Source organism: Oncorhynchus kisutch, unplaced genomic scaffold, assembly GCF_002021735.2.
Source record: "Oncorhynchus kisutch isolate 150728-3 unplaced genomic scaffold, Okis_V2 scaffold954, whole genome shotgun sequence".
Classification (NCBI taxonomy): Eukaryota; Metazoa; Chordata; class Actinopteri; order Salmoniformes; family Salmonidae; genus Oncorhynchus; species Oncorhynchus kisutch.
Window position 1 is genome coordinate 6,139 of NW_022262899.1, and position 70,021 is coordinate 76,159.

Genomic DNA, 70,021 nt, shown 5'->3' on the forward strand with positions numbered 1-70,021 from the left:
ATAAACACGTGAGTACACACACTCCTCATTCAGGGGCTTTAAATCACACAGCACTGGAGGAGGTACACACACACAACATAAACACGTGAGTGCACACACGAGCACGTACGCATGCACACATCCCCACTGCAGAATAGGTGAGAGGGTGATTTTTATGGTCCTGTTGTCCTCCTGTCCCCGTTAATGGTCAGCCCCTCCCTGCACCTGAACATCCTGTACACAGAAACACTTAGAGTGAGGGTCAGTAATTGAAGAGAGGGAATCAGTCACTGCTGGACTGAACTGGACATGGGTGTCCATGAATTCCTCTATGGGGGCAGAGTTCAATACATGGTTGTATGTGTGTGTTTTGTGTCTGGTCAGGCTCTGTGGAGTAGACACAGTGTTAAATGTCTGGCAGGACACGTGAGCATCTTTACACACATTAACAACAATAGCTGTGGCTGAACGGTTTGTGGGGAGACAAAGGTGGGAGACATTTTGTGCATGTGCTCACACAGAATTACGTAGGCATGCTTGCACACACAGGCTGCTGTACATACACAGGAAGTTCTCTCTCTCTCCTCTTCTCCTTCCTGTCATCTGCCCAGCCTCTCCCCTTTCCTATCTCCTTTAAAATCTTCCCCTCACCCAATCTATTCTCCTATTCCATCTACCCCCTCTCATTTTCTCATCTACCCTCTCTCCTCCCCCTCTCCCACCATCTCTCTCTCTCTCTGACCTGGCTATTTGCCCTGTGACACTCCCCTCTCTGGCAGCAGGGCCAAGTCCCTCTTCTGTCACTACATATCATCACCCTCTCTCTTCTCCCTTGTCTCTCACTTTTCACCCCTCCCACCCTCATCTGACTCCCTCATCCTTAGGGCTCAGTCAGGTGAGAGATAGAGTTATGCTGGTTTCTAGGCAGGGTTAGACAGACAGATGGTTTTACTAGAGAAAGGCACAGGCTCCAGAGCCTCATCCCACCCTCTGTCTGAGACCACTAGACAGACAGGAAGAGAGAGACAGAGATAAATGGAAAACACAGAGAGAACAGCTGGTCTGGTAATGTAATACTGCAGCCGAGTCTAACTCCATGTACTGGGAGATAGTGTAGGATAGACTGTGCTAGTCTGGGAGATAGGGTAGGATAGACTGGGCTAGTCTGGGTGATAGGGGAGGATAGACTGTGCTAGTCTGGGAGATAGGGGAGGATAGACTGTGCTAGTCTGGGAGATAGGGGAGGATAGACTGTGCTAGTCTGGGAGATAGGGGAGGATAGACTGTGCTAGTCTGGGAGATAGGGGAGGATAGACTGTGCTAGTCTGGGAGATAGGGGAGGATAGACTGGGCTAGTCTGGGAGATAGGGGAGGATAGACTGGGCTAGTCTGGAAGATAGGGGAGGAAATACTGTGCTAGTCTGGGAGATAGGGTAGGATAGACTGGTCTAGTCTGGGAGATAGGGGAGGACAGACTGGGCTAGTCTGGGAGATAGGGGAGGATAGACTGGGCTAGTCTGGGAAATAGGGGAGGATAGACTGGGCTAGTCTGGGAGATAGGGCAGGATAGACTGGGCTAGTCTGGGAGATATGGTAGGATAGACTGGGCTAGTCTACCCCTTGAGTGCTGTAACGACAGCCTACCACAGAGCACCATATTACCTAGTACACAGGATCTCTTTCTCTATCTCTGTATCTCTGCATGTCCCACCGGAACAGTCTCTTTTTCTCTCTCGCCTCCCCCCATTTCCCTCTGTGTAACGTGTGTGGGAGACGATCCGTGAGATCCACCTGATAACCAAGTATACCGTTACCCCGCTGCTGCTGTGGAGTCATCACCTGGAGAGCAGTTGGACCTACAGGCAGGAGAAGAAGGAGAGGAAGGAGAGGGAGGGAAAGGGGTGAGGGGGTGGAACACAAAAACACAGATGTATCTACATAAACACTAGCTATAGCTGGCATGCCAGAGGTGTTCTGACTGTGTACTATAACTGTCTCTCTCTTCATCAACAGCATTAAAACGATGCAGACCAGGCTATTGAACATCACAGGTGTTTTTCTAACAGAGTACCATCATCCCTCTGAGGCTGAACGAATGGCAACAATAGCAGTAGCTCGCTTGGCTACATAACAGACTCAGAATCCCCTCTCTGGTTATGCGTGACATCAGACACCCAAGCACGTCAGCATGCGTGTACATATGTCCGTAGGATAGACTGGGCACAGCCCCTGCATGGCTTATGAGAGGAGTTGGGTGGAGCAGGAGGTGGGGTAAAATTACATCACAATACAATTTCATGGGAAGTCGTTTTTTAAGGTGCTGTAGCACTTGACTGTGTGCAGAATAATGTTGCCCCCTACTGGCAGAGAATGGGACATGCATGGCTCTAAGCTCTAAAAATTTTAATGCTACATTGAATGCTGCTAATGGATTTGTGCCACTCATCTATCCACTTTTACTAAACTTTTTACAACACATTTGTCTCATTGAGATAAAAGTGAGAATGTATTGTTTTTACATGTAACTTCTGTATTTGAAATAGGTTATCACTAGGTTTACGGTCACATTATAATTCATAATATATTAAGGGAAATGGGGATACCTAGTCAATTGTACAACTGAATGTCTTGAACTGAAATGTGTCTTCTGCATTTAACCCCTCTGAATCAGATATGTAGTATTTCTGTGTGATGTTATGCTTCCTGGCTGTCACCTGTGGAAGGCATTGACGCACAACTGCTATGTTAACTTGACTTATATATGTCAATCAAACAATCAATCAATGAATCAATCAGCTGAATCAATAAATCAACCGTCATGAATTCCCCATGAAATTGAGTTTAATAGATTGTTAAAAATAAGGCTATGATGCTGTTTTAGCAAACATTTACCAGGAGAAACCACAGTTATGGCCATACGGCTTTATGGGCCCAGAGAAAGGCCTGGTACATACTACAGACCATCCTCTGGAGATACACATATGCACACACACAGGCACGCACGCACGCACGCACACACACACACACACAGGCACGCGCGCACACACACACCCACACACTCAAATGCAAGCCACACACACATGCAGACATCTACCCACCCAAAACGGTGGCAGTTAACAAGGATTTGAACCAAACAATACATAGCAGTGTTCTTTAAAAAAAACATGCATAGCTTGGTACCATGAATGTGTAGTTGTCCTGATCAGTCCACAGACGTTACAGGACTGTTTAGCGTTGATCCTTATATTTGTATTTTCCATTTTCTATTGACCATGGTTTCATTTTATGGCACCATTATTACTGATCACTTTGAATATTCTCCTATTATGTTTATTCATGTAGAAAGTTACATTCTGAACCACCGAGGCTCAATAAGAAAAATAAATACTGGAATGGCTACAACACGATGTGAACGTTATTTCTTCTGAATTGGAAAATAAATAGGCCGAGGCCTAACCAATCCCAACCCAGTTTTTTTCCTTCAAATATATAAAAATGAAACACTTGTCTATTGGTTTTTCTGCTTTCGGGTAACAGACACCATCAAAATACAGATGTGTCTCACAGACAACAAGTACAAAGAGCACAACATCAAAAGTCAAAAAAGTTATTTGAATGCATTTGTAAAAACACAAAAACAAATGAAACACAAAGCAAATTTAGTTCTGTGTGGACAATGATTTTTAAGGTGCAACGTAAACACTTACGTTCATGAATAAATTCCCTGTGAAATATACCATTTTTCAGAGATGAAACCTTAAAAAATATATATTCATCATCAAATCATTGCTATTATGACTTTACTTAAAACCCCCAGAGAAGATGCAAATGGATAATGTTAGATACGAATGACATTTAGTATTCTTTTCATACTTCATTTTTTTGTCCTTTGGTAACTGGTTACACCTTGACAGAAATAAATAGTCCGTCACACCCTTTTCCCCTAAAATAGTTAGCACATTTTTAGTATAAGTGAACATTACCACGGACGGGTGTTCTACTTCAAGCGGCCTACATTATGTTTAAAAGTGCCAGGGAGATCTAGCATGAGGGAAGACCCTAAATTGCAGCAGGAGCACATTTCCCCAAAATGGCGGAACAGAGAGTTTGACCCAAAATGGCAGACCTTTGGACGGAGATACAGTACAAGACTTCCCCATGCAGGCTGATACTAACTTCGACACCGTTACAATACTTCAAAATAGATCTTTTCTCCCCGATTACTTCAAGAAAGTGAGGAAATAAGAAAGGCTTTTTAAAGTATTGGAACAGGGCCCTACATTACATCTCACAGTCCGTTCTACACACAGAGGTGCCCAAACATTGCTCACATTACCAACACCACAAAGGTAGCAAAAATAAATGTGTTTTGTTCAAAGGTTACGATCTAAAATGCTCGACACGGTAAAGGCGACAGTGAACCCGCACACATACAGTCCCATATCATAACTTTACAACATCAGATATCAATTCAGTGCAAAACCCCTTAACCATTCCCTTTTGTCTTGTTTCTAAACATACAATACTGATGTTCCCTTATTCAATGTCATCTTAAATCAATATAATGCAGTTCCTCATCTTTGTTGACTGTACTGTTATTTGAATGATTTGTTCATCCTGTGCCATTGTTGTATGTGCAGTAAATATCATATAAGAAGTTTGCCTCACAGGAAAATGAAGTGATTTGATTCTTATTGAACTATAGGAAGTACGTAGCACCGACACATGATGGTACAGTACATATGTAATAACCTGGCATAATAAGTCTGTCCCTTTAGAGTAACTGTCCAGTGTTTCCACATTTCAATGAAATATGACCTATAATTAATGACAATATGAGTGAAATAGTTTTCCTAGTTTTAAAAATTAAAGTATGTAAAAAAAAACAGAATGGTGTGGACTTACCCCAACAACAGAATGGTGTGGACTTACCCCAACAACAGAATGGTGTGGACTTACCCCAACAACAGAATGGTGTGGACTTACCCCAACAACAGAATGGTGTGGACTTACCCCAACAACAGAATGGTGTGGACTTACCCCAACAACAGAATGGTGTGGACTTACCCCAACAACAGAATGGTGTGGACTTACCCCAACAACAGAATGGTGTGGACTTACCCCAACAACAGAATGGTGTGGACTTACCCCAACAACAGAATGGTGTGGACTTACCCCAACAACAGAATGGTGTGGACTTACCCCAACAACAGAATGGTGTGGACTTACCCCAACAACAGAATGGTGTGGACTTACCCCAACAACAGAATGGTGTGGACTTACCCCAACAACAGAATGGTGTGGACTTACCCCAACAACAGAATGGTGTGGACTTACCCCAACAACAGAATGGTGTGGACTTACCCCAACAACAGAATGGTGTGGACTTACCCCAACAACAGAATGGTGTGGACTTACCCCAACAACAGAATGGTGTGGACTTACCCCAACAACAGAATGGTGTGGACTTACCCCAACAACAGAATGGTGTGGGCATATACCGGTCATTAAAAATATTTATGTGAGTAGACCGCTGATTGGCCAGCTCATCCTCCTCAGGAGGATGACATCATCCTCAATGAGGAAATAGGAAGCATTTTTGAAACATTCTGTTTGAGATACAAGTTTGAGGTGGGGGATTTGAAGTGTCAACAATATTATTTGAGTATGAGTTAATTAACAGAATACAAACTTCTAACAGTCAGATTTTCACTGGACAGTTACTTTAAAACACTGAGCTGCCTTTATACCACAGTCGACTTCTAGAATGTGCTACAGATATCTGGAGCAAGTGAAAACAACGGTTTGAAAAGGGCCCGGTGAAGTGCCCTGCACTTAAAATGAGTGCACTTATCTATCCCATGTGCACTTATCAGGAGTTGACTTCACTGCTTCACTTTAACCTTGCCTGGCAAACATTAGGCCCCAAATTCATGGATACATTTAAAACAGACACTAAAAGAATCCTTAGCAACAATGTAGTCATCCACAGTAGTAATAATAATATCAATAATAACAACTTAAAACCTAAGGGAGGGGCATGCGGGGGGGTTGTGCGACCGAGTAGTGATGTGGCAGTCTGTGATTGGCTCACTCCTGGCAAGAAGTGACTTGCCAGACGATGATGTGGCTGCGTTCTGGTTTGGCGGGGGTGGCCTGCTTCATGGTGGGTTCCGATAGGCTGCCATCCACCTCTCCTACATCATCACCTGTTGAGGAGAGATACGTCATATAATGTCCTACACACACACACACACACACACACACACACACACACACACACACACACACACACACACACACACACACACACTCTCACCCATTCTGAAATCGATGTAGCCTTCTCCTCCACTCATGACCAGGAAGGTTTTGGCAGGTTCAGAGGTCGCCATGTCAGACGACTCAGAGGCGGGGTCATCCGACCCAGAATCCCCTCCGGGTCCGGGGGACGGGATCACCTGACCTGGAACAGGAAGTTAAGTATTGAGTACTTCCTCGGTCAAGTTCAGGAAGAAACTGAATGAAACAGGTAGGAAGGGACTGCCTGCGCAGAATAATTGTAATTTTCTGTTGCAAAATGTTTCTCGTTGCACACCCTAATGATCAATACCCCTTGCTGCTTACCTGGGACGGCTGCAAAGAACTTGACTGCATCTCTGTGTCCGTGGAAACACAGCTGTGCCTGTGCCATGGAACAGTAGGGCACGTAGCTGCCTGGCAAAGTGCTCTCTGTGCCCTCCTCACTGAACACCCGCACGGCACCGCCAGGGCGATTTGGCACTGCACCCGCTGTCTTGTTGGCTACAACGTCACAACAACAACAAGACAACTATGGAGTTAAAAACAAAACCTATAGAGTAATGATGTCAGGAAAAACTCCTGGCCTTAAATTAGGAATGTCTTAACTGTAATGTTTTGCGAAGTGAATCCATTTAGCTTGTTATCCATCCATAGCAAGCGGCACACTGCAAAGCCTCCATTATAAACTGGATGTTCGATCCCTGAATGCTGATTGACTGACAGCCATGGTATATCAGATCGTATACCACGATTTTTGTACTGCTCTAATTACGTTGGTAACCAGTTTATAATAGCAATAAGGCACCTTGGGTGTTTGTGGTATAAGTCCAATATACCACGGCTAAGGGCTGTGCCTAAGAACAGCAAGGCCATCCTGAAAACACATACAGTAGACCCAAAGCCAAGGTCACGCTGTAAACATGCTACACATGGAAAGGAAGGAGTCATTATGAAATGAATGAATGGAGTGAAACATTTAGAAACAATACAGACAAGTTCAAACTAAAAGACATGTTATTGGTCGTCAACAGAGCGACAATGACTGTGACTGCCCTGCACAGACAATGAAGCAGTCAGTTGGGTCTGTTTGTTTGTCTAGCCGCATAGAGAGAAGCAGAAAACTAACTTAAGGAGAGACCAGAGACCCACTACTAGGATCAGAAACAACAGGCAGGGAGAGACCAGAGACCCACTTCTAGGATCAGAAACAACAGGCAGGGAGAGACCAGAGACCCACTTCTAGGATCAGAAACAACAGGCAGGGAGAGACCAGAGACCCACTACTAGGATCAGAAACAACAGGCAGGGAGAGACCAGAACTGACCAAAGAGCACAAACCAGGACTAGGACTAGGAATAGAAGCACTAGAGATAGAAAGGGCAAGACAGCAGGAAAGAGGGATAGAGGGACAGAGGGAGAGAAACAGAGTAGTAGGGAAAGTCTGGTTAAGCTTGCTGTGTGATGGAGACTCACCCCTGAGGCCCCTCAGTAAGACTCCATGCTGAGGAGGACCTATAGCTTCAGTGAAAGAGGGAGGAGAGGAGGAGGGATATATGGGGCAGCGGAGGAGTAGAGAGTCTATGAATACCCACTCTCTCCTTTACAGACAGCTAATTGGAGCTGTTTCATTCACTGTATGAGTGTTAATTAAGCAGGTTGGTATTTATTGGGATGACTCATGTACTGAGGCAGCTCAGCAGGATAGCCACTAGCTGGCACAGCCACAGACATTAAACCCTAACTGTAACCACACTGCTAACCTTATGCCTAACCTTAAATTAAGACCAAAAAGCTCATTTCTGATAATGACTTTGTACAATATAGCCAATTTTGACTTTGCAGCTGGCCCATCAAGTGGAAATCGCTCAATAAACGCCAACCTGCGTGAATGAATGGGCCAAGTTAAAGTAGATAAACCTTTTCACCATCCAACAACTTTATACAGTGGCGTGAAAAATATGTGTCGATCATTACGTTGTTATAAAACATGGTCTTATGAGGGACGTGAACATTTTCAAGGGGCAATGAACAATGATTGAGGGAAGGTGAGGAGAGGAGGCCATCTTAGATGACTGAGATGTAGCTGGTATGGACTTACCTTCTGACAGCGGGATGGAGATGATGACACCATTTCCTGTTCCGACCCACAGACGGCTACAGGATATCATGAGGGCTGTGATCCTGACGAAGGAGAAGCCCAGTTTACCCGTACCTAGAGAAGGGGAGAGAAGAGAGGACAGGGTAATAACACTGCTTAAACTCATGCTAAATTGGCAGTGTTACAGGGTAACAATGTACACTGAGTGTACAAAACACTTCCCATGACAGACTGACCGGGTGAATCCAGGTGAAATCTAGGATCCATTATTCATGTTAAATCCACTTCAATCAGCGTAGACGAAGTGGAAGAGACAGTTTAAGGAAGGATTTTTAAGCCTTGAGACAATTGAGAGATGGATTGTGTTTGTGTGCCATTCAGAGGGTGAATGGGCAAGACAAAATATATAAGCATGGTACTGTTCTGATGATGTGTTTGATGTGTTTTTCGATTTCATTTGCATTGATGTCAGAGTGGTTAGAGGGACAATAGAGCCCTGAGCACCAGACCATTAGTGACCTGACGGTCATTAGCGAGTTGGGTGCTACTGTACCAACGCATGTCCAGAGTGCATGAGAGAAGATTACTGTGAATCAACGGTCATGTGGAATTTTACTGAGGTCATGACTCATGACGCCGGTATGGTGGTAATACTGTAACCGCAACAGTCCTAAGCACAATTATTCACGTATTCCCCATGCATTCTATTGAAACAGTTATTTTTCATCTATCATCCTAAAACACCTCTGCTTTGTCAATGTCAATACTTCATGCCAATAACGTTGTATTGATTTAAACAGTGAGTCAATGTACAGTACCCAGCATCTTGGAGACGTAGGGCTCTATGTCGACGTCCTGGAGGTGCTGGTAGGTGTGGGCGTGGAACAGTCTGAGGGTGGAGTCCAGGCGGATGGATACCCAGATCCCATCTCCCACCCAGGCCAGCTGACGCACCTGACTCTCCTTCCGGGGGTGGGCGTCAAACAACTTCTACACAGGAGGAAATAGAGAAGGTAGCATTATAACCACTAGGCTACCCTGGGGTGGCAGGGTAGCCTAGTGGTTAGATCATAAGACAATGAGATCTCAAAGGACAAAGTGGGCTGGAGTTATTCTAACCTATTGTCTTGCCCATAAGTCACCAAAGGGCCTTTATCAATTTCATGGATGAAAGTCTTAAAAGTAGACAACTAGAATGGGGCGGCAGGGTAGGTTAGAGCGTTGGACTAGTAACCGAAAGGTTGCAAGTTCAAATCCCAGAACAGTTAACCCACTGTTCCTAGGCCGTCATTGAAAATAAGAATTTGTTCTTAACTGACTTGCCTAGTAAAAAAAGAACCACGAAACATCTTTAAACCAAAAGGGAGATTATACAATAACTTTAGTGTCATTTTGTGAAACTTCCTTTTGGGAATTTGCTGTGGGAAAAGTCATAAGGATTCCCATTTATCTAGCACTTTTCTGAAACACAAATCGCTTTACACTGTCCCCCCTTCTACCATCAGAAGGTTTCCCGTATAAACCACATCAGATGATGTACCTCTATCCTCATGGCCTTGGGTTGGATGACGTAGATCTTGTTCCTGTAGCCACACCACACCTTGTCATGCACCACTGTCATACAGCGGATGGAGTGGTGTGGCCGGCCCAGGTCTAGTAGGTGGTAGTTGGTCAGATCCCACTGTCCCTCTGCATAGGGAGAAACACACACAAGTGATATGCTTGTGACACAAAATGGCTGCCAAGCTGTTTTACTCCAGGGAGCATCACAATACAGGTTAACGTTTATTAGAGTCTGGTCCTGGAGGCAGAACTGTGTGATTTCCGCTAGATAGGCCAGCTGTAAAGTCACAATTGTCTATATTGTAAAAATTCATATAAACACACATTTGCTTTTGGGTCTTAATTTAAGGTTGGGGTTAGGCATTAGGGTTAGCAGTGTGGTTACAGTTATGGTTAGGTTTAAATTAATTTTGTATTACTTTGTGGCTGGGCCAGCTAGAAGATTCATTACAAAAACGCTAACCTGCATCACAATATGGCTTGAATCAATGCATCCTTACCCAGGCCTCTGTGGAATATAGCCAACGTGCCATCAGCCAAGGCAACCAGGACTCTTCCTCTCACATGCCTGCAGACAGAGAGCACACATAGACATGTCTGGTGAGATATACATGGCCTGAATACTCACTACAAGACATGTCTGGTGAGATATACATTGCCTGAATACTCACTACAAGACATGTCTGGTGAGATATACATGGCCTGAATACTCACTACAAGACATGTCTGGTGAGATATACATGGCCTGAATACTCACTACAAGACATGTCTGGTGAGATATACATGGCCTGAATACTCACTACAAGACATGTCTGGTGAGATATACATGGCCTGAATACTCACTACAAGTACTGTCTGTCTCTCCTTGGGAACCTTTGTGTGTGAAATAATCCAAAAATCATATCAATCATGTACAATATCAGTCAAAAGTTTGGACACACCTACTCATAACCCCAGACCTGACTGCCCTCGACCAGCACAGGAAAGCTAAGGCCAGCTTCTTCAGGCAGAAGTTTGCATCCTGTAGCTCCAACTCCAAAAAGTTCTGGGACACTGTGAAGTCCATGGAGAACAAGAGCACCTCCTCCCAGCTGCCCACTGCACTGAGGCTAGGTAACACGGTCACCACTGATAAATCCATGATTATCGAAAACTTCAATAAGCATTTCTCAACGGCTGGCCATGCCTTCCGCCTGGCTACTTCAACCTCGGCCAACAGCTCCGCCCCCCCCGCAGCTCCTCGCCCAAGCCTCTCCAGGTTCTCCTTTACCCAAATCCAGATAGCAGATGTTCTGAAAGAGCTGCAAAACCTGGACCCGTACAAATCAGCTGGGCTTGACAATCTGGACCCTCTATTTCTGAAACTATCTGCCACCATTGTCGCAACCCCTATTACCAGCCTGTTCAACCTCTCTTTCATCTCGTCTGAGATCCCCAAGGATTGGAAAGCTGCCGCAGTCATCCCCCTCTTCAAAGGGGGAGACACCCTGGACCCAAACTGTTACAGACCTATATCCATCCTGCCCTGCCTATCTAAGGTCTTCGAAAGCCAAGTCAACAAACAGGTCACTGACCATCTCGAATCCCACCGTACCTTCTCCGCTGTGCAATCTGGTTTCCGAGCCGGTCATGGGTGCACCTCAGCCACACTCAAGGTACTAAACGACATCATAACCGCCATCGATAAAAGACAGTACTGTGCAGCCGTCTTCATCGACCTTGCCAAGGCTTTCGACTCTGTCAATCACCATATTCTTATCGGCAGACTCAGTAGCCTCGGTTTTTCGGATGACTGCCTTGCCTGGTTCACCAATTACTTTGCAGACAGAGTTCAGTGTGTCAAATCGGAGGGCATGCTGTCCGGTCCTCTGGCAGTCTCTATGGGGGTGCCACAGGGTTCAATTCTCGGGCCGACTCTTTTCTCTGTGTATATCAATGATGTTGCTCTTGCTGCGGGCGATTCCCTGATCCACCTCTACGCAGACGACACCATTCTATATACTTTCGGCCCGTCTTTGGACACTGTGCTATCTAACCTCCAAACAAGCTTCAATGCCATACAACACTCCTTCCGTGGCCTCCAACTGCTCTTAAACGCTAGTAAAACCAAATGCATGCTTTTCAACCGGTCGCTGCCTGCACCTGCATGCCCGACTAGCATCACCACCCTGGATGGTTCCGACCTAGAATATGTGGACGTCTATAAGTACCTAGGTGTCTGGCTAGACTGCAAACTCTCCTTCCAGACTCATATCAAACATCTCCAATCGAAAATCAAATCAAGAGTCGGCTTTCTATTCCGCAACAAAGCCTCCTTCACTCAAGCCGCCAAGCTTACCCTAGTAAAACTGACTATCCTACCGATCCTCGACTTCGGCGATGTCATCTACAAAATGGCTTCCAACACTCTACTCAGCAAACTGGATGCAGTCTATCACAGTGCCATCCGTTTTGTCACTAAAGCACCTTATACTACCCACCACTGCGACTTGTATGCTCTAGTCGGCTGGCCCTCGCTACATATTCGTCGCCAGACCCACTGGCTCCAGGTCATCTACAAGTCTATGCTAGGTAAAGCTCCGCCTTATCTCAGCTCACTGGTCACGATGGCAACACCCATCCGTAGCACGCGCTCCAGCAGGTGTATCTCACTGATCATCCCTAAAGCCAACACCTCATTTGGCCGCCTTTCGTTCCAGTACTCTGCTGCCTGTGACTGGAACGAATTGCAAAAATCGCTGAAGTTGGAGACTTTTATCTCCCTCACCAACTTCAAACATCAGCTATCTGAGCAGCTAACCGATCGCTGCAGCTGTACATAGTCTATTGGTAAATAGCCCACCCTTTTCACCTACCTCATCCCCGTACTGTTTTTATTTATTTACTTTTCTGCTCTTCTGCACACCAATATCTCTACCTGTACATGACCATCTGATCTTTTATCACTCCAGTGTTAATCTGCAAAATTGTAATTATTTGCCTACCTCCTCATGCCTTTTGCACACATTGTATATAGACCCCCCCTTCGTTTTCTACTGTGTTATTGACTTGTTAATTGTTTACTCCATGTGTAACTCTTTGTTGTATGCTCACACTGCTATGCTTTATCTTGGCCAGGTCGCAGTTGCAAATGAGAACTTGTTCTCAACTAGCCTACCTGGTTAAATAAAGGTGAAATAAATAAAAAATTCAAGGGTTTTTCTTTAATTTTACTATTTTCTACATAGAATAATAGTTAAGACACCAAAACTACGAAATAACAAACATGGAATCATGTAGTAACCAAAAAAGTGTTAAACAAATCAAAATATATTTAATATTTGAAATTCTTCAAAGTAACCACTCTTTGCCTTGATAACAGCTTTGCACACTCTTGGCATTCTCTCAACCAGCTTCATGTGCTAGTCACCTGGAATGCATTTCAATCAACAGGTGTGCCTTGTTAAAAGTTCATTTGTGGAATTTCTTTCCTTCTTAATGCATTTGAGCCAATCAGTTGTGTTGTGACAAGGCAGGGGTGGTATACAGAATATAGCCCTATTTCATAGTATGGCAAGAACAGCTCAAATAAACAAAGATAAATGACAGTCCATCATTACTTGAAGACATGAAGGTCGGTCAATCCGCAAAGTTTCTTCAAGCGCAGTTGCAAAAAAACACCAAGCACTATGATGAAATGGCTCTTATGAGGACCTCCACAGGAAAGGAAGACCCAGAGTTACCTCTGCTGCAGAGGATAAGTTCATTAGAGTAAACTGCACCTCAGATTGCAGCCCAAATAAATGCTTCACAGAGTTCAAGTAACAGACACATCTAATCATCAACTGTTCAGAGGAGACTGTGTGAATTGGCCGAATTGCTGCAAAGAAACCACTACTCAAGGACACCAATAAAAAGAAGATACTTGCTTGGGCCAAGAAACAAGTGCAAAGGACATTAGACTGGTGGAAATCTGTCCTTTGGTCTGATGAGTCCAAATTTCCGATTTTTGGTTCCATCCGCTGTGTCTTTGTGAGATGCAAAGTAGGTGAACGCACGATCTCCGCATGTGTGGTTCCCACCATGAAGGATGGAGGAGGTAGTGTGATGGTGTGGGGGTGCTTTGCTGGTGACACTGGTTGATGATTTATTTAGAATTCAAGGCACACTTAACGAGCATGGCTACCACAGCATTCTGCAGAGATTCGCCATCCCATCTGGTTTGCACTTAGTGGGACTATCATTTGTTTTTCAACAGGACAATGACCCAACACACCTTCAGGCTGTGTAAGGGCATTTTGACCAAGAAGGAGAGTGATGGAGTGCTGCATCAGATGACCTGGCCTCCTCAATTGCCCGACCCCAACCCAATTGAGATGGTTTGGGATGAGTTGGACCGCAGAGTGAAGGAAAAGCTGCCAACAAGTGCTCAGCATATGTGGGAACTCCTTCAAGACTGTTGGAAAAGCATTACTCATGAAGCTGGTTGAGAGAATGCCAAGAGTGTGCAAAGCTGTCATCAAGGCAAAGGTGGCTCTTTTGAAGAATCTAAAATATTCTATATGTTTTGATTTGCTTAACACTTATTTTGGTTACTTCATGATTCCATGTGTAATTTCATAGTTTTGATGTCTTCCCTATTATTCAACAATGTAGAAAATATTCAAATTAAATAAAAACCTTGATTGAGTAGATGTGTCCAAACTTTTGATTGGTATTGTATATAAATGACTGAGTACTAGTGGAGTCCTCAGAGTACTCACACTATGTTGAGGATGGAGTCCTTTAGCTTGATGGCGTGGAGACACTTCCTCCACCGAGCCACAGAAGAGTGCACATACAAACTAGAGAGGGAGGAGACAAGAGAGGAGACAAAGATTAAGAAACACAATCCTCAAATAAATGGGGCTGATTTTCTAAAGATAATTATACAGATCAGGGTGCATAAACAAAAATAAAGATTAACAGCGAAATTACAAAAAATGTATAATGCGTTTTTCTTTTCTTGACCAAAGAGATTCTACTATATATTCCATACTCATTTATTTCTGTGTGGCCCTAGTGGCCCCTGGTGACCACTCCCTTGTCCTCACCATCCGTTCTGGGCCCCCAGCCACATGGTGGGCAGGGCGCTGCTCATCCTCTGGACGTCCTCTCCAGCAGGGAGCATGTCGTCGGGAAGAGACGCCTCACCCACCCCCTCCTGGTCCCTGGGAGACAGAGAGAAAGAACAGGGCTGGTGAGCTTTAGTGTATCAAACACACATTAATCACTCATGTATAAAAACCCAGTGCCTTAAACAAGGGACCAGAGTTCTCCCTGGTCAGGTCACTACTAACTAGTACTAGGTCAGACAGTCTCACCTCTGTGTGTCTGCAGTGGAGGACTCATGGTGGCCAGCTCCCAGAGGGTCTGTGAACACGTGTTCTGTGTAGATGCCTGGCTGACTGACGACCAGCCCCTGGCTCTCCTCCCCCTCCTCTGTAGCCTCTGTGGCCTCTTCCGCCGTGGGGACCCCATCCTCTGCAGGACTGGGCTCTCTGGACAGATCCACTGTTGGGTGGAGGTCGGGGGGATATGTAGAGAGAAAATATTACAGTAAGTATGCATTAGACACAAAAGGATCATTCAGGGTGGAACCCAGGGCATACCCCAGTTTTAATGTGTGTGAAAGTGTGAAAATGCCAACACTAAAACCCCTCATTCAACTACTCCTGGTTGAATGAAATGGTATAGTTCTGGGCAGGAACAAATGCCTTCAAACCCTGTATCTCTCCAGGACTAGTGATGGAGGTGACCACTGCTATAATGTCCTGAACCGCAGCCAGTTCCTGTGTCTGTGTTACCTGAGCTGTGCTGGGCCGGGAGGTCATTGAGCCCTGCCCCGGCCATCTGGAGGACGGCGGTGGTCCCTTCCGTTGCCAAGGCGCCGTCGCTGCCCGCGGAGCCCAGACTGGCCACGCTGCCTGTCAATGACACGCCATCAACTAGCCCAGACTCCAGGTCCTGGGGTACAGGTAGCTCCTCCCCTGCAGGGTAGTCTGTCTCCAACACACCTGAGAAACAGACATGTGAAAACACACAGAAGTGAGCACACACAGTACCGTTTTATTCATTCCATTCAGACGTTACAATGACCCCTTCATCTGATTGAACGTAACACCAGCCAACACTGACATATACAGACCCATCTTGAGACATTATGAGGAATATTAATACTATAAATTCCTCATAAACTGTACACAAACATACACACACAAACTACACACAAACATCACACACATACCTGGTATGCTGGCGATGCAGAGGACGTGTGAGTTGCAGGCGTAGAAGCTGTCCAGCAGGTCAGAGGGCTGGTTGGCCTCCAGCACCATGACTTTAGTAGAGGAGTGGGTACTGGTACAGATCCACACCCTGCAGGACATCTCATCCTGCAGGCGCAGCTCCTTCTCCTTCTCCTGGTCACCTTTCTCCTGCTCCTGAAGCAAGGACAGGACAGGCTGATCATGAGTAAGGACAGGACAGACTGATCATGAGCAAGGACAGGATAGACTGATCATGAGCAAGGACAGGACAGACTGATCATGAGCAAGGACAGGATAGACTGATCATGAGCAAGGACAGGACAGACTGATCATGAGTAAGGACAGGACAGACTGATCATGAGCAAGGACAGGATAGACTGATCATGAGCAAGGACAGGACAGACTGATCATGAGCAAGGACAGGATAGACTGATCATGAGCAAGGACAGGACAGACTGATCATGAGCTCCATTATACCAGGACTAGTATGTATAAGGGCTAACAATGTTGACTTGACTGAGGCCTGTCATGATGGCTTGAGGCCAGTAAATATGAGAGCTTTAACTTGTGTCTGTATGTATTACCATCCAGTCTGCTTTCTCCAGTCATTTACAGTACAAGCTCTCAAAAACAGCATTAAACTGTTTTAAACACTTATATTGTATAAAGTTCCAGCATACAGTACTTTTGTTGACTGATATACAAGCTCTCTAAAACAGTCAGAAGTTTCCATATACTGTCCTGTGATCCTGATGAGACACCCTCCTTATGTCAAGGTGCTTAAGGTACGGGTACACCCCCCTTGGCCAACATGCTCAAAACACCTCCCCCTTACCTTGTTCTCTGTCTCTAAATGGTCCAGGCTGCTCACAGAGCCCTTCCTGCTCTGTCCTTCCAACATGGACCCTCCCTCGCTGATCTTCCCTCCTGACATGTTCACACCCGCAGCACACCACAGCTGCAGACATATCAATCAATCAAACAACGTCAAATTTATAGAAATTGCATTTAAAAAAGCTCAATACACCACAGGAGGTTAGTGGCATCTTAATTAGGAAGGACAGCACGTGGTAATGGCTGGAGCGGAATGAGTGGAAAGGTATCAACAACATCAAACACAAAGTTTCCATGTGTTTGATGCCATTCCATTTGCTCCATTCTAGCCATTATTATGAGCTGTCCTCCCCTCAGCAGCCTCCATTGCAAAACATGTATTATACTTGTGTATCACAACTTGGTATTCAAATGTTGCATTGTGCACAATAGTAATGTATGTTTTCACAGATCAAAATGAACTTAATCACAGTGTGTGCTGTGCTCACCTTCATAGAAGCATCTTTCTGGTCCAGGGGCCTCAGGTAGACTGGCACAGGTAGATTCTTCTCTTTGTTCTCTGTTGGGCCCCCGTTCACTACCTGAAAGGACACACAAGATGTCATATAAAAAATAAAAACTTGGATATGGTTATTATTGCGAACTCTCTCCCTCCCATCCCCTCCTCTCCTACCTTAGATTTGCTGGGTAGACTCCATCCGTGGGCCTGTACCTGTCCATCCTCCTTCTGCATGTGGGCTTTGACCTGTCTGTACTGGGCCCTCTTTTGCTCCCTACGGGACGGAGAGGCGCACGGGTCCATTCTGACAGGGAGACAGGACAAAAAGGGCCGGTTTGCTGAATCCTGGACTAGAAAGCACTGTCAAATGAGATTCTGCAATGAAAAAGCTTTGAGGTCCAGAAATATGCCCAATATGGGTCATGAGAAACAAGCCCTAGGAGTATATGAACGTTTGTGTAGAATGGTTATGAAGAGTTCTAAAATAGAACAGGTTATGAAGAGTTCTAAAATAGAACAGGTTATGAAGAGTTCTAAAATAGAACAGGTTATGAAGAGTTCTAAAATAGAACAGGTTATGAAGAGTTCTAAAATAGAACAGGTTATGAAGAGTTCTAAAATAGAACAGGTTATGAAGAGTTCTAAAATAGAACAGGTTATGAAGAGTTCTAAAATAGAACAGGTTATGAAGAGTTCTAAAATAGAACAGGTCATGAAGAGTTCTAAAATAGAACAGGTCATGAACAGTTCTAAAATAGAACAGGTCATGAACAGTTCTATAATAGAACAGGTCATGAACAGTTCTAACCATCATAAGTAGTTGACCCACATATCCATGATTCTATTATAAGTGCTGTGTAATACATGGAGTGAATGACCATAGCTCATCATGGCAGAGGTCAAGAGAGGAATAAGGAGAGCTACAACAGTACTAACACATGATAGAATGAGTGCTGTGTCACTACTCACTCCTCGTTGAGGAAGTCGAAGGCCTTGGACTTCTCGGTGGGGAACTGGGAGAAGGTGCTGCTCCTCTTCTTCATTCCCCCTCCTGCAGGGGGCGTGTACCTCACCTCCCTCCCCTGGGACTCCGCCTTCTTCATCACTGCCGTGCTGGAGGAGGAGGGGCTAAAGAGGCGGCTGAAACTGCGGGGGGGGAGAGAAAGAAACAATAGGGATGCGAAGGGGGAGGGGGGGGTTGGTATAGGGAGGAGCAAGGCCGGGGGTCAACCACCAACCAACAGTAAACAGTCACCCACCACCACCACCACCACCACCATCACCTCAAGTATAGTGAAGTGAAGCATGCTGGGGATTTGGGAACCTTGATTAACAAAGCCAAGGCCCACCCATTACAATACCACTCGTGGCCCCTTAACTGAACGGGAGTCATACATATTAATATATAGTATTATAAGCCTACATACAGTACACTAGTACTGTATATTAGGACACCTACACCTGTGTATTTCTGTGTTTGTATATACGTTTTGGCATATGTTATCTGAATGTCGATAGCAGATAGTAATCTGATAGTGTGGGACAGATGGTAATCAAGCAGATAGATTTCAATAGACTGCATAACATGTGATTACAATGAGCTCCACAGCACAGTAAGAGGAAAGAGCCCCATGTTAAGACAGTTAATCACAGTAAAACTCACAGGGATGAAGGAGGACACCTCTGTCAGTTGATCAAAAGAAGCATGCAATTATATTGTTCATTATTTTCTTCATATGTCTACACATCATACTGTAATGGACAGTAGATCTTACAAGAATGCGCATTAATAAAGAGTTGGACATATTTAAATCTCCGCACTACAACAGGTTATAGGCCTATTGCAGAACGAAGCACTTGTCCATATATTTTCCTGTAAACAAATACAACTTCTGAGAGGACATGAAGGAGGTACAATCAGCTGACATAGACCTCTCCCTCTCAGCAGTCTTTAAGCAGACTAGCAGGACAACATAAGGCAACAGGGGCAGGCGGGGGGGAGGGCAAGAGAATCACATTGGACTGATTTGTTTGTGGATTGGATGGAAAACATAAAGAGTAGTACACATCCAGGATATGTCTATTGTTCAGGGGACTGTAGCAGACCTGGGTTCAAATACTATTTAAAATCCTTCAAATACTTTGAACGTTTGCTTTAGCCTGCCTGGACTGCCAGGTGGGTGAGATATACGCAGTTGGGAATTTTCTATTGGTTCCGTTGCAATAGGCAAGCTCAATCAAGCAAAGCTAAAGGATTTGAAAGGATTTGAAATAGTATTTAAACCCATGGCTAGACTGTAGTTACTGTACCAAGGGACAAGAGAGGGATGGCTATGATGTTTAAAACATTTACCTAAGACTGAACATTTAATAGCACATCCAAAAAGAAAGAAAACAGGGATGGAATTTCCAGAATGTTAGCATATGATATCATGTTGATAGTGTTGAATACATCATATCAGAAATGTATAGAATTCCTATGAGTTATTTCGTACAGGTAGTCATTGAAGGAGAACTGCTTACAATTGCCAGATGCTGGATTTCTTCTTCTCAGTAAGGGAAGGGTTTTCTCTGGAGGCTCTGGTAAGACAACACAACAGTAAGGGAAGGGTTTTCTCTGGAGGCTCTGGTAAGACAACACAACATGGCATCATGTTAAAGGGACTGTTCAGCAGAATTACTTACGACATTGGTTAGTTTAACCAAACCAAAGTGTTGATCGCAGTCACTCTTTGTCCATAAAAAGCCTTCTAAGTATAGAGATATTTAGATAACTATGTCATTTCTCTGAACTATCCCTTCAACTCATTCATTTAAATTGGTAGAGCAAGGATAGAGCAGACGGATGATTTCAGAGTGGAGTCTCAGAGTGGAGCTTAAAGAGTGTATATGAAAGGGGTTGTGGAGAAGGAAACCCTTCACTAGGCAACAGAGTATTATGTTTCATTCTATTTATTAACATTTGATCTCCAAAAATGTTTATTTACTTTTGAACATTCTGGAAGTTTGGTGTTCTGAAACAATTAACTTTGACGTCACTCTGGGAACCAGTTATAAAGCAACTGCAGCATATTACTATAGCAGAGGCCATGGAAACAACTGCTGCATATTACTATAGCAGAGGCCATGGAAACAACTGCTGCATATTACTATAGCAGAGGCCATGGAAACAACTGCTGCATATTACTATAGCAGAGGCCATGGAAACAACTGCTGCATATTACTATAGCAGAGGCCATGGAAACAACTGCTGCATATTACTATAGCAGAGGCCATGGAAACAACTGCTGCATATTACTATAGCAGAGGCCATGGAAACAACTGCAGCATATTACTATAGCAGAGGCCATGGAAACAACTGCTGCATATTACTATAGCAGAGGCCATGGAAACAACTGCTGCATATTACTATAGCAGAGGCCATGGAAACAACTGCTGCATATTACTATAGCAGAGGCCATGGAAACAACTGCTGCATATTACTATAGCAGAGGCCATGGAAACAACTGCTGCATATTACTATAGCAGAGGCCATGGAAACAACTGCTGCATATTACTATAGCAGAGGCCATGGAAACAACTGCTGCATATTACTATAGCAGAGGCCATGGAAACAACTGCTGCATATTACTATAGCAGAGGCCATGGAAACAACTGGGGAAAGGATTCATATGTTGTATCCATAGTCCTTTGCCTATTCCTTCATGTAGGTATCTGATTCTAGAAAAAAAAATATATATATATATATATATATTGAGCCTCTCTCTCTCGTTAGCTAGCTGGCTATGGCTATCCAACATTGGAACTCTTCCATGTCAAGGTAAGCTTTTGGTTTAATAAATGTATTGCCACGGGGCTCACCAGTGTAACTGCTAAACTACTTACTGACTGTACACCGTAATGCATGATTGTAGCACATTAGTTCTGGTAGATATGTTGACTATGACATTAGCTAACATGGTGACAACAATGTAGGCTTGGTGTAGTGGTTAGCGATCATTTGCGCCTAGGCACAGACAGCTGTTGTGTTGTGCAATTAAGTCCACAAGCGAAGGGAAAAGGTGAGAAGAGGAGAGAACGTGGATGTGAGAAGGAATCATACAACAAGCAAAGTGATTATGCTGTTTGGACGTGGCTTCTATGAAAGCGAACTGTGTTTGCAGGTGATCAGGGGTGTATTCATTCTGCAGATTCTGTTGAAAAACAAATCTTAAACGGAAGCAAGCGGGAAAAAATGGGGAATGTGAATAACATTTATCCAATATGCTGTAATAGAAATAAGGCCATGCTCATTAAAAATTGTCCTCCCTGATCTTAAATGGCACCGACCGCCACTGACTCAAGTGTATGGCAGTGGCCTAGTTTCAAGTCTAGCATTCAGATTAAGAGGAAAGTCCTCTTAAAATGTGGAGATATAATTTCCCAAATTGTTTAATGGGCCATATTGTTTAAAAATACATGGTTAGCTGAGGGATTGCATTGTATACTGGCTCTATTCGATTCCCTTCAATCCTACTCTCTCCTCTCCTCCTCCTCACCTGATCATCTCTGTCCACCTAACAGCCTCCTGTAATTCCATCAGTCTCTCCTTGTACTGGTTCCTCTCCATGAGGACTCTAGCCATCTCTACCCTGGTGAACCTCTTCCTCTGGGCTGTAGGAACGTCACTCTGGAACACCAGAGAGAGAGGGTGTTTTTAATTGGTCGGACATACAACGCACCAATCATAGTAACAAGCTGAATTTTAAGGAAGGTACATTTTGCAGCAATATCATAAAAATATACATTTAACAGTGATTACAATATAGAAAAGGGCACCACTATAGGACATGAAGAGGTACAGTCACATTATACAGGACAATGTTATACATATGGTAAGAGGCACTCACATCCTCTTCCTCGTTTGGCTTCCCTTTCACCTCCTCCATCTCTACACGCACTCTGGAAAAACAGAAGAATTGGTTCATGGCATATGCTATGCCATGTGTTCATGTTGACAGTTTACTCTTGGTGACTTGCCTAAAAACAGTCTTATAATTGGGGTGGCCATATTAATATGGTGTGTTGCTGTTGTCAAATCAAATCAAATCTGATTTGTCACATGCCCTGAATACAACAGGTGTAGAACTTACATGATCAGTTGTGTGTAGTGTGTTATCGTGTGTTGTTGTTGTTATTCACCCACTTCTTGAGCTCCTCCTCCAGCTCTCTGTTCTTCTCCTCCAGGTTTTTCCTGGTCTGTGTCACAGCGTCTAGTTCCCCCTGCAACACTTCCTTCTCACACGACAGCTCATCCACCCGCGCTATCAGGTCATTCTTCACCACATTCAGAGCGTTCCTACAGGAAACAAGGGGGGAAAGGAATGAATGTGACACCTTACAACACTGCATGCAAGCTGTTTGTGTTATGTTGTGCTTCCAGTATATAGTCCAGTATAGTGGGATCTACAAAGCTAATTACATCTAAATATGGAATAGACTTTAGACCAGTTTAAAAGACTAATAACATTTTAATAACTTTATAAATGCAACGTGTAAAGTGTTAGTCCCATGTTTCATGAGCTGAAATAAAAGATCCCAGAAACAAAAAGCTTCTTTCTCTAAAATGTTGTGCTGAAATTTGTTTACGTCCCTGTTAGTGAGCATTTCTCCTTTGCCAAGATTATCCATCCACCTGACAGGTGTGGCATTTCAATAAGCTGATTACACAGCATGATTATTACACAGGTCCACCTTGTGTTGGGGACAATAAAAGGCCACTCTAAAATGTCATTTTTTGTCACACAACACAATGCCACAGATGTCTCAAATTGAGGGAGCGTGCAATTGCCACGCTGACTACAGGAATGTCCACCAGAGCTGTTGCCAGAGAATTGCATGTTCATTTCTCTACCATAAGCCACCTCCAACTTCGTTTTAGAGAATTTTGCAGTACAGCCAACTGGCCTCACAGCCGCAGACCATGTGTATGGCATCGCGTGGGCGAGCGGTTTGCTGATGTCGACGTTGTGAACAGAGTGCTCCACGGTGGTGGTGGCGGTGGGGTTATGGTATGGGCAGATAACATGATGAGATATTGAGGCCCATTGTCGTGCCATTCATCTGCCGCCATCACCTCACGTTCCAGCATGATAATGCACGGCCCCATGTCACAAGGATCTGTACACAATTCATGGAAGCTGAAAACGTCCCAGTTCTTCTATGGCCTGCATACTTACCAGACATGTCACCCCTTGAGCATGTTTGGGATGCTCTAGATCGATGTGTAGGAAAGCGTGTTAAAGTTCCGGCCAATATCCAGAAACTTCGCACAACCATTGAAGAGTGGGACAACATTCCACAGGCCACAATCAACAGCCTGATCAGCTTTATGCGAAGGAGATGTGTCCCGCTGCATGATGCAAATGGTGTTCACACCAGATACTGACTGGTTTTCTGATCTACGCCCCTACCTTTTTTTAAGGTATCTGTGACCAACTGATGCATTTCTGTATTCCCAGTCATGTGAAATCCCTAGATTAGGACCTAATGAATTTATGGGACTCTGTAAATCAAATCCTTGAAATTGTTGCATGATGCGTTTATATTTTTGTTCTGTATAAATGTAAAATAAATGTAAAAGTACACCGATCTCAGTGTGTTTTTCTTACTTTGTCTCCATTAGTTGTGTGTTCTCCGTGATCAGGTTCTCAACCTCACGACCCATACCTGTAAACAAGGAGCAACACCAGCCAGGGGAGAAATGACCTCGTTTTCTGCTTTGTGTTCATACAACTGGAGTTTACAGAACAGCATGTGTAGAAGGCCTGGATAGATTCTATTATGTATCAAATAGTTCTTAATCAACTATGTTTTTAAAATCTTCATCCAAAATAAATCTATATTTATGGAGGTGCATTTACTTCAATGGATGAACACATCGTCACATTGACTGACTTTAATATTCATATAGATATAATAAAGAATCAGTCCATTCAGGGTGTTAAATACCTCATAGTGAGATATTTCTAAGAAGTACAAAACAGGGACAACCCCAACAGCCACCACACAGAACATGTTACATGTCGCAACAGAGTAGGATGGAGCGAGCGGGTGAGGTCTTACCGAGCAAGCTAAGGTCTGATAAAACCATGCAATCCAAGTCAGGCAAGAGAACGAGAGAGAGGTGGAGAGAGTGAGACATGAGGTATGTATGAGAAACACAACGGAGGAATGAGAGCTAGGGTACTCCTAACATGCTAGTGGGGAAAGGAATGAGAGCTAGGGTACTCCTAACAGGCTAGTGGGGAAAGGAATGAGAACTAGGGTACTCCTAACAGGCTAGTGGGGAAAGGAATGAGAACTAGGGTACTCCTAACAGGCTAGTGGAGAAAGGAATGAGTTACAGTTCTAGGGTAGCGAGACAGTTGGGAAAGCTAGAGAAGCTATAAAAACAAACACACAGACTAAAACTACGTCAGCTGTATAGTAAAAAATGTGTTATTTAAGCTGTACGATGAGTTATTCTTCATGCTTATGGTGCATGTTAGACAGAAATCAGTATAACCAAAGCAGTTATATGAAGAACAAACATTTTCCAAATGCATTTAGCCTTCTAACAGTTTTCATATGTCTGGTTTCATCTTGTGATCAACTTTTGTTTCCACTGTAATGCTAGCGAGGAGCGGAGGTCAAATGCAGGTCAAGGCAGTAGTAGTAGAGCAATGAGCTGTAGATATGAGGTGGTGAGAGGCCAAATGTAGAGCAGGCCAAATGTAGAGCAGGGATGGGCAACTGGTCCTGAAGGGCCACAGTGTATACAGGCAGGCTTTTGTTCCAGCCCAGCATTGAAACACACCAGATTCACAAAGCCTGATAAACTATCCATGGTTTTCCAATATAGACCGTGTTTGCTTTAATTAAGTCAGGTGTGTTAGGGTGGAGCAAAATCCTGCACCCACAACTGCAGATACCCATCCCTGGAATAGAGTTTTTCTCTGAGGGCATAGAGAGAGGTATCAGAGGAGAAATAACAAAGGAGAGGTTTTGAGGTCATAATACACACCAGAGTACTCCACTGGGGTTAGGGACAAGAGCCAGAGGAGAGGACACAACGAGGAGAGAGAGAGGCGGGTTAGACACTGATGGAGCTAACAGCAGAGAATGACTTTCAACTTATACAAGCAGAATTTCTAAATCCAGTTTAGCTTTATTTTTACCTAACAGCAACGGTTATTTCACTTCAGTGCAACAGCCAGTGTGTATTAGTGAGCTGAATGTAGTAAAATAGTGTCAGTTTATTGTCTAACTCAGTGGCCTGCTACTATAGTAATTCATGAGTTAGCATGCATTGAACACAGAAGCAGGAACCACGTAGGGAGGTCACCTGGGTAAACAACACACTCAGACACTCACAAGGGGTTAACACAAGTCATCCCAAAACTAGTTCAACTCCATCTGTCAAAAGACATATTCTAAAGATACACTTTTAAATGAATCCAATTGTTTGGACACAGTTTGTTCGTCCATTTTTTTAAATAGATAAATCTTCCCAAAAGTTGCTGTAATGCTGGGGGAAAATGAATACTGTTTCTTGAAGGTGTCAGGCTTAATTTAGTTCTTACAGAATAGCTTATTTAGAAACGGATCCTTGTGTTGTAATTCATTATCACAACGTTACTACAATGTTACTACAACATTACTAAAATAGCCACAGATCGTTAAAGGTGTTATATTTCATTAGAGTCACTAGTGTTATAACAATGTTACTACAATCCTAAACACTACACATCCTTGGAGGTGTTTTGCTGCCATAGGAAAGAGGTCCTTCCCTCACTTACCCAGCAGGTCGGCCCCCTCGTCCACGTCTCCGATGACGTCCCCTATGCCTGCAGACGACAGCTCCGCAAACAGAGAGTCTGTGTTGCGGTCAAACGCCATGTTCTCAATGCCAATGCCTCCTTTGGTCGGGGTGCTGCATAGTGGAGGGATTAGCAGTTAGCATTTAGCACATTGTACAGGAGTAATACCCAATGTATTTCAAGGTCTAAATTGTAGTCTCAATTTGTCAATGAAAGAGAGGATTTATCCCAAGTTGACTATATGGTGATGGTTCTGTAGGGGTTACCTGGATGCTTTGTATCCACTGAGGTCCATGTCCAGTTCAGGGGTGGACTCAATGATGTCATGCACCTCTGAGCTATCCTCGTTCTCTGGCAAACCTACAGGACACATATGATACGGAATAGAATCAAATCTAAGAGACCTTCATTATGTGCTATTAGATCATCAAGAATGGATATAAAGACAAATCTCTCTGTCATCTACCATTATAATACTTGTCATGAGGACTTAGTTGCAGTATCGTGAGTAACATTTCATACCCACTGATATTGACCTGTTCCCCAGTGCCGCCAGCAACTCCATGCTCTTACTGTTTGGCCCCTCCCCCTCCATGGCGACGTCCGAGGCCGTGGTGGACATGAGAGTGACCGACTTTGGGCCAAGGTCCGACAGCTCATCCTGCAACCACAACCGATAGGGTCATCATAGAGGTCATAGAGAGGTCAAGAGTCAAAGGTTAACCCTAACCTTGACCTTGACCCATTTTCCTGAAGTAGGGCCCAGAGTTTTTCATGGTACGGTCATGTGCGGAGGAAAAACTCCTGCCTCTAGTGCTAGGTACAGTGGAGACAGAACAGGAACTAAGGAACACAGGGACATCACCATGGTAACAGGTCCGACAGGGGAGACACCACAACACCACAGCTCAGCCTGGCTTAAAGCAATCACACTGGAGCTGGGGACAAAACTAAACAAGCACTAGTTACAGACATTGAGGATACAAGTAGTACAGACAGAAACACAGAATCTCCTGTGATCCATCAACTTCCATTAAAAATGTATTCTATTATGAGTCAGTTAAGAACAAATTCTTATTTACAATGACGGCCTACACCGGCCAATGCTGGGCCAATTGTGTGCCGCCCATTGGGACTCCCAATCACAGCTGGATGTAATTCAGCCTGGATTCAAACCAGGAGCTGTAGTGACGCCTCTTGCACTGAGATGCAGTGCCTTAGACCACTGCGCCACTCGGGAGTAAAGATGTTTCATTTTAATATATAACATTTCTTAAAGGTATTTATTTGAAGTGATGGCTTTTTCATTGGGAGAAGCTCTAAAAAACTGAAATTGGTATCCATTATTCTGTACAATAATCAAATATGAATTTGATGGTAGATTATCTATTTTGTGTAGTTTGAGCTCAGGACCAGGAACATGTTGACTGGGACAAGAAAGGGTAGAACACAGTCAACAGCTAATACACACTAATTCACACTTCACATCAGATCACAGGGTTCACATGGACTTCACAAGAGGTCAGAGGTCAACACAGAACATAAACCAATCATGGGCCCAGTGGGGAGTGCCATTCCTTCACTGAGAGACGACAACACAGAACACACACACAACTCAAAGGTCAGCTCATAACAGAAACAAACACAAGATTCACTATGAATGACAACACAATAATAAGTGAACTAATCTCCAATGTTAAGTCTACATAGAGTACAATAAGATAGAAAAGTACAGAGTGGAGTTCTACTGTGTAAAACTACAGAGTGTTATAACTACGGAGAGTGGTATGCATGCTAAAACTGTGAGATAACAACATACTGTGAGACAATTTGCTTCCAAGTTCACGTGAAAACAATGAAACGGAGCTAGGACAGCAACAGCGTGTTTAAGAAGTACAGCTAGTACCATGCAGTTTGGAAAAATGAAACACGACAACATAGAAGCTGAATGGAACCACGCCTTCCCCACTCTACAGACCACTGACTGATCAAAACAGCTCATTTTAGGGGGGAAACTAAATGGAGGTGATCATTGACTGTTCCTTTAGCTCACTGAGGAGGATCTATCTAGGATTTGAAGGGAAACCTGACATGGTTGCATTGGGCTCAGGCGGTCTGTGAAGTGAGGGACTTTGAATAATGCGCAAAGAGATGCTGCTTGCTCTGAAAAAATGAATCAGCACACTGAAGACAACTACTAAAGCCCACACACACACACAACATGGGGTCTCCATGGCATGTACAAGCGGGTTGCAGTGACGCTTTTCTTCTCCACCACCACAGAGACAACTACCTTGCAGTCGTCTGGGAGAGAATTCCCCCAAGAGATCTGCAGCGTACTGTAACCATCCCTTTTCTCTGGGGGGTCGTCTGCATCCAACTGCTTGGGAAGAGAGATACAATGAAGAGGCGCATTTCTGCAGAAGCACTGAGGCAACACACACTGCCAAGCGTGCGTGTGTGTGTGAGGGTGTGTGAGTGTCGGTCTACATTGCTCACAGCTGGTGATGGCTGGCTGAAAGTCAAGGTTAATAGATTCAACATGTGGGAGGTTTTGAGGCGACCCACTAGCCCAGTGACTACCATCTCACCACAGCTGACTGAAGCCTATGAAGTCCAGTCACTGAACCATACAGAAGAACCCTACTTACATAGTCAGAGTATTATTGTGTCAATGAAATTTAGGGTTTGAGTTACTCACATACTGACTCTTTGGGTTGAACGCTTATGAGGTCGCCCTTATTTATGGGAGAACCCAAAAACTCTGAACACACTCGAATTACAAACTAAATCTGAAAATACATATGTTCACATCCTTCATTGGTGGCTGCAATCTCCCTTTTCTAGGTTTTTCTGTATGGGTAAGAGACGGGTTATTGCAATGCGATACCATTCTAAAAGTCCAGGCATCAGAAGCAGTGGTAATCTGGTTGAAATGGCACACAGCATTTGGTTCATGGCTGCGAGACATATGTTTGCTGTTTGAATTGACAGCTGGACGAGAGCAGAGCTTAATCAATAGTAGTGAGTGACCGATGGCATTTGTTAATGAACTCAGAGCAGTTCATCTGAAGAGAATACATGTCAGAAAACTATGGTCATGTCAACATGGGGTTTGCACATAACCCCCAACTTGTTCTTATGACATCATTTCAACCAGCTTTGACCGCTGGGACTGAGTATTTCTAGCCTATATAAAGAAAACCAATACAGTCTAAGAGATACCACTGTCACTACACTTACAGTCGACAATAGACGATTCCATAAAGAAAAAGCTATTTCTAGGTAGGCCACACCATAAAATGTTATGTAGTAGAACAGTTTGACAATCAATACAACTACTCATTTACAAAGAGTCAAAACATCCAATCACGTGCCGGCCTGCGCTCTCTCTCCCCCAGTGATTGGGTGCCTGCCAGCAGCCTCTATCCCAGAATGTACCACGGCACAGACCATCTACCCCTCGTCACGGAGACCATGCCCCACTTCTGAACGAAGCGGAGCAGCAGCCAAAATAACACAGGCACCTTTAGGGTATCATCATCACTGAAGAGAAAAACAGATATGTATACAGACTCCATGCAGTAATATTCAAAGTGGTGATGCTTATTCCTACCGCTTATGTAAAGGACCTGCAAAGCCCCGTTCAGGACAGTACAATAACACACTGTAAGTCTTTGTGACTGTGGGTCTGTGGGGGAGAGTGACGGCATTTCGTATACTACTGAGAATCTCATCCAACGCCAGAGAGCGATGATGTCATTATGTTACCATCTGACAGACATCTAACAGCATGAGGACAAATGACTAAATAAGGAGCATTCTATCCTGCTAAGTTATGCATATTCATGAAGTTGGCCCTCTCTGAAACATGCAGGAGGGGAGGGTGGTTGTATGAATACACAGAAACCCCTGTCAGATCCTTCTAGAAGACATCACAGAGGGGTGCCGACTCTCTCCCCTCTCAGAGCCCTTTCCAAAGGCCTCTTCATTAGGCATGCTAAGCGTGCCTAGTCCAAAGCCCTGTGCTCTAAGCACATGAGGGGAAGGAAACAATAGGAGGCAGCCACTTTAGACTATTGAGGTGCACCCTTGCTCTCTCACACTGTGCATGATTAGTCCAAACCCCCCCTTCTTGCAGAAAGAGGCATTTCAAATGTATTTCAACAGGGCCCTATAGCCTCACCCAGGCAGAAATAAACAGACTCAGGTTTATTCAAATGTATCTGATCATTAAAATAGACAGTTTAATTTGCCCCCTTTTTTTCTAGGCTGTGTCAATCACATCTCTGTGTATCTGTTATCGAGCCGTCCCCATCTCCCACCTTGAGGCTGGCATTGGAGCGCGGATTTTCCAGGTCGTTGAACCTCCAGGCCTCTGCGCCCGGCGTCTCAGACCTGGCCTGGAGGTCAGGGGTCAGAACTGCCCCCCCTCCTGACATGGGGAAGACACCCAGAGACATGGGACGCTCTTTCCTAGAGAGACAGAAGAGGAAGAGGGTCAGTCAGATTATACAGAGGGACATGTTGAGCATTACTGGCTACACTAACTACACTATAAATATATCTGGCCATTCGTGTTGACAACGTTTAAAAAACATTCTGATGAGCTAGTTAAAAAGATAAGACTTAAAGTGGGCTTCTTTTTTAGAAACAGATCTTGCCTCTCCCTAAACAGTAGGAAGCAGGTTGTACAGTCAACTTTACTGCCAGTTGTTGACTATGGTGACACCATTTACCAGAATGCAGCAGCCACTACTCTTAAACCTTTGGCTGCCGTCTACCACAGCGCCGTTCGCTTTATCACAGGTGACAGTTTTAATACTCCTCACTGCATCCTGTATCAAAAGGTTGGCTGGTCCTCATTAAAGTCCCATAGATCACTTCACTATTCCCTTTTTGTTTACAAAGCTCTACTAATCAAATTAGGTGAATCCGCCTTCAGTTTCAATGCCCACGATTTTTGGAATAACCTGCAGAACTCCCAGTGTCCTGATTCCCTCGTTCCGCTAGGGAAGTTTAGGAGTCTAATGTTGAATTTGTTAAATAGGAATTGCATTTGTCTTGATTAAATTTCAACATTTACTCAGATGTTGAAGTTGTAGTTTTTTAAATGTTTATAAATGTTTTATTGGAATGTTAATATTTGGTCTCAATGAGCTCCCCTGGTTAAATAAAACCTTTAAAAAGATATACTTTTAGAATGTTCCAAGTCATTAAATTCCACCTGCTATAAATAACAGTTGTTACAATCATCTACAGGTAACTGCCAAAATAAAGGAAACACCAACATAAAGTGTCTTAATAGGGTGTTGGGCCTCCATGAGAACAGCTTCACTGTGCCGTGACATAGATTCTACAAGTGTCTGGAACTCTATCGGAAGGATGTGACATCATTCTACCACAAGAAATTCCATCATTTGTTGTCTTGTTGATGGTGGAGGAAATGCAGTCTCAGGCGCCGCTTCAGAATCTCCCTAAAGCAGTGGTGGAAAAAGTACTCAATTCTCATACTTGAGGAAAAGTAAAGATACTTTAATAGAAAACCACTCAAGTGAAAGTCACCCAGTAAAATATTACTTGAGTAAAAGACTAAAAGTATTTGGTTTTAAATATACTTAAGTATCAAAAGTAAATGTAGTTGCTAAAATATACTTAAGTGTCAAAAGTAAAAATACAAATAATTTAAAGATCCTTATATTAAGCAAATCAAACAGCACAATTGTCTTGTTTTTTTTATTCACAGATATCCAGGGTCACACTCAAACACTCTGACATCATTACAAACAAAGCATGTGTGTTTAGTGAGTCCGCCAGATCAGAGGCAGTAGGGATGACCAGGGATGTTCTCTTGATAAGTGTGCGAATTGGACCATTTTCTGTCCTACTAAGCATTCAACATGTAAGGAGTACTTTGAGTGTCAGGGAAATGTTTGGAGTAAAAAGAACATAATATTCTTTAGGAATGTAGTGAAGTAAAAGTACATCACCGGGGACAAGCTTCCTGCCGTCCAGGACCTCTATACCAGGCAGTGTCAGAGGAAGGCCCTAAAAATTGTCAAAGACTCCAGCCACCCCAGTCATAGACTGTTCTCTCTGCTACCACACGGCAAGCGGTACCGGAGCGCCAAGTCTAGGACCAAGATGCTTCTAAACAGCTTCTACCCCCAAGCCATAAGACTCCTGAACAACTAATCAAATGGCTATCCAGACTATTTGCATTGCCCCCCCCCCCTTCTACTCTGCTGCTACTCTGTTATTATATATGTATAGTCACTTTAATAACTCTACCTACATGTACATATTACCTCAATTACCTCGACACTGGTGCCCCCGCACATTGACTCTGTACTGGTACCCCCTGTATATAGCCCTGCTATTGTTATTTACTGCTGCTCTTTAGCTCTTACTTTTGGGGGGGGGTATTTTCTGAAAACTTCATTGTTGGTTAAGGGCTTGTAAGAAAGCATTTCACTGTAAGGTCTACTACACCTGTTGTATTCTGCGCATGTGACTAATACAATTTTATTTTATTTGAAAAGTTGTCAAAAATATTAATAGTAAAGCACAGATCCCAAAAAATGACTTAGGTAGCACTTTATTGTATTTTTCCTGAAGTACTTTTTCATGCTCATCAACACTGTCTCTCGAGTTGCGCAGCAGTCTAAGGAACTGCATCTCAGTGTAATATGTATCACTACAGTCCCTGGTTTGAATCCAGGCTGTATCACATCAGGCCGTGATTGGGTGTCCCATACGGCAGTGCACAATTGGCCCAGTGTTGCCCGGGGTAGGCCGTCATTATAAATAACAATTTGATCTTAACTGACTTGCCTAGTTAAATAAAGGTTAAAAAAAAATGTAAGTCAAATAATCAAACCACTCATCCCCTGTGGATGGGGACATTGTCATCCTATGGGGGCATAGCCATGGTAGCCAAAATAATGGCCTGCCCAGAATATTTATGCATGATGGGATGTTAATTCCTTAATTATCTCAGGAAACAGACCCGTGTGGAAGTACCTGTTTTCAATAGACTTTGTACCCTCATTTAATCAAGTGTTTCCATTATTTTGGCAGTTACCTGTATAACACCAAGCCTTACCTGACTCTGCCCACAGTTCCAGAGTCTGAAGTCTCTACTACACTCATATGGTGGAGCTTGATCCTCTCTACATGCTCCATGTAGTTATGGATCATCTGTAATGGACAGAACAGACAGGTTAGTTCTACATGCTCCATGTAGTTATGGATCATCTGTAATGGACAGAACAGACAGGTTAGTTCTACATGCTCCATGTAGTTATGGATCATCTGTAATGGACAGAACAGAGAGGTTAGTTCTACATGCTCCATGTAGTTATGGATCATCTGTAATGGACAGAACAGACAGGTTAGTTCTACATGCTCTGTGTTGTTATGGATCATCTGTAATGGACAGAACAGACAGGTTAGTTCTACATGCTCCATGTAGTTATGGATCATCTGTAATGGATAGAACAGAGAGGTTAGTTTTACTTTTGGTACTTTTGTAAAACAATACAGATAGGAAGAGTTCCCTATTTTCTCCCTTCTCTCTCTCTCTCTCTCTCTCTCTCTTTACCTCTGTGTGTCTTTGATGGAGTGAGTTGAACTCCTTCTTCAGCTCAGACTCTCGCTCTTCCATCCTGCCGACTGAAGGAGAAGAGAAGAAAGAACATCAGTCAGACAGTCAGTCAGTCAGATTATCAGTTTGTCAGACAGTCAGTCAGTCAGTCAGATTATCAGTTTGTCAGACAGTCAGTCAGATTATTAATTTGTCAGACACAGTCTGTCAGATTATCAGTTTGTCAGACAGTCAGTCAGTCAGATTATTAATTTGTCAGACACAGTCAGTCAGATTATCAGTTTGTCAGACAGACAGTCAGTCAGATGATCAGTTTGTCAGACAGTCAGTCAGTCAGATTATCAGTTTGTCAGACAGACAAAAAAGTCAGTCAGTCAGATTATCAGTTTGTCAGACAGTCAGTCAGTCAGATGATCAATTTGTCAGACAGACAGTCAGTCAGATGATCCGTTTTTCAGACAGACAGTCAATCAGATTATCCGTTTGTCAGACAGACAAGACAGTCAGTCAGTTAGTCTTTTCCAACGCCAGTCTAGTCAGCTGTTAAATGAGTAGCTGTTCTTATAAGGAAACACACAGACACAGAGGCTAACCAATGAGTCATTAGTAACACCATATTGTGACAAAAGGTAAAGCTTCAATGACCACACAAATAGAACTGCTTTGAACTGAGATAAAAATACTTTCATATTCTTGTGTTTCCAGAGAGACGACTGTGTCTGTTATCAACGCTGTTATAGCCACTACAGCCAGCCCACATTATCAACATCAATTGAAAGCAGCCCAGCAAGGAAAGATGTGGGACAAGCTATACTCTACTCCCTGTAATGACAATGATCTGCCACTAGGTGTCCTCGGTTCAACGGTAATAAGACATCAGACACTAGACTGTTGTGTGACGCCAATGGGGCGGGGAACTCACAGCACAGAGGAAGTAATCTCTCTCAAATGATTTTAAATAGGCCCGATTTAAGAGGTGACAAAAACCCCTAATCCTCCCATTAGTCTGTCTGGTTTAGCCTAAACCTGGCGTGGAGCAGCACAACAGCCGGAGAACAGCACAGGGATACTATCAATTACACTGGCATTAACACTCTTCAAACGCTGCTGGGACAATGGGATAATGTTTGAATTGAAAATACTGCTGTGAGGTTATGGTAAAGTTTGAATTGAAAATGCCATGACTATTCTAGAGGGATTCTGTGTCTGTTTCTGATGTGAAAGGAAAATAAGGGTGGGGTAACTTCATGTGATGAATTGATATGTGCTGTTGATGTATACTGATCAAACAGAGCATCTCCACTCTGTGTCTAGATGAAACAGAGCATCTCCACTCTTTGTCTAGATGAAACAGAGCATCTCCACTCTGTGTCTAGATGAAACAGAGCATCTCAACTCTGTGTCTAGATGAAACAGAGCATCTCCACTCTGTGTCTAGATGAAACAGAGCATCTCCACTCTGTGTCTAGATGAAACAGAGCATCTCCACTCTGTGTCTAGATGAAACAGAGCATCTCCACTCTGTGTCTAGATGAAACAGAGTTGAAGAGGCTAGAGGTTTTCATGGTGATGTTCTGGTACAGGGATAACCCTAGAATAATCTGGAAAGTCAGATAATTGCGTACTGGGAGAATGATATAACATGGGAACATGGCACCACTACAACAAGGTCAACGGTACCATTTCCATGATGTAGCCGACTGGCACTAGGAACGCATGTCACACAAGGCTGTGGTGGTGGGCCATTTATGATGATGTCATCGGACTGGCAGTGCAGTCCAGTAGTGGGTGCAGCGTGTCGTTATTCATGGGTCTTCATTACAGTATGATCAGTTCCTCTTTGGTGGAGAGGAACAGCATAGCAGGGACCAATGAATTCATTCTACCTGACTGTAGATTACAGGATAAGGGCCCCATCCCCATCTCCCTAATTAACATCATCTCACTGTGATATTGATATTATATCAAGCCATTACACATCTCCTGAATGAGGGACCACTACTCCACATCACATAGAGGAGGACAGATTGTTCTGACTCCAGATTAGTTAGTTAGTTAGTTAGGTAGGTAGGTCTCCCTGTCTTAGGGCTAATTAGCCAGAGCCATATACTGCATGTGCTATACAACTGCACCCATATACCATGTATACTGTACATGTCTAGCCTGGTGTCTAACTGTTCCCACATATGGATGGATTGATTCATCACGGTTTTTAAGCATCAGTGCAGTGTATTACATTAACATGCACATTGTGGTGGAAATACTTCCCAGCCATTCATATGAACCACAGTGACTGTGGCCAGCTATGTGAGGGGCCTTTCTCTCTGCCTGCCCAACAGGCATCCGCAGGACAGCTATGTGGTCCTTCTCTGAGGAGTGGCGAGAGTGGGTAGGATGTAGACCGAGTTAGTGTGTTTAGAACGTTGGCTCACTCTGTTGGGTGGACTGGGTGAGAGGAAGAACTGCATCTACGCAATATTCTGTTTCTTTTTGATAAAAGACAATGAACAGCATTGTCAAAGAAACCAAGAGTTGTGTCTGCAGATCAGGGTTGGGCTCAATTCCATTTTAATTCCAGGCAATTCAGAACGTAAACCAAATTCCAATTTTCCTAACTGAAAAGCATTGAAGATAATTAGAATTTCAGTGTATTTCCAGAATTGACTGGAATTTAAATGGAATTGACCACAACCCTGCAGCAGATACACACCATGTCTAAACAGCATTCTAGTGTACCACTGTCCTGCAAAGTAACCACGGATCTGGAAGTCCACTCATCTTCTCCTCCATACAAGCTTCCCAATTGAAGTAAGAGGGCAAGTAAGAGATGATGCCTGCAGTCTAAGACTATCCACACAAGAGTAGCTTGTGGGCAACTCTACACATAGAGTAGCTGTGGACTCTGCCCTGGTTGGAGAACGCCTGTCTGGAACAGCATAATGACCCATGAATTATTCACCACAGACTGGGAGTGGCAGCAGCCAGGGCAGCGTGCTCTACAGATGGTTAACTACATGAATAGGACTCGTGACTGTTTATACACACTGGGCATGTGCCATTACGATCTGCATTTCCCAGGCCTGTATTGCCAGTCTGTTTCTGCTTTAGCAATTGTTTAGCATGACAACAATAAAGGAAATGGCTGAAGCAGTGTCTAATTAATTGTCCGACGGATTAATGGGAGACGAGAAAGGCAGAGGCAGGGAATATCATGGAAATACATTTGCACTGGGCTCCATGGAGATGCTATATATGGACTGCTGTGTGCTAAATGGTAGGCATACCAATGATGTGAAATGCATGTATGTGGCTGTGTGGGTGGGTGGGTAATGTATGTGTGGATTCAGTGTGAGAGGGAGAGAGGAGAAACAGGAGTGAGATGGTGAATCTAAAACCACCTCCTCGCCCCTACCAAATCACTCCGTTGTCACGTGTTGCTCACGAAACTCTGAGGGTGACTTCCAGAGAGCGGCGAGGGGATCAATAAGCCCATCAACGCCAGGACACACTCCTGACTTGAATGATGCAGTTCATGTTACCCTTTTAAATAATAAAACAAGCAGGAAATTCAAATGAACAAATCCACCCTGTCGTTTTACAAAATCTAAACCTCAGCAACAGTTAAACATTTAATTTGGATGTTATTTCTTCTTTTACATGTATCAAGTTTCGACATTAGACAAACAAATGCATTAGGCACGTCTCTCCATTCTTTTATGTGAAATTGCGAGAACTCAAAAATAAGGCAGTGCTTTATGGGATTGCGCATTGCTATGGATCAGGCAGTGTTGCAGGCTCAGTGGAAGTGCCTACCGGAGGGGCTAATAAGCCTCTACACACCCTCAATAGCTTTCACTCACTCAGCTTTGGGACACTAGTGCAAATGGCGGATGTGCATGTGAACGCGAAGTGGAGGGTAAGGGGTCGATTTGGGATTCAGCCTGTGTGTGTGTGTGTGAGAGTGAGTGAGTGAGTGAGTGAGTGAGTGAGTGAGTGAGTGAGTGAGTGAGTGAGTGAGTGAGTGAGTGAGTGAGTGAATGAGTGAGTGAGTGAGTGAGTGAGTGAGTGAGTGAGTGAGTGAGTGAGCGAGCGAGTGAGTGAGTGATGTGTAAACTTACTTTGGTCTGCATAGTTCTTGATCTTGAGCTCAAGCTGGCGGGAGTGGGACTCCATTCTGCCCACATGGTTCTGAAGGTCCTTCTTCTCCTGCTCCTGACTGTCCTCAAACTCCATGAACTTCTGCTCAGAGACACACAGAGAGGACTCTCAGTAACTCTCTCTCATCAGTAACATATACAGTCGTGGCCAAAAGTTTTGAGAATGACACAAATATTCATTTTCACATAGTCTGCTGCCTCAGTTTGTATGATGGCAATTTGCATATACTCCAGAATGTTATGAAGAGTGATCAGATTCCTTTTGCCATGCAAAGGAACTGAATCCCCCAAAACATTTCCACTGCATTTCAGCCCTGCCACAAAATTACCAGCTGACATCATGTCAGTGATTCTCTCAATAATACAGGTGTGAGTGTTGACGAGGACAAGGCTGGAGATCACTCTGTCATGCTGATTGAGTTCGAATAACAGACTTGAAGCTTCAAAAGGAGGGTGGTGCTTGGAATCATTGTTCTTCCTCTGTCAACCATGGTTACCTGCAAGGAAACACGTGGCGCCATCATTGCTCTGCACAAAAAGGGCTTCACAGGCAAGGATATTGCTGCCAGTAAGATTGCAACTAAATCAACCATTTATCGGATCTTCAAGAACTTCAAGGAGAGCGGTTCAATTGTTGTGAAGAAGGCTTCAGGGCGCCCAAGAAAGTCCAGCAAGCGCCAGGACCATCTCTTAAAGTTGATTCAGCTGTGGGATCGGGGCACCACCAGTACAGAGCTTGCTCAGGAATGGCAGCAGGCAGGTGTGAGTGCATCTGCACGCACAGCGAGGTGAAGACTTTTGGAGGATGGCCTGGTGTCAAGAAGGGCAGCAAAGAAGCCTCTTCTCTCCAGGAAAAACATCGGGGAAAGACTGATATTCTGCAAAAGGTACAGGGACTGGACTGCTGAGGACTGGGGTAAAGTCATTTTCTCTGATGAATCCACTTTCCGATTGTTTGGGGCATCCGGAAAAAAAAGCTTGTCCGGAGAAGACAAGGTGAGCGCTACCATCAGTCCTGTGTCATGCCAACAGTAAAGTATCCTGAGACCATTCATGTGTGGGGTTGCTTCTCAGCCAAGGGAGTGGGCTCACTCACAATTCTGCCTAAGAACACAGCCATGAATAAAGAATGGTACCAACACATCCTCCGAGAGCAACTTCTCCCAACCATCCAGGAACAGTTTGGTGACGAACAATGCCTTTTCCAGCATGATGGAGCACCTTGCCATAAGGCAAAAGTAATAACTAAGTGGCTCGGGGAACAAAACATCAATATTTTGGATCCATGGCTAGGAAACTCCCCAGACCTTAATCCCATTGAGAATGTGTGGTCAATCCTCAAGAGGCAGGTGGACAAACAAAAAATAAAAAATCTCACAAATTCCAAGCATTGATTGCGCAAGAATGGGATGCCATTAGTCAGGATGTGGCCCAGACGTTAATTGACAGCATGCCAGGGCGGATTGCAGAGGTCTTGAAAAAGAAGGATTAACACTGCAAATATTGACTCCTTGAATCAACTTCATGTAATTGTCAATAAAAGCCTTTGACACTTATGAAATGCTTGTAATTATACTTCAGTATTCCATAGTAACATCTGACAAAAATATCTAGACACTGAAGCAGCAAACTTCGTGGAAATTAATATTTGTGTCATTCTTTTAAAAAATGGCCATGACTGTACACACACACACCACTCTCTCACACCACACACACACACACACACACACACACACACACACACACACACACACACACACACACACACACACACACACACACACACACACACACACACACACACACACACACACACACACACACACACACATGACATAATACAGTTTAAAAGAGACACTGCAAATATAGAGAGCAGAATTATTATTTGACCAAATACAGGACCACCCTGTACGTTATACAGAGGGGTACATGTGTAGCTACTGCCACAACATAGTCTAGACTACACTCTAAGAAGCAGGAATGTCTACTACTATGTTACATAGACAGACCAGGATCTGGAAGTCTTCTGTTCATCCGGAAATGAAGGTCCCCTCCACTCCCACATCCTTCTGGTGTGTCAGAGAAGTGTGTCCTGGACAGAAATCCAGTGTGTGTGTGTGTGTGTGTGTGTGTGTGTGTGTGTGTGTGCTTTCACATCCTGCCAGCTGTAATACTTTACTCTAGCCTGCTCTTCAGTCCTCTCCTTTCTTCTTTTCTGTTTTCACATTTATAGATGCATTGAAATTAGAGCTGCCTTCAGTACATCAGATAATGATCTTTTTTCATCATTAAACAAAGCCATAACATTCTATAGAATACATTTCTACCTGTAACGTTCAACACAGCTAGAAAGGCTGCAGCTAATCATCTGGCCACCATACTGTATTACCCAGGCCTTCTGTGCTCCTCTCCCCTAGAAGAACAAACCAGGGAGCACAGAGCCGCTGGAAAACGTGTGGCAAGACGGCATTTGCCCCAGTACTTCAATCTGGTGTGAATGCAGCGGCACTGAACACGTTTACCAGACAAATTCAATAGTTGACGTCATAGAAAAACATTTTGCAACAGAAAAGAAAGCAGGCATTTCTTATTGGGCAAGTTGACATAGTACCTCCCCCAATTTCAGCCTGTTTGCATGTTTAGTGAATAAAACCCTGTCCCTGGGATTTCATGTGGTAACCCCCACGCTCGCTGTGATAGGTGGATTCACTTGTCAGTCACAGTGGTCGTCTTCTAGCTACAGCCTACAGACCCTAATTAACCACACCTCTCAACAACTATGTTTGGTTGCACCAGCACATCATTTTTTGACTCTGCACTTGGTTTATTTCTTCGCTCACACTCCTCTCCAGTGTGGAATCCTGGAGCAATCTGACTTTGTGGTCGTGTTATCTAGTGGAAACTAGAGCTCGACCAATTAATCGGAATGGCCGATTAATTAGGGCCGATTTCAAGTTTTCATAACAATCGGTAATCCGCATTTTTGGACACCGATCATGGCCAATTACATTGCACGAGGAGACTGCGTGGCAGGCTGACTACCTGTTATGCGAGTGCAGCAAGGAACCAAGGTAAGGTGCTATCTAGCATTAAACGTATCGTATAAAAAACAATCAATCTTAACATAATCACTAGTTAACTACACATGGTTGATAATATTACTAGTTTATCTAGCTTGTCCTGCGTTGCATATAATCGATGCGGTGCCTGTTAATTTATCATTGAATCACAGCCTACTTCGCCAAACGGGTGATTTAACAAGCGCATTTGTGAAAAAAAGCTCTGTCGTTGCACCAATGTGCACCTTTCTTAAAATCAATACACAAGTATATATTTTTAAACCTGCAAATGAACACACATTTTCATGGAAAACAAGGCATGTGTGAATAAAAGCAGTTAATAAAAGCAGTTTAGTCATCTAAAACTATCTAGAATGATCCAATCTATAGCTAGCTAGCTAACAAAACTACTAATGTTAGCTTTAGAGTAGACTTGCTAGATAGCTAGCTAGCTAACATTAGCTAGCTAGGTTGATGCAATCATGTAGCCAGCAGCTAACATTATGATTTAGACTCACTGAATAAATGTGTTTGGCCCAGGATAAAGAAGATGAAACAATCTGCTGCTGCTACCCAAGGACAATGGATACGGAAGTTACTGGAAAGTTTGTTCGTCCAGTAATGTTCATTGGCATATTATTTTATTTGCACTGCTGGTGATTATTCACAAAGGATTTATTGAATTTATGGATTCTAGCACCACCATAACTTTCACAAATACAGAGACAGGCAGCCATCTTTTTCGACGAGCTAGTGCATAGTGACACCTAGTGATATGAACTGGTAATGCAGGTTTGGTTAGAATAGAGTGCAACAGAATGAGTAACATTCAATAAAATCTACTTCATGGAAATTATTATTTTCATGAAATATACATTATTTTCAATTAAAATGTTGAAAGTAGTTGATTTAATCATTGAATATATGGATTTGACTGGAAATCAGTTCCTACCGTGAGTACTAGGGAACCAAAATATGCTGCGAAGGATGGACACAATAAAGAGGAAAGGAGAGAGGAGAGGATACATATGAGGAATCACAGCATTGAACATTCCATACCCCCATGATTCATAACACCCCTCATCGGGACTGTTTAATGCGGTTCAACAGTTAGGTTGCATCCCAAATGGCAACCTATTCCCTATGTAGTGCACCAAATGGGCCCTTAGGGCTCGGGTCAAAACTTGTGTACTATATAGGGAATAGGGTGCCATTTGGGACACGGACTGCCCTGTCATCATCTCCACTCTCCACTGCAGCACTTTAGTTATCTAATGTTGTTCTTCTGAACGAGGCCCCTTGGCCTACCCAGAGATACTTCTTGAACCGATGGTTAAAATTGCAAAATATGTTTTGGAGTACTACCAGTGTCAGTTTGTGTCATCTGAAACGTTGGTGTTTCATCGACCGTCTCATGTCCCAACAATGTGTTGTTGGAAGCAGTGCAGTGAGTCTAAGCAAGCAGAGTCTTGAAGGGTGAAATATGTTTTCACTGTCCATGGTCAAGAACATCTCAACTCAGGAAAAAAAAGAAACATCCTCTCACTGTCAACTGTGTTTATTTTCAGCAAACTTAACATGTGTAAATATTTGTATGAACATAACAAGATTCAACAACTGAGACATGAACTGAACAAGTTCCACAGACATGTGACTAACAGAAATTGAATAACATGTCCCTGAACAAACGGGGGGGTCAAAATCAAAAGTAACAGTCAGTATCTGGTGTGGCCACCAGATGCATTAAGTACTGCAGTGCATCTCCTCCTCATGGACTGCACCAGATTTGGCAGTTCTTGCTGTGAGATGTTACCCCACTCTTCCACCAAGGCACCTGCAAGTTCCCGGACATTTCTGGGGGGAATGGCCCTAGCCCTCACCCTCCGATCCAACAGGTCCCAGATGTGCTCAATGGGATTGAGATCTGGGCACTTCACTGGCCATGGCAGAACACTGACATTCCTGTCTTGCAGGAAATCACGCACAGTGGACGAGCAGTATGGCTGGTGGCATTGTCATGCTGGAGGGTCATGTCAGGCTGAGCCTGCAGGAAGGGTACCACATGAGGGAGGAGGATGTCTTTCCTGTAACGCACAGCGTTGAGATTGCCTGCAATGACAACAAGCTCAGTCCGATGATGTTGTGACACACCGCCCCAGACCATGACGGACCCTCCACCTCCAAATCGATCCCGCTCCAGAGTACAGGCCTTGGTGTAACGCTCATTCCTTCAATGATAAATGCGAATCCAACCATCACCCCTGGTGAGACAAAACCGCGACTCGTCAGTGAAGAGCACTTTTTGCCAGTCCTGTCTGGTCCAGCGACGGTGGGTTTGTGCCCATAGTCGACACTGTTGCCGGTGATGTCTGGTGAGGACCTGCCTTACAACAGGACTACAAGACCTGTCCAGCCTCTCTCAGCCTATTGCGGACAGTCTGAGCACTGATGGAGGGATTGTGCGTTCCTGGTGTAACAGGTGTAATGTTCGGATGTACCGATTCTGTGCAGGTGTTGTTACACGTGGTCTGCCACTGCGAGGACGGTCAGCTGTCCGTCCTGTCTCAGGCGTCTCACAGTACGGCATTGCAATTTATTGCCCTGGCCACATCTGCAGTCCTCATGCCGCCTTGCAGCATGCCTGAGGCACGTTCACGCAGATGAGCAGGGACCCTGGGCATCTTTCTGTTGGTGTTTTTCAGAGTCAGTAGAAAGGCTTCTGTAGTGTCCTAAGTTTTCTTAACTGTAACCTTAATTGCCTACCGTCCGTAAGCTGTTAGTGTCTTAACGACCGTTCCACAGGTGCATGTTTATTGAACAAGCATGGGAAACAGTGTTAAACCCTTAAAAATTAAGATCTGTGAAGTTATTTAGATTTTTATGAATTATCTTTGAAAGACAGGGTCCTGAAAAGGGGAAGATAATTTTTTTGCTGGGTTTATATGTGATGCATTGTGGGTAAATGGTGACTGACTAATTTACAAATAATAATGAGTAGGCCTAGTTACATACACTGCTCAAAAAGGGAACACTTAAACAACACAATGTAACTCCAAGTCAATCACACTTCTGTGAAATCAAACTGTCCACTTAGGAAGCAACACCGATTGACAATAAATTTCACATGCTGGGTCTACAACCCACACAAGTGGCTCAGGTAGTGCAGCTCATCCAGGATGGCACATCAATGCGAGCTGTGGCAAGAAGGTTTGCTGGGTCTGTCAGCGTAGTGTCCAGAGCATGGAGGCGCTACCAGGAGACAGGCCAGTACATCAGGAGACGTGGAGAAGGCCGTAGGAGGGCAACAACCCAGCAGCAGGACCGCTACCTCCGCCTTTGTGCAAGGAGGAGCAGGAGGAGCACTGCCAGAGCCCTGCAAAATGACCTCCAGCAGGACACAAATGTGCATGTGTCTGCTCAAACGGTCAGAAACAGACTCCATGAGGGTGGTATGAGGGCCCGGCGTCCACAGGTGGGGGTTGTGCTTACAGCCCAATAACGTGCAGGACGTTTGGCATTTGCCAGAGAACACCAAGATTGGCAAATTCGCCACTGGCGCCCTGTGCTCTTCACAGATGAAAGCAGGTTCACACTGAGCACATGTGACAGACGTGACAGTCTGGAGACGCTGTGGAGAACGTTCTGCTGCCTGCAACATCCTCCAGCATGACCGGTTTGGCGGTGGGTCAGTCATGGTGTGGTGTGGCATTTCTTTGGGGGGCCGCACAGCACTCCATGTGCTCGCCATAGGTAGCCTGACTGTCATTAGGTACCGAGATGAGATCCTCAGACCCCTTGTGAGACCATATGCTGGTGCGGTTGGCCCTGGGTTCCTCCTAATGCAAGACAATGCTAGACCTCGTGTGGCTGGAGTGTGTCAGCAGTTCCTGCAAGAGGAAGGCATTGATGCTATGGACTGGCCCGCCCGTTCCCCAGACCTGAATCCAATTGAGCACATCTGGGACATCATGTCTCGCTCCATCCACCAACGCCACGTTGCACCACAGACTGTCCAGGAGTTGGCATGGAGCACTCATCAGGAGCATGCCCAGGCGTTGTAGGGAGGTCATACAGGCACATGGAGGCCACACACACTCCTGAGCCTAATTTTGACTTGTTTTAAGGGCATTACATCAAAGTTGGATCAGCCTATAGTGTGGTTTTCCACTTTAATTTTGAGTGTGACTCCAAATCCAGACCTCCATGGGTTGATAAATTTGATTTCCATTGATCATTTTTGTGTGATTTTGTTGTCAGCACATTCAACTATGTAAAGAAAAAAGTATTTAATAAGAATATTTCATTAATTCAGATCTAGGATGTGTTATTTTAGTGTTCCCTTTATTTTTTTGAGCAGTGTATGTTGATTTGTAGATGAGTCAGCCTTGGCTGTGTCTTTGCTTCAGTAGGCTGGCCAACTATGATAATAACAACATTGTCAGACAACAACAGAAGGTTAGTGGTTTTATAACTTACACATAAAAAACTGTTACAAAGTATACCGTGTATAATGTTAAATGTAAGCCTGCCTTACATAAAGCTTACAGAATTAATAGCAGAAGAGTATCATTAATCAGATGACATAAAATGTATACTTTCTACATTGAAACCTTTCTGTATTTATTTTTCAAAGTCCACTGCTTAACATTGTGTGTGTATGTGTGTGTGTGTAGAGTGGAATTCATATTTAAAGTCATTGTAACCATTCTTTGCATAACGCTCAGCCCTGCTATAGTAGTCCACTAAACTAGAGTATGTTGTCCATTGAAGTTGTTGTCTCTGGCTGTTTTGATATTATATTCAGAATGAATAACAACAAGGTTTGTGATAGTTTGAGTCATCTCAGGTCAAGATGGTTTTCAATTCACATGACCAGACAATTAAAAGCACAGGCCTATAGTCATAACACAGATGAAAAGGAAAGCTAAGAATATTTTGTCATAGCCTACGAATAGGACCCAGAGTTTTACCTGACCAGGTCATGATCAGGAAAAACTCCATGCCCCACAGAAAAGACACAGACGAATTTTGCCACACCACTTTTGAACCAGTGGTGCCACCTCTGAGGGAGCGGCCATTGTTTGCATCCATGTAGATTCATCGTGATTCAAAAGATTGGTTATGGATGAAGTATTACTTGCCACATGTCTGTAAAGTGTCAGTTTATAACCACACCTTAGGGATGAATGTCGAACTGGAGTGAAATCTACTTACGCTCACTCACATTTCTATAAACAGTCAAACAGTGTATGATTTGTACAAAGGGAACTGTGTGATGAACTACTATATCATGGAGACTTTACTCCTCATAGTGGTGAGAAGATGCACACAGCTGAACACCCTTCTTTATTTTTCCAGGTTTGTGTTTCCGATTTGAGCGATCTGTTAAATAACGACAACGGAATTAATGCGTGGCAGAGGGGCCTATAAAAGCTGAAGAACACACATCCAGGTACTGTTGCCTGATGAAGACCTAAGGGAGGAAACGTTGTTATAATAACATCACTTAGGAACATGAGCAGCAATGTGGCGTTTTCCTTTTTATATTTCAGAGTGGCCTATAAGACATTAGGGGAACAGATGTTGCTCTTTATTTTCTCCTGGATCAAATCCAAGAGGGTTTGACAAACCATTCCCTTGGAAACAGAGTAGGTCAATATTGAGTAAAATGGGGATGGTTTATGGTGCAACACCAGGCCCAAGAGTACGTAATAGAAGCCAAGGCACAGGGAAGTCTCTCCCTCTAAGTGAGCCCTGGCCATCACAAAGGATCACATGACCTGGAAATCATAACCCACACAGCCAACAATACGAAAACCTCGGTCCGTCCCCCCCCCCCCCCCCTCCTCATCTGCATCTTTTCTGGGGAACACAAGGCTTCCTGGGATGAAGAAACCCAAGGCGGGCTGGAGGAGTGTGTCTCACTGTTTCTGTGTCACAGCCTGGACAGAGCAGAGAAGCCTAAAACAGCACTACACGCTGAGTTTGCTCCAATGGGACTACAGAGAGACAAACGGTCCGAGTCACATCCAACTCTCCCTCACTAAGACTCAGGGCCAGGCAGCAAGAGGTCCAACAAACACACACATGGGCACAAACCAAAACACACACAGAAATAGGTCAAACCAGACTGGGCAGTGCTGCAAGTGAAGCCCCAGTCTTGAAGTTGTCTGTAACCACTGATCAAAGCTCAGTATAGTCATTTTGACCCCAAATGGCTGTGGTAAAAAATTGTGGTAGGCTGAGCTGATCCTAGGTCTGCTGTAGGGGCAAGGCAACCTTTAGTTCTATGGTGATCGTTCTCCCCACTGAGGTAGGGTCATGACTCTGTGTATGGGCCTGGACAGATGCTAAGTTCCTCTTCTATTCCTGATGCCTATTTCTTTACCTTTACTAGAGGGATGAGCTTAATATGTTACCTTTACTAGAGGGAGGAGCTTAATATGTTACCTTTACTAGAGGAGCTTAATATGTTACCTTTACTAGAGGAGCTTAATATGTTACCTTTACTAGAGGAGCTTAATATGTTACCTTTACTAGAGGGAGGAGCTTAATATGTTACCTTTACTAGAGGGAGGAGCTTAATATGTTACCTTTACTAGAGGAGCTTAATATGTTACCTTTACTAGAGGGAGGAGCTTAATATGTTACCTTTACTAGAGGAGCTTAATATGTTACCTTTACTAGAGGAGCTTAATATGTTACCTTTACTAGAGGGAGGAGCTTAATATGTTACCTTTACTAGAGGGAGGAGCTTAATATGTTACCTTTACTAGAGGAGCTTAATATGTTACCTTTACTAGAGGAGCTTAATATGTTACCTTTACTAGAGGAGCTTAATATGTTACCTTTACTAGAGGAGCTTAATATGTTACCTTTACTAGAGGGAGGAGCTTAATATGTTACCTTTACTAGAGGAGCTTAATATGTTACCTTTACTAGAGGGAGGAGCTTAATATGTTACCTTTACTAGAGGGAGGAGCTTAATATGTTACTTTTACTACAGGAGCTTAAGATGCATATCCAAAGCAGTTGAAACGATGCAGACTGATGGATGGAACTTTATTCTCACAGTATTATACACTCCAAATTATTATTTTTTATTTTTTTACATATTTGACTATTAATGTCATGATTACTCAAGTAACAACTCATTCAGGATGATACAGTGAGAAAAGGTGTAACTACAGAAATAGCATGAAAGCCCTTCATACTGCAAGTGCCAGTAAAACCCAGTTCTGTTTTATCTCCCCTCTTCTCCACTCGCTTGTCCTGTCCTCTTAATTCTGTTCTGTCCTTTCTCACCTCATCCTCTCCTCCTCTCTCCATCCGATGAGCAGTCTTGATAATTTGCTGAGTCACTAAACCTGCTGCTTCTGAGGCAGAATACAGCATCTTCTCTATGTGTGTGTGTGCGTGCGTGTGTCCAATGTACCTTGCCCGATTACAAATGTTTGTCTCTATAACATGAGGCCTAATTCACTTATCATAAATGTAAATGTGTAACTACTCATTCATAAACAGTTTCAAGGGCTTTTCCTAGACTACAATAGGTAATTGCGGCCCACTTATGGACGCTGTATAATAGCCTGACTGTATTTGTCTATACTCTTGTCTGATTACTGATGCTTTAGTTTAGAGCAGTGGTCACCAACGGATTCAAAATCACTTTGAGTCAAAATGCAATCCGAGATCTACCACTCAGATTTTTTTTTTTACCTAAACCTATGCAATGTTAAGCAATTAAAAACAGTTCTGTAACAATGAGGTTTCTGAGGTGGCCTATAGACCCAATACATCATCGCTGCATGTTGACTATGCAAAATTGTCCTACGCAAGAGGGATCATCAGTTATAAGCAAACAATGTGAAAGGAATGACAGGAAGAAGTAGCCTTCACTATTCTGTGGGGTTTTATGTGGCTGTATGACAGACCCACTTGTATTATGATTCAGTGTAGGATAGTGACTCTGGATAATGTATGCATCCCTCAGTTATCTTCAGTGTTGTAGTAGCCTACTCAAGTCCGGCCTAGGAGTGTCTCGGTCTTGTCTTGGTGTCAGATACATTTTTACTCGTCATTTCTTGCCGACACCAACCAATACCAGGGGAGTGAAAAACTCATAATTATCAGATCCCATAAAACCGCTTTGCCAGCGCAAATAGCCACACTCCTTTCATGACACATTAATATCTTAGCATTACTTTTGTTAAATCATTAGTATACATTTTAAATAGCTTTTACAGATTGGATGTTTTACAAGAAAAGGTACTTTTATTCATGGTTGTTTCTATTGTTTTTAACAGCATGTAGTTTTTAACAAATGTAAATGTAATATTAAAATGCTGTTTTTATGTGTATAAATGTTGTACAAATATAAATGATCTGTTTTTAAAGGAAATGTAATAATAAAACTTTTCCAAAAGGAAAAAAATTATTATAATATCTTATGGACTATTTACTGGTCTTCCTACTTTACATTACTGTCATTTACTTTCATTGAAAAATATCCTAAAACTTTGTATTGCTCCTCATCATTTCCTTGATATGCTGGTAGGGAAAAGTGGGGATCATTGTTTGAAAGTTGCTCGCTCACTATTAGTGAGGTGTGACTGGGGGAAGTTGGAACATATTTGATATGTTTATCTGTTATAGACCTGTTTGAGTTCGTGGACATTTGTAGAGTGGCTCTCTATTTGCCCTCAGCATGCATTTGTTACCATTCTGAATGTCTAAAGAATTCATATGTTCTTGTGAAATACTGTATGAACACAGTGGGCATTTTGAACTCTTATTATGGTGACAACGTGGGGTGTGCCGACATAATCGGATTTACTCTTGATTACCCTTGTTTTTCTCAGACCATTTTCAAATGATGTTAAAACATTTTAGGTCCATGATCACACGGGTAATAGAACATTTTAGGTACATGATCACATGGGTAATAGAACATTTTAGGTCCATGATCACATGGGTAATATAACATTTTAGGTCCATGATCACATGGGTAATATAACATTTTAGGTCCATGATCACATGGGTAATAGAACATTTTAGGTACATGATCACATGGGTAATATAACATTTTAGGTCCATGATCACATGGGTAATATAACATTTTAGGTACATGATCACATGGGTAATATAACATTTTAGGTCCATGATCACATGGGTAATAGAACATTTTAGGTACATGATCACACGGGTAATAGAACATTTTAGGTCCATGATCACATGGGTAATAGAACCTTTTAGGTCCATGATCACATGGGTAATAGAACATTTTAGGTACATGATCACACGGGTAATAGAACATTTTAGGTCCATGATCACATGGGTAATATAAAATTTGTTGTATTACTTGGCACTGCTGAGTGAGCATAATATACAGCCTTTAATTACTGGGACTGATGGTCTGCATCTGATGGTCACTGAGAGGAGGGAGGGAGCAGCCGTGAAGCTGCCTCTCACCTGACTTACCGTCCCTCCTTTCTCCCTCCCTTCACTGAAAAAAGAGGACAGTCTTCCATCTGATGGTCACTGAGAGGAGGGAGGGAGCAGCCGTGAAGCTGCCTCTCATCTGACTTACCGTCCCTCCTCTCTCCCTCCCTTCACTGAAAAAAGAGGACAGTCTTCCAGCTGATGGTCACTGAGAGGAGGGAGAGAGCAAGCGTGAAGCTGCCTCTCATCTGACTTACCGTCCCTCCTCTCTCCCTCCCTTCACTGAAAAAAGAGGACAGTCTTCCAGCTGATGGTCACTGAGAGGAGGGAGAGAGCAGGCGTGAAGCTGCCTCTCACCTGACTTACCGTCCCTCCTCTCTCCCTCCCTTCACTGAAAAAAGAGGACAGTCTTCCAGCTGATGGCGAAACTTAAGTTGCACTGCATTATTTCTGCACCAATTCATGTTGTTACTCCTATGACCAGAGAAAGTGAAATATCCCTTCATATTAAAAAAGACACAAGCCTCTAATAATAACGGAATAATAATATGTCAATCATTATTATTATGTTGGTAACCCATTGTATAAAAGTGATTCAAAGCCTTCGAAGACAGTGTTTTGAGGATATATTGGCACGGTAACAACACCCGTTCCAAAATATTCTCCAAACACCGGCTTCTCGAGCATTATCACTTAATTGAGAGGCTTTGAAGCCACACTGGCACTCCCCAGTAGGAGCAGTCCTCCATAGGAATTAATGGAATTCTACAGTATTTACATTAAATGTTTCGAGAACAAAATTACATGGAATTAAGTAGGGGTCAGTAACATGTGTCGTCTCTTTTACAAGTGACAAGTACCAAGAAGACTGCTAGGTGGTTTAAATACACCACCCCCTGCCAGTCATCCAGGGTTTATACACATCACTGGTCTAGACAGGAGCTAATGGTGTGTGAGAGCAGAACACAGGTGGGATGTTTCTGATGACATGATTGGATTTACCTTGACAGGAAGACAGTTCTCCCAGTGGCTCTGTTTATCTTTGGAGAAAAAACAATATACTAAAGATATTTGCATGCAAAGTGATAAGCAGCTGACAGCTGTTTTTGCAGGCTACTGTAGCCAAGCAGGCAAACAGTCTGACAAAAAAAGGATGGATGGTTGACTAACTGGGGGCTACGTCCTCTCATGGCAACATCAAGCGCGCACCTATATACTTAGAGGAGAAAAACATATCTGTCGCAGGCATTCTGTGTGTTAGTGCGTGATGAAATTGAGGCTACTGTGAATCAATCCACCATGGATGGGTAGGCTACTGTTAGCATGATGCTAAACTAATCACACAGTTACTCCTCTAACTGGGAAGCAGATATTACGAACGTGGCTCTCCTTCCACAATATAAGATTATTAGCCTCGTGGGTATCCCTTGTTGACAACGTTGCACCACGTGCATGTTCTACACTACACATAGACATCAGTAGGGATGCTTTGGTGATGAAAACCACTGGCTTGGGTGGCCTTGCAGCTAGAGGCTGCGTTTAAAATCCGCTGTCAATGTCCTCCATCTCACTCCCTCTCTCCGCCGTTCGCTGCCCGGACTCACCTCCTCTGCGTGTTTCCTCAGCGCTTTCTCCCGTTCATACTGCGTGATGAGCTGTTCGTTGTCCTCCTTTAACAGTTCTAGCTCCACTTCATGCTCCTGGTTTTCCGCGAACACCGAATCCAGGTTCTCCAGCACAGCCACGACGAGCGGCATCAGTTCTTTCACCACATCTTCGTCGTATTTTCCTATCAGTTTCTCGAACTCGCGGTAGATGGAGTTGGCCAGGCCCGATACCCGCTCCGACATCATAGCCGATGTCCCCGGGTCGTCCTGGTACACTACTCCGTCCTCCAACTCCATTTTCTTCCCTTCCTTGAACAAATGGGTCCTGTAAATAGGATTTACACTTACCCCGCCACTATGAATTCCGTTATTTTCTTTAAGAAAATCGAATGTGTATTCCCTTTAAAAGCTTCAATTGAAATGGCAATATCCGTGTAATTGTCCCTCACTGGAAGCGTTCGATAGACGTGGAAGAAATTTCCCTCGGGTTCCCTCCTCTCACAACAGTGGTGCGTTCAGTTCACTTGAACGTTTGCTACGTTGCGGAACTGTTTGTACTGAACGACACGTTTTCAAAAACGTTTTCGTACGTTCTTGAACAGACTGAGGTACGTTTGCTCCCGTTTGGTAGGTGTGGTGAGGTGTGACTTGAAGCAACGAGTGATGTATTTAAAGGGCAGTGGCCATGCTGACAGCGTTCCCGCAACCGTTATTATTATACATCAGTTTCCCCAACCCACAACCTCCACGTTATTCAACTGGTCGTTCAGTACCATTTCCGTTCAATTGAACGTTCCAGAACGTAAAAACTTACTGAATGCAGCCCAGCTGAGTATGACGTGGTGACGTCACATTTTTAACGTGGACAATGTAGTTTTACTGAATATTTGTAGCCTACAATGTTAAGCCTAGGGCTAGTCATATGATATAGTCAAACACATTATAGTAATAACATAGTAATACGAAAGTATACTGTTAATAAAGGCATCTTTATTTAAATTCCATTGTCCTCAAAACACTTTAAGATCCTGCTCTAATAACGATTACATTTTAGTTATTTAGCAGATGCTCTTATCCAGAGCGATTTACAGTTAGTGCATTGATCTTAAGATAGCTATCAGTCATGGTAAGTAAAGTTTTCCTCAATAAAGTAGCTAAATAATAAATAAATAAAATATACAAATAATATATGCAATAAATAACATATTTCTTCAATAAATTATACATTGTATTTGTAACCCACTATCTCACAAACCCAAAGACCTAAACAACAGACAAAAACAAACCAACAGAAAAAACAAGTGGCAAAATTGTCCTACTCAAGAGGGATCATCAGTTATAAGCAAACAATGTGAAAGAAATGACAGGAAGAAGTAGCCTTCACTATTCTGTGGGGTTTTATGTGGCTGTATGACAGACCCACTTGTATTATGATTCAGTGTAGGATAGTGACTCTGGATAATGTATGCATCCCTCAGTTATCTTCAGTGTTGTAGTAGCCTACTCAAGTCCGGCCTAGGAGTGTCTCGGTCTTGTCTTGGTGTCAGATACATTTTTACTCGTCATTTCTTGCCAACACCAACCAATACCAGGGGAGTGAAAAACTCATAATTATCAGATCCCATAAAACCGCTTTGCCAGCGCAAATAGCCACACTCCTTTCATGACACATTAATATCTTATGGACTATTTTCTGGTCTTCCTACTTTACTCTTAACATTACTGTCCTTTACTTTCATTGAAAAATATCCTAAAACTTTGTATTGCTCCTCATCATTTCCTTGATTTGCTGATAGGGAAAAGTGGGGATCATTGTTTGAAAGTTGCTCGCTCACTATTAGTCAGGGGAGAACGTATTTTATACTTTTATCTGTTATAGACCTGTTTGAGTTAGTGATCATTTGTAGAGTGGCTCTCTATTTGCCCTCAGCATGCATTTGTTACCATTCTGAGTGTCTAAAGAATTCATATGTTCTTGTGAAATACTGTATGAACACAGTGTCCATTTTGAACTCTTATTATGGTGACAACGTGGGGTGTGCCGACATAATCGGATTTACTCTTGATTGCTCTTGATCAGAAACCCTGGAGTGCGCTTTAAATGCCGGTAAAGCCTATACCTCAAGTGTGAATTACTGCGCTATCACTCAAAGCGCTCCTCAGAGAGCATCATTATGTTCATTCACTCATTCACACACATTGTTCAAAGGTAAATGACCCCGACAGATCAAAATGCACATGATTTACTTACTTAATCCTATTCAATTATCAACGGAAAAGGCTAAAAAATAGCCTAATGCATGGCTGGTTACTACTGCCTGCATTTAACCCAGACAGATTTAGATGAAGGTAGGCTAATTCACTTGCCCCATATACTGTTCCAATTAAGACAGAAGAACTAGCCCATAGTTGTTTCGAGAACACAGAGCTTCACACTTTGAGTGAAAGAGAGATGTGTGCTGGCAGCAAAAATTACGGATAATCAGATTACAGATCATTTTTAAAAAGACTTGTGTCATAGTCATATTCTGAAAATTCTCCATATCCATTACAATACTCGTTTTGTCCGAGTACTTGGTACAGCCCTAGTGGCAACCATGGTCTTTTGAATTGGACTTGCATTTTCCTAGATTCGGCCTTGTCTCGGTCTCTTCCACCCTCCAGTCTTGGTCTCGACTCTGACTGGATTTGCTCCGGTCTCGATCTTGAATCAGTCTCCCTTTAGGTGGTCTTGAACACAACACTTGATATCTTGTGGGGGCTTTCTGATGAAGTAATCTGCTAAATTGAGCCGAACCCTCAATAGCAGCACATTCATGTCTTCATCCAAGTTTATTTCCTCATGGTAGTTTTTCACAGGCTGGATGCAGTTTACTGGTACTCCCAGTTTAGTACTGCGCTGCTCCATCTGCAATGAAAGAATAGCGTTGGAATTCAATTGAATGAGCTGTACCTGTGTATGTAACTACCATGGAATATGTATTAGGGACACTGGCTAGCCACCCATTGATGGTTAACAAATCGAACAGTCTTTCATAATACAATCGGATGGTTTTTGTACTCACCTTCTCCTTTATGTACTTGCTCAGATAGATGTTTTTCAGGTCTTTCTTCACCAATGGACAGGCGTCATCCACTCTAATGAGAATAACCATTTGGGGAATCCCTGCCAGAGCAAACTGATTTAATCCAGCAGTCATTTTTCTCTCCAGGCAATGTGATGACGCTCCTACTCAAAGACATAGTACACCTATAATACTATTAGTTTGTGTAGCCATCAAAATAATAGCAATGTACAGTAATTTTCAGACCTGGGTTGAAATATATGTGTATTTGATCATTTTCTATTTAAATACATATTTTCTGTGTATTTGAGTATTTTCAAATAATGTGGCCCAAATCAACTAATTCTATTGGAAGTATTTGAACGTTTTTTCAAATGATTGCGTAACACTTCATTTTCAGGTTCATTATTACAGTGTGATTGCTGTAATAAGGACTTATTACAGTGTAATTCATTACAAGTATTGTAATGAATTGTGATAATTCATAGTTACACTGTAATAACAACATGTAACTGGTGGTAATTGAAGTCTGTAATTACAGAGGTGTAACAACTGATGCTTGTTCCCATCCCAACGCACCCTTTTAGTCAGTGCTATCCAGGATTCCTTGGGACATCCTTACCCTAACCCTGACCTTTACCCATACACTTACCCATACCTTATAATTTGAAAGTATTTATATAGCCCTTTGTACATCAGCTAATATCTCAAAGTGCTGTACAGAAACCCAGCCTAAAACCCCAAACAGCAAGCAATGCAGGTGTAGAAGCACGCAATAAAATATATCAAAATACTGACTTCCAAATGACTTTTGAGATATCCTAAATAGTATTTGAACACAGGTCTGACACTAAAATTTGCACTCTCACCCATATCAGCGGCTCCTACTCCAATGTTCCTCATCTTCTGGATGACACCAATCAAGACAGCCATTTTATCAGCTGGTATGACACTGACCAGACAATGAACTCTGTCCTCCGAACTGTGGGTATTTATGTAGCCAGGATCCTCTTCTGATAATGGTGATATGGGATTAAACTAGCCAAGAGTGAAAATGTAAAAATGTGTTTTAATCAATACTGACTATATCAGAGATTCCTTGTTGGTGATATAGTGTTTCGCATTGTTTACTTTACCTTGTGGCCATCTTTTATATGGCTCTTTAGGGCCTTGATGATGTCAGCCTTACGCACACCTTTGACACTTTTCTCCAGACCCATGACATCATTGAACACCAATGGGAAATAGATTCCATGTTTTTCTTTTTTAGATTTTGTGGGTTTCGTACTGTAAAATAGGATGTGCATTTCTAATGAATTATACAATTTGATGAGTAAGCACTGATAATTAAAATAAAATGGTTGACATTCACATCCATTTGCTTTAATATGTTATGGTTTCACTCAATGGGTTTCATATAACACTTGCTTACTTAACTAACTTACTTTTCTGGTAATGCTTTGACCTGCAGCAGCGAAGTTGGCCAAAGTGATACTCGTAATGTGACCCTGAAACACACAATTGATGGAGTTGATGAAGCTGGATTTTCCTGCTCCAGCTGGTCCGTGGAGGAGGATTCTGATAGTCTTCATTTAAGATTTCCAGGCACATAGTCTTTCAGTTCCTTAAGCATTTCCACTTCCTGACTGTCAGAGGGCAGTAGAGGACAGATTTAGAGAGGTAGACTCAGCGATACAATATCATGTCACAGCAGGCTTACAGAAAACAAAAACAAAATTCCAATCTTCCAAGACTGCCACATAATTTGGGTGATTTGTAATCTGTTGTTTTGACTTGTTTGTCGCCACTTTGCATGATGCTGTCACATCACGGAGTGTACCTTTAAGTGAATAAAAAAGCAATGGACTTGGAATGATGCCATTTACTTTATTGCATAATTTTTCACGGGAGGTGGTCCTTGTACACAGCATTTTCAACTGAAAATGATTTTAAAATATATTTTTCTCCCATTCATTTTCAAATGTACCCCCAGGGTGTGATCCTCCATTCCTTATCAAAAACTATTAAACAAACACACTACTGGTCAAAAGTTTTAGAACACCTACTCATTCAAGGGTTTTTCTTTATTTTGAAGACATCAAAACTATGAAATAACACATATGGAATCATGTAGTAACCAAAAAAGTGTTAAATATATTTTATATTTGAGATTCTTCAAATAGCCACCCTTTGCCTTGATGACATCTTTGCACACTCTTGGCATTCTCTCAACCAGCTTAACCTGGAATGCCTTTCCAACAATCTTGGAGAAGTTCCCACATATGCTGAGCACTTGTTGGCTGCTTTTCCTTCCGACTCATCCCAAACCATCTTAATTTGGTTGAGGTCAGGGGATTGTGGAGGCCAGGTCATCTGATGCAGCACTCCATCCCTCTCCTTCTTGGTAAAATTGCACTTACACAGCCTAGAGGTGTGTTGAAAAAACGAATGATAGTCCCACTAAGCCCAAACCAGATGGGATGGCGTATCGCTGCAGAATGCTGTGGTAGCCATGCTGGTTAAGTGTGTCTTGAATTCTAAATAAATCACAAGACAGTATCACCAGAAAAGCATCCCTTCACAATAACACCTCCTCCTCCATGCTTTACGGTGGGAAATACACATGCGGAGATCATCCATTCACCCACAAAGACACAGGGGTTGGAACCAAAAATCTAAAATTTGGACTCCAAAGGACAAAGATACACCGGGCTAATGTCCATTGCTCGTGTTTCTTGGCCCAAGCAAGTCTCTTCTTCTTATTGGTGTCCTTGAGTAGTGGTTTCTTTGCAGCAATTCGACCATGAAGGCCTGATTCACACAGTCTCTTCTGAACAGTTGAGGTTGAGATGTGTCTGTTACTTGAAACTCTGTGAAGCATTTATTTGGGCTGCAATTTCTGAGGCTGGTAACTCAAATGGACTTTCCATCTGCAGCAGAGGTACCCCCCCACCCCCATCACAACACAACTGATTGGCTCAAAAGCATTCAGGGAAGAAATTCCACAAATGAACTTAAGAGTACACACCTGTTAATTGAGGTGCATTCCAGGTGACTACTTCATGAGGCTGGTTGAGAGAATGCCAAGAGTGTGCAAAGCTGTCATCAAGGCAAAGGGTGGCTATTTGAAGAATATCAAATATAGAATATATTTTGATTTGTTTTAACACTTTTTGGGTTACTTCATGATTCCAAGTGTTCTTTCATAGTAAAAATAAAGAGAAACCCTTGAATGAGTAGGTGTTCTAAAACCTTTGACCGGTCGAGTATGTTGAAATAAATGCAATCAACATACTATGATTAAGTACTATGATCTTAGATCATTTAGCTCTTCCTTATGTGTCATTAAACAATTTCTGTTTATTTGTTAGTTTCTTATTTTTATACTGCTCCAAATAAGTATTGTGTGTGTGCTAATAAGGGGGGCATAAGATCCTGTGCCGAGCTGCTATGATGCACACGACACATAAGACTGAGTTTAACCTGAAACAGTAGAGACACCAGAGTGATTAGGTATCTATCAAAAACAAGTCCATCACATACTGTAGGTACAAACACACTACAACTTGTAATGAATAGTCAGGGAGAGAAAGGTATCGATTCATACACAGAGCTTGGCAGGTGTTTATTCCGGGAATTGTGGTCACAGGTAGGCAATGGTCATACACAAGTAGGCAGGTGAATCAAAACTAGGACTGACCGCTAGAACTGGTTCTCACAAACGAGCCAGGAAAAGGCTTAGTAGAGTCAAAATGCACAATGCCTCACAAAGGCACAAACAGAATGAACTGAACTAAATAAGGAGCTGATGAGACCAGGTGAGTAACTAACACAGGTGAAATCAATGAACAAAAATTAAAGACAGGGCTACGTTCTGGAACACAAAGAAACAGGGATACATTCAAGAACACAACAAAACAGAATACAAGGTTCACTAAGAAAATAAGTACAGAACCTTACACAACTAACCTATACAAGGCAAAGGTTGTGCAGGTGATATAAACAGCAACATCTCTTCAAAGACAAAGTCCAATGTAATTACTGTACATAACACAGACTACCCACCCACACACTGACAAGTCTCTTACTTGTACTTTCACTTATGATATTGGTGCTTTTTATTTATCTGAGATTTTTTACCCAGGTCTTCTCAGACTATGTGAGTGTAGTGTACAAAATGCTTCAAATGATGCAAAACATATTATAATCACACTTTTTGATTTTTACTATAAGTGCTCTATCTTGAAAACTACTGCTGATGCACAATTTGTTGGCTGCATATCAACAGTAGACTAATAAAATCAACACTAAAATGACCCTTAAAAATATGTGGTTAAACACCCAACTGTATAAAAAATAAGTAACTCAATTATATTATGGTATGCCTAATGTCTGAATGTAACATACTTTTTTTTTTCAAGGAAAGAAATTGTCTGTAGCCTACCTCAAGTCTCCCACTGATAAAATGCCCCAATAATTAAATGTTTTTAACCTTCATTTAACTAGGCAAGGATAAGAACAAATGACTTTTTACAATGACAGCCTACCCCGGACAACACTGGGTCAATTGGGCACCGCCCTATGGGACTCCCAATCACAGCCGACCCCGGACAACACTGGGCCAATTGGGCACCGCCCTATGGGACTCCCAATGACAGCCTACCCCGGACAACACTGGGCCAATTGGGCACCGCCCTATGGGACTCCCAATGACAGCCTACCCCGGACAACACTGGGCCAATTGGGCACCGCTCTATGGGACTCCCAATGACAGCCTACCCCGGACAACACTGGGCCAATTGGGCACCGCCCTATGGGACTCCCAATGACAGCCTACCCCGGACAACACTGGGCCAATTGGGCACCGCCCTATGGGACTCCCAATCACAGCCAGATGTGATGCAGCCTGAATATGAACTAGGTGCTGCAGTGATACCTCTTGCAAAGAGATGCAGTGTCTTAGACCACTGCGCCACTCTGGATGAGGTCCTAAAGAAGTGTCACGTTAAGACTGACATTCCTTTTTATACCTCTCTGACCAATGATGTACACTGACAAAAATATAAAAGCAACATGCAACAAGTTCAACTATTTTACTGAGTTATAGTTCATATAATGAAATTAATCAACATATACAAATTAATTAGGCCCTAATCTATGGATTTCACATGACTGGGAATACAGATATTCATATGTTGGTCACACATACCTTAAAAAAAAGGTAGGAGCTTGGATCAGAAAACCAGTCAGTATCTGGTGTGACCACTATTTGCCTTACGCAGCGCGACACATCTCCTTCGCATAGAGTTGACCAGGCTGTTTATTGTGGCCTGTGGAATGTTGTTCCACTCTTCTTCAATGGCTGTGCAAACTTGCTGGATATTGGCGGGAACTGAAACATGCTGTCATGCACATTGATCCAGAGCATCCCAAACTTGCTCAATGGGTGACATGTCTGGTGATTATACAGGCCATGGAAGAACTGGGACATTTTCCGGATTGTGTACAGATCCTTGCGACATGGGGCCTGAAACATGAGGCGATGACGGCGGATGAACGTCCTGACAATGGGCCTCAGGATCTCATCACGGTATCTCTGTGCATTCAAATTGCCATCGATAAAATGCAATTGTGTTCGTTATCCGTAGCTTATGCCTTCCCATACCATAACCCCATTGCCACTATGGGGCACTCGTTCACAACGTTGACATCAGCAAACCGCTCTCCCAAACGAAGCCATGCTCGTGTAGCGGGTTTCCTATGTACCACAGGAGAACCAAGAAATGAAGAGCGACACCACGGCTGTCTTTTAGGCTTTTATGTTGATCTGCAATAGTATTGCGAAAAGACAGGACAGGAACACATCAGTCTCCAATGCACCATCTGACAAGTTGTTCTTTCTCTCTTAGTGTTTTCTCGGACTCACACAATCACACTCATTCGTAAAGCCATAATGTATACTATAAAATAATAACCAGTCCTTAATACAGAGAATGTATCATCTTAATTCCTAGACAATATAACCATACCTGCAATAGTATTGTGAAAAGACAGGACAGGAACACATCAGTCTCCAATGCACCATCTGACAAGTTGTTCTACACAGGAGCATGAAGAAAGGTAAAACACATATCCTGTCTCACATGCCCAATACATTACTAGGTGCTTTCAGTGTTGACAGTAGCAAAATACAACAACTCATGTAAAAAAAACACGGCAGCATAAACAAGTTACAACGTGAAATCGCCTCTATTCCATTCGGACCGTAGAGGACCAAACTACATCTCCCATAATGCAACGCCAGCACCAGTTGGCAGCTCAGCTAACCGTCTGCATCACAGAAAGGCATGCTAGCTAGCAACAGCAGCACTTTTAGCACTCTGTAAACTATATTAATAACAACAATACAACTCTGAAAGTTACATGTTTCAATAGTCTCACACTCCCTTATAACAATATCTACAGGATTAACCTTGGGATGTTTGATTTATTTCACGTTATGGACTTCTACAAAGGAGTAATCTGCAACACATACCTTTCTCTCTCATTGTTTTCTCTGGCTTATTCACCAGCAGGATCCTCTGAGACCAGCCACCCGGACAGCTGATGAAACTGTGGGTTTGCACAACCAAGGAATTTATGCACAAACTGACAGAAACCGTCTTCAGGGTCTTGACCTGACTGAAGTTCGGCATTGTAACCAACTTCAGTGTGAAAATGCACACCTTCGATGGCCCCTGGCATGCTGGAGAAGTGTGCTCTTCACTGATGAATCCCGGTTTAAACTGTACCGGGCAGATGGCAGACAGCGAGTGTAGTTAAAATGGTTATTCCATCAAACTTCAAATGATTAGAATAGTACACAATGCAGAACAGAACAACCAGGATGAGGGTCAGTGGCCAATGCCCGTGAACAGGAATATTCCAAGTTCAGACGGAATCGGGGAGTCAGATCGCTATGATCACCAGGAACTTTACTTTTAGTGTCTATTTTTAATTGTTTCGCTACTGGTGCTGCCTGTTGATGTTAGGTAGGCAGCTACAGTAGGGGTTTTGTTTCATTAAATGTATTTAATTTCATCTGGGTGCTTGTGTCACCTACTAACACCCTGGTACTACCCGTAGCTCCCGTTCTCCTCAGTCCAAGCCGGATGTGGAGGTCCTGTGCTGGCGTGGTTACACATGGTCTGCGGTTGTGCCTAATTTTCTAAAACGATGTTGGAAGCGACTTTGCCCACTGGTTGAGAAATGAACATAAAATGATGTGGCAACAGCTCTGTTGGAAATTCATGCAGTCAGCATGCCAATAGCACACTCCCTGAAAACTTGAAACATCTGTTGCACTGTGTTGTGTGACAAAACTGCACATTTTAGAGTGGTCTTTTATTGTACCCAGTGCAAGCTTCTTGATATGTGCTGACTAACAAGGATGTAAACAAATTTGTGTACAAAATGTGAGAGCGTACAAGTACTGTACTTGGGAGTATGGTTAGACGGTACCCTGTCCTTCTCTCAGCACATATCCAAGCTGCAGGGTAAGGTTACACCTAGATTTGGTTTCCTCTTTCACCCCGTCTGCCAAACTAACCCTGATTCAGATGACCATCTACCCATCTACCCATTTATAGATCGGCAGTTAAGGGTGCTCTCGAGCGGCTAGATGTTCTTTACCATTTAGCCATCAGATTTGCCACCGATTTATCACTGCACTCTGGAAACTGGCCATCACTGTATACCCGGTGCACTGGTTTATGCTTGTTTATAAAACCCTCTTAGGCCTCACTCCCCCCTATCTGAGATACCTACTGCAACCCCTATCCTCCACATACAACACCTGTTCTGCCAGTCACATTATCTTCACCTTTTACTGCAGTGGGCTAAATCAGGGTCACACAGTGTTTGTTGGTAGTCTTAAACAAATCTATTTTGAAACAAAAGTATACACCTCACACACATAAACTCAGCAAAAAGAGAAACGTCCTCTCACTGTCGACTGCTTTTATTTTCAGAAAACGTAACATGTGTAAATATTTGTATGAACATAACAACAACTGAGACATAAACTGAACAAGTTCCACAGACATGTGACTAACAGAAATGGAATAAAGTATCCCTGAACAAAGGGGGGGGGGGTCAAAATCAAAAGTAACAGTTAGTATCTGGTGTGGCCACCAGCTGCATTAAGTACTGCAGTGCATCTCCTCCTCATGGACTGCGCCAGATTTGCCAGTTCTTGCTGTGAGATGTTACCCCACTCTTCCACCAAGGAACCTACAAGTTCCCGGACATGTATGGGGGAATGGCCCTAGCACTCACCCTCCGATCCAACAGGTCCCAGACGTGCTCAATGGGATTGAGATCTGGGCTCTTCGCTGGCCATGACAGAACACTGACATTCGTGTCTTGCAGGAAATCACGCACAGAACGAGTAGTATGGCTGGTGGAATTGTCATGCTGGAGGGTCATGTCAGGATGAGTCTGCAGGAAGGGTACCACATGAGGGAGGAGGTTGTCTTCCCTGTAACGCACAGCGATGAGATTGCCTGCAATAATAATAAGCTCAGTCCGATGATGCTGTGACACACAGCCCCAGACCATGACGGACCCTCCACCTCAAAATCGATCCCGCTCCAGTGCACAGGCCTCGGTGTAACGCTCATTCCTTCGACGATAAACGCCAATCCGACCATCACCCCTGGTGAGACAAAACCGCGACTCGTCAGTGAAGAGCCCTTTTTGCCAGTCCTGTCTGGTCCAGCGATCGTGAGTTTGTGCCCTTAGGCAACGTTGTTGGTGATGTCTGGTGAGGACCTGCCTTACAACAGGCCTACAAACCCTCAGTCCAGCCTCTCTCAGCCAATTGCGGACAGTTTGAGCACTGATGAAGGGATTGTGTGTTCCTGGTGTAGCTCTGGCAGTTGTTGTTGCCATCCAGTACCTGTCCCGCAGGTGTGATGTTTGGATGTACTGATCCTGTGCAGGTGTTGTTACACGTGGTCTGCCACTGCGAGGATAATCAGCTGTCCATCCTGTCTCCCTGTAGCGCTGTCTTAGGCGTCTCACAGTACGGACATTGCAATGTATTGCCCTGGCCACATCTGCAGTCCTCATTCCTCCTTGCAGTATGCCTAGGCACATTCACACAGATGAGCAGGGACCCTGGGCATCTTTCTTTTGGTGTTTTTCAGAGTCAGTAGAAAGGCCTCTTCAGTGTCCTAAGTTTTCATAACTGTGACCTTAATTGCCTACCATCTGTAAGCTGTTAGTGTCTTAACAACCGTTCCACAGGTGCATGTTCATTAATTGTTTATGGTTCATTGAACAAGCATGGGAAACGGTGTTTAAACCCTTTATAATGAAGATCTGTGAAGTTATTTGGATTTTTACAAATTATCTTTGATAAATGATAGACAGGGTCCTGAAAAAGGGACGTTTTTTTCTGAATTTAGTTATGGGTTTATAAAAGAAGACATATACCAGGTTAGATACATTTTTTGAGTTTGCACATTAGTATTACACTTTATATACATCACAGAAGACTGAAATAACTAAATTGTTTGACATAGAAACACCAGATTTTCTGAAGCTTTTTTAAAATAATGTTTTTTAATAAAGAAATTATGAAAAATATGAAATAACATCCCAGCCATTAGTCCACTAGGTCATTTGACTGCAGGAAAGGGCTCTCCATCTCTACATTCAAAACTCAATCATGGACTCTTACTGAGGCTGATACGTGATGTATTGTTGTCTCTACCTGTTGCCCTTTGTGCTGTTGCATGTGCCTAACATTGTTTGTACTGTGTTTGTGCTGCTACTATGTTCTGCTTCTGCCATGTTGTGTTGCTACCTTGTTGTTGTCATGCTGTGTTGCTACCATGCTGTGTTGTTATGTGTTGCTGCCATGCTGTTTTGTCTTAGGTCTCTCTTTATGGAGTGTTGTGATGTTTCTCTTGTCGTGGTGTGTGTTTTATCCTCCATTTTTATTTTTAATCCCAGCCCCTGTCCCCGCCTTTTGCCTCTTGGTAGGCTGTCATTGTAAATACGAATTTGCTCTTAATTGACTTGCTTAGTTAAATGAAAATAAATATATATATATTGTCCTGCTGAAAGGTAGATTCCTCTCCCAGTGTCTGGTGTAAAGCAGACTGAACCAGATTTTTTCCTCGAGGATGTTGCCCCATCCCGTTTCTTTTTATCCTTAAAAACTCCCCAGTATTTGCTGATGTCAAACATAGCCATAGCATGATGCAGCCACCAATATGCTTGAAAATAAGGAGGCAATTACTCAGTGAGGTGTGGTGTTGGTTTTGCCCCAAACATAAGAATTTGCATTAGGCTAAAAAGTGCATTCTTAAAATCTTTTTGCATACAAGATGCATGTTTTGAATATATTTATTCTGTATATTTAGATTTTTTTTCTCTTCACTTTGTCATTTAAGTCATTATTGTGGAGTCACTACAATGTGGAGTCACTACAATGTGGAGTCACTACAATGTGGAGTCACTACAATGTTGTTGATCCATCCTCCATCCATTTTTCCACATTACAGCCATTGAACTCTGTAACCGTTTTAAAATCACCAATGGCCTCATGGGAACATCCCTGAGCAGTTTCATTCCTGTCCTGTAGGTCAGTTTTAAAGGTCTGGGTGAGGTGTCTGGGTTGTTTAATACATAATCCACAGCATAAGTATTAACTTTGCCATGCTTAAAGAGATATTCAATGTCTGATTTGTTATTGTTACCCATCTACCAATCACTGTCCTTCTTTATGAGGATTTCGAAAAGCTCCCTGGTTTATTTAGTTGAATCTGTGCTTGAAATTCAATACTTGACTAAGGAACCTTATAGATTTTGTGTGTATAGGGGACAGTATTCAGACCCCTTGACTTTTCCACATTTTGTTGCGTTAGTCTTTTTCTAAAATGGATTAAATAAATAAAAATCCTCAGCAATCTACACAGAATACCCCATAATGACGAAGCGAAAACAGGTTTTTAGAATGTTTGCAAATGTATCATTTAAAAAAACAGAAATTCAGACCCATGTCTATGAGACTCAAAATTGAGCTCAGGTGCATCCTGTTTCCATTGATCATCTACAACTTGATTGGAGTCCACCTGTGGTAAATTCAATTGAATTGTCTGTAGAGTTCTGAGACAGGATTGAGTTGAGGGAAATGTTATGTTTATGTATCAAATCAATGCTACTTTCTAATAACTAATTAGATGGGTTCATGCAGGTGACTGATCGTATATGGAGGAATCCTCACTATCATCCTCATCCTCATCCTGAATATTGCTATGGGAACAACCGAGGTATGTCAGTTTCAAGGTCTCAACTTGGAGAGAGAGCCTCGTGAGGTATTGGTCAGTCATATGTGCGAGCCACCAGTAGTTATGAATTAATTATGCCGTATACGAGACAACTGCTGGTACTGCCCCAACAAAACTTCTAATAGACCTGTACAGTGTGCAGTGTTTGTTATAACCTCTCCAGCTTGCTGATAATAAAGAGTGATTCATTTTAATATTGGCTTCAGGTGTCCCTGGTGTGAATTTCCACCACAGTAGCAAATCATTTCTGCAGCATTGAAGGTCACCAAGAACACAGTGGTCTCCATCATTATTAAATGGAAGAGGTTTGGAACCACCAAGACTCTTCCTAAAGCTGGCCGCCCAGCCAAACTAAGAAAGGGGAGAAAGGCCTTGGTCAGGGAGGTGACCAAGAACGCGATGGTCACTCTGGCAGAGCACTAGAGTTCCTCTGTGGAGATGGGAGAACCTTCCAGAAGATAAACCATCTATGCAGCACTCCACCAATCATGCCTTTATGGTAGAGTGGCAGATGGAAGCCACTCCTCAGTAAAAAGGACATGACAGCCCGTTTGGATTTTTCCGAAAAGCACCATCAGAAACAAGATTATCTGGTCTGATGAAACCAAGGTTGAACTCTTTGGCCTGAATGCCAAGCGTCACGTCTGGAGGAAACCTGGCACTATCCCTACAGTGAAGAATGGTGGTGGCAGAATCATGCTGAGGGGATGTTTTTTAGTGGCAGGGACTGGGAGACTAGTCAGGATCAAGGCAAAGATTAACAGACCAAAGTACAGAGAGATCCTTGATAAAAACCTGCTCCAGAGCTCCCAGGACCTCAGACTGGGGCAAAGGTTCACCTTCCAACAGGACAACGACCCTAAGCACACAGCCAAGACAACACAGGAGTGGCTTAGGGACAAGTCTCTGAATGTTCTTGTGTGGCCTAGCCAGAGGCAGGACTTAAACCTGATCCAACATCGCTGGAGAGACCTGAAAATAGCTGTGCAGCAACGCTCCCCATCCAACCTGACAGAGCTTGAGAGGATCTGCAGAGAAACATGGAAGAAACTCCCCAAATACAGAAGGGAGGCTGTAATCACTGCCAAATGTGCTTCAACAAATTACTGAGTAAAAGGTCTGAATACTTATGTAAATGTAATATTCCAGTTTTTGAAATACATATATATCAGCAAAAATGTCAATAAACCTGTTTTTGCTTTGTCATTATGGGGTATTGTGTGTAGATTGATGAGGGGGAAAAAACAATTTCATCAATTTTAGAACAAGGCTGTAACATAACAAAATGTGGGAAAAGTCAAGGGGTCTGAAAACTTTCCGCGGGCACTGTATGTGATTTGTTTAGGCAAATGTTAATCCTGAATGAATTTATTTTAAAAAGGTTTCTTCCACTTTGACATTAGAGTATTTTGAGTAGATTGATGACAAAAAAAAGTACAATTAAATCAATTACTCCTATCTATTTAATCCACCTTTCAGTCTAATGACATTCATCAGGATGTATCTTCTAACATTTCTTTCTGTTACTTGATTCCATGTTTATGGGAACAGGAAGCACATATTAGAGGTGTCTGAGGTTAGAGGTCTCTAACTGAGAAGTGTGATTTCATCATGTGATTTACTAGAAGAGCATAGTACAACCAACCAAAACCAAACAAAAAACAATAATCTGAGACAGTGATTTATATACCGTGCCTTGCAAAAGTAATCATACCCCTTGGATTTCTTCACATTGTATTGTGTTACAAAGTGGGATTTAGATTTTTTTTCTCATTTTATTGTGTTACAAAGTGGGATTGACCCTGATTGGTTCCACTTTATATTAAGTTAATCTTTTAAATGCTTGATAAAACCTTCATAAACACTACAGAAATATTTTACAAATCATCTATAACTGTGTATCATGCGTTATAAAGGGTTCATAAATGTGGAATAACTGTGTGCCATAATCACCAATGTCAAATGTGACATCACCCACTCGGTCAAATATGATACCTTAATAAAAGGTCTTATAAATCATATTAAATTGATTCACGCATGGCTGTAAGTCACTTTCGATAAAAGCGGCTGCTAAATTTGATATATAATATATAATCACTAAAACGATATATCAACCTCTTTCCCTCTTGGGTGCGTAGTCAGTGTTGGACCTGACCTCAACTTCCACAAAATGCTGTGCTGCAGGATGACACACGCTCTAAAGTGCAGTCATGCACAGCAAAACACATTGGTAGGGCTTTTTCAAATCTGTTTTTTATTTTTTTCACAGGTTTTGGATTTCCCCATTCTCTTTCTGGTTTACACTATTCTTTCACACTTTTGAAATAGAAAAACAACTCAATTGGATTTTCTGTGTTCATAACAATGCTTAAGCCACATCAGTGGAGGACTTTTGAGATCTGGGAAAAAAAATCAAAGAAACGATTTTTGGGTGTGGTTAACCTTTAATTCAGTGCGCATGCCCTGCACTGTGGTTTGGTTAGCAGGTTTTTTGTAGTGATGTAAGCTCACTTGATGTGATTCGGCCGCCTATGGAATGGGAGGAGTGGAGTAAAAGGACAAATCAAATCACATTTTATTGGTCACATACACATATTTAGCAGATGTTTTTGCGGGTGTAGCGAAATGTTTGTATTCCTAGCTCCAACAGTGCAGTAGCATCTAACAATTCACAACAACACACACCAATCTAAAAGTAAAAGAATGGAATTAAGAAATATATAAATATTAGGACGAGCAATGTTGGAGTGGCATTGACTAAAATAGAATACAATAGAATACAGTACATACATATGAGATGAGTAAAGCATGTAAACATTAGCCTCTAAAGTATGTAAACATTAGCCCCTAATGTGCTAGTGATGACTGACTGTTTAACAGTCTGATGGCCTTGAGATCGAAGCTGCTTTTCAGTCTCTCGGTCCCAGCTTTGATGCACCTGTACTGACCTCGCCTTCTGGGTGATAAAGGGGTGAACAGGCAGTGGCTCGGGTGGTTGTTGTCCTGGATCTTTTTGGCCTTCCTGTGACATCGGGTGCTTTAGTTGTCTTGGAGGGTTCACTTTGTGCCCCCGGTGATGCGTTGGGCAGATCGCACTACCCTCTGGAGAGCCCTGCAGTTTCTGTACCAGGCGGTGATACAGCCCAACAGGATGCTCTCAATTGTGCATATGTAAAAGTTTGTGAAGGTCTTAGGGGCCAAACAAAATTTCTTCAGCCTCCTGAGGTTGAAGAGGCGCTCTTATCACCATTTCAGATTGTCAGTGATGTGTATGGAGAGGAACTTGAAGCTTTTCACCTTCTCAACTGCGGTCCCGTTGATGTGGTTAGGGGAGTGCTCCCTCTGAAGTT

At 43.0% G+C, this 70,021-nt stretch overlaps 1 protein-coding gene across 7 annotated transcripts; it reads right to left on the bottom strand.

Annotated features, from left to right (window-relative positions):
• Positions 1-2,798: 2,798 nt before the first annotated feature.
• Positions 2,799-52,759, bottom strand: LOC109877399 (C-Jun-amino-terminal kinase-interacting protein 4-like). 7 transcript variants are annotated; one of them, XM_031817174.1, is made up of 33 exons: positions 52,265-52,759; positions 38,122-38,242; positions 34,001-34,071; positions 33,503-33,597; positions 30,723-30,873; positions 28,691-28,777; positions 26,920-27,058; positions 26,664-26,757; positions 26,377-26,510; positions 25,602-25,613; positions 24,662-24,676; positions 24,208-24,265; positions 22,743-22,895; positions 22,447-22,498; positions 22,096-22,226; positions 20,081-20,137; positions 18,527-18,703; positions 17,732-17,861; positions 17,547-17,639; positions 17,060-17,182; positions 16,206-16,398; positions 15,766-15,975; positions 15,283-15,472; positions 15,013-15,129; positions 14,683-14,763; positions 10,441-10,508; positions 9,918-10,066; positions 9,196-9,367; positions 8,378-8,491; positions 7,753-7,797; positions 6,604-6,780; positions 6,299-6,442; positions 2,799-6,188 (listed from the first exon to the last, which is right to left on the bottom strand). In XM_031817174.1, exons 1-33 carry the CDS (start codon positions 52,562-52,564, stop codon positions 6,070-6,072), a joined length of 3,972 nt encoding a protein of 1,323 aa, XP_031673034.1. In that variant the 5' UTR covers positions 52,565-52,759; the 3' UTR covers positions 2,799-6,069. The 7 variants fall into 7 exon arrangements, with proteins under 7 accessions (XP_031673034.1, XP_031673037.1, XP_031673039.1 ...); XM_031817177.1 differs by lacking the exon at positions 7,753-7,797; XM_031817179.1 differs by lacking the exon at positions 28,691-28,777 and having other exon boundaries at positions 52,265-52,758.
• Between the last annotated feature and the right edge of the window lie 17,262 nt (positions 52,760-70,021).

Coding starts and splice junctions, on each gene's coding strand:
- LOC109877399 (XM_031817174.1), bottom strand. CDS start 52,564: ATGGAGTTGGAGGACGGAGTAGTGTACCAGGACGACCCGGGGACATCG. Junction 22,499..22,742: donor CTGGAGGAGGAGCTCAAGAA/GTGGGTGAATAA, acceptor CTGTTTTTCCAG/AGTGCGTGTAGAGATGGAGG. Junction 20,138..22,095: donor AGGTGGACAGAGATGATCAG/GTGAGGAGGAGG, acceptor TTGTCTTACCAG/AGCCTCCAGAGAAAACCCTT.